We start from the raw sequence: 67425 nt of genomic DNA, 5'->3' as shown, positions 1-67425 counted from the left end.
GCCCTGCAGTGTAAACTGCGCGATCCGTGTCACGATGACCTGAAGTGCGCTGCAAGCCGGTCGATTGGTCCGGCTTCAGTGGCGCTTGGAGATGACGTCATCTGATGAAATGCAACTTGCCGTACTAATATCTGTAATACTGGTCTACAATATCACTAAGCAGCTCTAAAGTTTGTATACAGACGAATAACTTCATATTCAGTGTGCTGACTCAGCTAGCCATAAGCACCAATAATTAACTTACCAGGAAGAATTTGGGCTGTAAATCCTATAGCACAGGGGAGAGGAGAGGAGAGGTGGAGGGGGAGAGAGCCTGATGGGGGTGTTTTAAAATGGCAGAAGTTTCATGCAGTATGAGATTTTCTGTTTTGGATAGAGGGTGTCAGCTGCGCCCAACACTGTAACTCCGAGTGCCGGTATATTTCCATGCTAAAGAAGAAAGTACTTAACTTTTGGGGTTTTATTCAGCCACCCCCTTACACAAGGATTGTATCACTTTGAGTGCAGGCATCTTGCTACAGTCAAAATTTATTTACAGCTGTGTATTTTTTATTCTTAAAGCAACAATCCCAGAAAGGTTTTACTTCTTCAGGGTCCATAGGGCTCCACAGGGAGACAGAGGTGTAGGTGGGACCTTGGAGGACCGGACACCAACAGCAAACTTTTCAATCCCAGGATCCTCTGGTCCTACCCCACCCACAGCCTGAGGGCAACTCAGTTTTGTTGGTTTCTGGCAGGGGCTGGGTCACCATTTTTGACAAGCAGCTTCAAGCAGCCCAAGCTTATTTTTTATGATTTATTTTTTATTTCTAGTGTTTTAAACTGAGAGGCAGCAAACCACTGTCCCTTGGACGTCTGCTCCATCACCACTTCGCGGTGCTATGACACCAAGCCCCAGCTAGGTGCTCTTGGGGGGGACTAGCTAGGCAGCTCCCCCGGTCCCCAGGGGACAGGTAAGGCGGACCCCCGGTCTACCCAGTCTAGCCTCTGTCTCAGGAGACTGATTGGAGGAGCTGATATGGACACCGGTGCGCCCACGACTCCACTTGACCACCGACGCATTGATATACTGGTGTAGAGACATATGTAGAGGCCAGGGGACCCGGCGGTTAACCTCAGCACGGAGATAAGGTGCTCTCCCTGCAGTGCCCCCCCCCAGCTCAGGGTGCCATTCCACTGCGGCCTAGCCATTCCCTGAGCTGCTCCTCCCTCAGACGAGCCGGAGTCATTTTCTGCTTCACGAGTCTGGGTAGGCAGCGTCCATGTTATACAGCGCTATAGCCTACCAGCCACTGTGGTCTGTGTAGTTGATTGTAGTGCCAATTGCAGATATATAACGTTTTTCTCTGCATTTGTATGTGACTTGTGCTAGCACTGATCTCTCCTTCTTATACTGTCAGCTTATACCTTTCCCATTATTCTAATTTACCCTGACATACTAAGGTATAGGGGGTTCATGGTACCTCACGTCTCCCATATATATATATATTTGTGAGGGCTGTCATATACTAAGTAGCGCGGTTGCATGCTACACTGTGCCATATTACACATACTGCAGGGTGTTCACTATACTGTGTGGTTTATTATTCTAGTGACTATGTCTGGCAGAGGAAAGAATAACAAGCAGGCTGATGCTGCTGCTCCTACTCTGCTGTCTTGTAAGTCCTGCTCAGTGGGGTAAACGCCAGAGGACCTCATTCAGGATAGTCCATGTACTAATTGTTGCACACACTCAGACCCCTCAGCCTCGGTGCCTCCTCCTCAGGACCCACCCTGGGCTGCCTTTTCTCAGGTAGTGACAAAGATTGCGGACCACTTAGCAGTCACCGTGGTAGCCCCCCTGTGGGATGGCCACAGCAGGTACTCCCTGCAAATCCTTTGCCTCCCCCATGAGTAGACGTACTGTCTACCTCAGTACAGAGTTTGGCTAATACCTCTATGGTTTTTCTGCAAAAGGAAAAGCCTTTACCTATTAATGCTGGGTACACAGGGGATGATCTGTTTAGCAAACAATGTCGCTGAACGATCTCCCTTGAAATTCCTGGTGTGCTGGATGAACGATATTGTTGATATCACCAACGATCGCAAACCCTATGGAAAATGCACGATATCGTCCAGATTGGCCTGCATGCATGCCTGATGGACGATATCATTATCATCCAGCGTGAGCACGCATCGTTGATAGTTCATTGCATACACACGGAACGATATATTGTTTAATGTTATCGTCCCATGTGTACGCACCTTAAAAGTGCTGTGTTGTCTTCCCAGTCCATGCAGTTATCCGATTCTGATCAGCTGGGGACGCAGACCTCTCTCACACGCACTCAGTCTCAGGAGACGAGGAGCCACCCTCTAAATTAAATATACCTGCTCTGGTTAGTGCTGTAAAATCTATCTTACAAATCGAAGAGGAAGAATCCGCTCCTAAGAAAAACAACCACTTTTTAAATGTCAAAAGGTGGTTTTACCAGTTCCCTCTATCTGATCACAGGAGTGAAGCATGGAATATGCCCAGTAAAAAGTTTCAAATTCCAAAATGTTTAAATTCCTTTTACCCTCTTCTGGCTACAGATTGCACTAAATAAGAAGTTCCCCCAGCAGTGGATTCTCATGTAACCCGTCTGGTTAAGAATGCCACCTCACCCATACATACTGCTACCTGCTTGACAGAGACTAGATAGACGTATAGAAACTTGCTACAAATCCACATACTCTCTTACAGGAGTTATTACTCCTCCTGCTAGGGCTACGCCTTGGGTGGCAAAAGCTATTTAGAGTTGGGCTGAGGCCCTAGAAAGACATTTTCCCCCTGATGCTTCAAGGGAACAACTATAGTACATATCTCACATTAGAGTTGCAGCCTCCTACTTGGGAGAAGCAGCTATGGATACGGCTTTCCTGGCCTCCAGGATATCTACTACTTCGATAGTGGCCAGCCGTATTGTTTGGCTCCGTTCTTGGAAAACAGACTCAGGCTCAAAAAGGGCTCTAGAGTCTCTTCCTTATTCTGAAGATATCCTATTTGGGCCAGAATTAGATAAAAATCTGAGATATGGTAAGAACTTACCTTTGTTATCTCTATTTCTACGAAGTCCATAGGGTTCCACAGGATACCTTGGGGGGTATAGGTGACGACGTCAGGGATCGGGTACTATAGAGTTAAGTTAAGTTTTCAGCCTCCCAGGATGCACTAGGATCCCCCTCCTATACCCCGCCCCAAGGCATCTCAGTTACGTACCAAGCCATAGGCCGGAGGAGGAGAAGGAAGAGAGTGAAGAACGATCTGGACACACAAGAATCACATTCTCACCAGAGGGTGATGGAAAAAACCGGTGACCAGAGTAAAGCCCATCTGCAGCACAGGTGCGACAGGGTGGGAGTCCGGTGGAACCCTATGGACTTCGTAGAAATAGAGATAACAAAGGTAAGTTCTTACCATATCTCATTTTCTCCTTCAGGGTCCATAGGGTATCCACAGGATACCTTGTGGATGTCCCAAAGCAGTATCCTTCAAGGGTGGGGATGCTCCTGTGCTGAAAGGAGAATCCACCGCCCGAAGGAAGCATCCTGAGAGGCAAAGGTATCAAAAGCGTAATACCTCACAAAGGTATGGACAGAGGACCACGTGGCAGCCTTGCAGATCTGGACTGCAGAGGCACCACATCGAGCTGCCCACGAAGGACCCACAGACCTAGTGGAATGTGCCCTCACAGAGGATGGAACCGGAAGGCCTTCATGAAGATAAGCTTCTGAAATAGCCATACGAATCCAACCTGCCAAAGTTTGCTTTGAAGCAGGCCAACCCTTTTTACGGAAGCCATAGAGGACAAACAAGGCGTCCGACTTCCTAAAAGAAGAAATGTGGTCAACATAAATCCTTAAGGCCCGCACAACGTCCAAAGTGGCCTCACCCACTGAAAGGTCAGGTGAGTTAAAAGTCGGCAAAACTATTTCCTTTTTGATGTGGAAACTTGAAACACCGCCCTGTTCCTATGAAAAATCAGAAAAGGTGGTCTACAGGAGAGAGCCCCTAAGTCAGAGACGCGTCTGGCTGAAGCAATGGCCAGAAGAAGCAATGGCCAGAAGAAGCAATGCCCCCCCCCCCCCCGCAAGGGGATAAATGGACTTTAGGCAGATTTCCACCTTGCGGTCCGTAGTATCCTTCAAGGAGGACATGGGCAAGGTAGCACTTCTGACTAGGCGTGTCACATGAGAATCCACCTGTGGAGGGGATTCCCACTTAGAAAGATAATTGTCAGCAAACGGATAAGCCACGGCTAAGCTCCTCTGAGGCTGATACCGTTTTCCGGGTGTTTCCACGCCTCCTCTAAATGGTCTACTAACTGACCTGAAAGAGGAAACACTGTGGCGTCACCCTTAATATCCTTGAAAAAGGCATATTTGGACACCGGAGGATCATCCTCCTCAATAACTAAAGCCGTGCGGACTGCCCGAATAAGGCCAGGAATATAAACCTTAGACTTAGCGTCCGACTCTTTAGTACGGAGAGGTTCTTGGTCAGATAGATCCGGAATCTCCCCATCATCGGACGTCACGTCGTCATCCTCATAAGGAGCAGACAGAGACGCCACAGGCCGCTTATGTGGCCGCAACACAGACTCCCCTTGTGACACTTCCGACAAATGCTGTACTGAATTTGTCAGAGAATTAACCCACGCAGGCTCCTGTAAAACCTGGGGAGGGGAAATAGGGAGACTGTGCGGTATCATCAGTTGTCTCGGGAAACCCTGCATGGGTGACGACACCACTGACTGCTGGGACAATCCCATCTGGGAAAACGCAGGTGACGGAGCTAACTGGCCCACTGAGATTGTAAACTCCTTAGTGAAACAAGCCCAGGGAGGTTCCTGTACCCGAGCCGCGTCATTAAATAACCCTTCTGCGTTACCCTCCCCCTCCGCTTTTGGTACATTGCACTTAGGGCCTGATTCAGAGCCGCTCGTAAGCGGCCGCTCGTTCGTTCCTACCGATGTTCGCACAACTGCGCATGCGTACGGATTTTAATACGCATGCGCGAACCAGTCAGTGCGGCCGAAAATCGTTTGTTTTGCTAAATAGCGAATGCCTGCTATTTTGAGTGACAGAATGAGGCGTATGTGGGTGGTAACGGGAAGGTGCTTGAAAACGGGGAGTGGAGATCCGAACGCAGGCGTGCTTAAAGGTCAAAACGGGCGTTTTAAGGGTGTGCATAATTAATACAGCAGCGTCATTGACCACGTCAGTGGGTTATTTTATAGCCAGAACTGCTCGCATGATTGTGGTAGCAAAAACCAAGCACAAGAATAGTGAGCAGTTCATACGCTGGTCGATGTACTCGATTAATCTAATAAATAGCGGACATGACGTAGGATGCGAGCAGCCAGGGGGCGTATTTTTTAAAAAAACGACCGCAAGTTTTGTTCGCTCATTCAGACATAGAGGCGTGAACAGACCGCAAAGAGCGAACGGTTCATTGGAATAGCCACCCCTATTTTCTGGACGAACGACCGCAAATAGCGTCCGGCTCTGAATCAGGCCCTTAGTACATATAAGCTTGAGAGGAAATTCACTCTCAGATATGATGGTAAGTATGTGACCCCTCTCACTGATACTTGTTAGTATAGTGGGAGAAACACCCTGCAATCACCGCACCGCAAGGGCTTTAGCAGAGTAAGAGCAGGGACAGTAAAATGGCTGACAGTAGAAGTGAAAGTACAGAAATTAATCCCTGCACTATCAGCGCTGTTTCTCAACTACACAGACACAGAGTCTGGTAGGACACAGCGCTGCATACACTGACCTTAAGCCAACGGAGGAGAGGTATGCTGGGGGATCCAGACCGCGATGTCTTGGAATTTCGAGCCATCTACAGAGCTCTTACTCTGGATCAAGACATTCATCAGGGCAGGCCAGTACAAGTACAGTCCGACAACGCCACCGCAGTGGCCTACCTCAATCACCAAGGAGGCTTTCAGGTTGCGGCCTAGGATCGGCCGTTACTCACCACAGCGCCGGCTTCCCGAGCGCTCAGGCGCCAGGCGTGGATGACACAATAAGGATTATACCTGGAGTCTGCAAGGACATCCATGTGCTCACTCCGTGATGTGGTTTCTGCGGTTACCGTCATGGACGCAGCCATGACAGCCTATATCCTGATTAGCCCTTTACCCAATGGTAGCATTGGTTGCTGCCAGCTGACACTATCCTCCACTGCACTGCTACCTTAGGGTATTTCACGAGCTCTGGACAACAGGAGGTTGCCTGTACAATGTCGTTACTTCCAGTGAAGACTTACTGTCGCAGCATTGCAGGTCCCAAACTCCGTTGCTTTTAGTAGCTTGTTACTAATTTTTATCCATGGTGTGTGTACTCAGTAAGTCTATGAAGTACAATCTCCTAGAGTCATCTCCTGTGCCAGTTCTGCGTTCAGTACTTAGGACCTCATTCAGACCCGCTCGCAAGAGGCCTAATGGTTTGCGTATGTGCATGCTTCATTCTGCGCGTGCGTGAACTACTCTCTGCGATCGCAGCCCGCTCGCCCAGCAAAGATAGCCCAGTGAAATGAGTGACAGGAGGGGCCATTTGTGGGTGGTAACAGGGGGCAGGACACTAATAACGGGGGTGTGGAGGTGCGAATGCAGGCGCAGAGTGTGTACTCATTATATTACCCCAGTACAAACTTACAGTATATTTTTCCTTTGCTTTCCCTGTGATAAGTGTTCTTCCATTTCCCACTTGTGCTGGATACCTGAGCAAAGGACAGCGACCTGCTTGCTGGATGATGCTTAAGCCCAAATCCCGCTTGGAGGGGTCACTGGTGAACACCTCCCAGTAAGTTAGAATCCATGCCCTTGGTAAGGTCTAGCCAACATCCGGTACTAGTGGATGAGGAAATCATTTATCTAGGCCCCTCGCCTCCTGTTCCTTTCCCAACCTGGGTCCACGTCTTCCAATACCTCGGCAGAGGGTCAGCATAGCATGAGCGTGACAGAGGCACATTCTCACATGGACCGAATGCCATCTCTGCGGTATTCATCCCGGGAGTTCTCAATTGGGAAGCAGATTTCCTCAGCTGTCATGACGTACATGCAGATGAGTGGTCTCTACATCCAGAAGTCTTTCAGCTCCTGGTGGACAAATGGTGTCTGCTGGATGTGGATCTCATGGCCTCAAAACACAACAACAAACTTCCAGTATATGGAACCAGGACAAGGGACCTCCGACGCAGCCTTCGTGGATGCCTTGTCAGTGAAATGGACCTTCCATTTGGCATACCTCTTTCCCCCAATATCCCTGCTTCTTCGAGTTCTTCAGAAGTTCAAGCAGAAAAGGGGCACAGTGTTGTCGATAGCTCCGGCTTGGCCCAGATTCCATTGATCTTCAGAGTCTCACCATAGAAGTTCCTTTTCACCTTCCTGTACGAGTAGACCTGTTGTCTGAGGGTCCATGTCTACATCCGCTCCTAGCCCGTCTATCTTTAACGGCTTGGCTCTTGAGACATCCCTCCTAACGGCTAAGGGATTTTCCAGCTCTGTGGTCCAGACCATGCTCAGAGAACATAAACCGGCCTCAGCCAGAATTTATCACCGAATATGGAATACATATTTCCAGTGGTAAGCTCCTAGAAACTATGACAGTCAAGTTTTTAAGGTTTCTAGAATACTTGCCTCTCTGCAGGCTGGATTAGATCTAGGCCTCCGCCTAACATCTCTGAAAGTACACGTCTCTGCTTTGTCCATCTGGTTCCAGCGCAGAATTGCTCCTCTACTGGATGTTCACACCTTCCTGCAAGTATACAGCATCCCTTTGTCCCTCCTGTGGCTCCATGGGATGTCAGTGGTGCTTCACGCACTTCAGGAACCTCCGTTCGAACCCCTGGAATCAGCAGATGTCAAGTGGCTCACTGCGAAGACTTTCTTCTGGCTATCGCATCTGCCCATAGGGTATCGGATTTAGGGGTGCTTTCATGACACTCCCCCTAATTTTTCATCAGGACAGGGCTGTTCTTTGAACACGCCCAGGCTTCCTTCCCAAGGTGGTCTCTCGTTTCCACCTAAATGAGGAAATTGTGGTTCCGGCCTTTCAATCACCAGACCTCTCGGCAGGTGAGTTCTCTATGGATGTGGTCCGTCCTCTAAAGATCTACATGGACCATACTACTTCCATCAGGAAATCGGACTCCTTCGTCCTATATGGATGGCCAGCTAACAAACAGTCATGCGAATCCATCTAGCCAGAGTCTATATCACAAGCTTACACGCAGTCTGGCCTTCCTGTGCTGTCTACAGTATCTGCTCATTTTACTCACTCTGTGGGTCCCTCGTGGGCAGCCAGGCATGGCACCTCAGCTGAACAGATATGCAGGACGGCCACCTGGACGTCTGTCGACACCTTTCTTAGGTTTTATGCCTTTGATACATTTGCCTCTCAGGATGCTTCATTTGGGCATAGGGTTCTCCTATCAGCTCAGGAGCGTTCCCGTCCTTGAACAACTGCTTTGGGACATCCCCAATGCTCTCTCTGTGGAGCCCGATGGACCCCGAAGAAGAAAAGTTATGTAAAAACAAGAGATATGGTAAGAACTTACCTTTGTTATCTCTGTTTCTACGAAGTCCATAGGGTCGACCTTGGGGTATAGGCTGGGAACCAAATCCGGGCACCACGCAGTTAAAGCTTTTAGCTCCCAGGATGCACTTGGGTCCACTCTCCCTATAACCCCACCCCCAAGCCAGAGGCACCTCAGTTTGTAAGTAGCCAAAGGCCGGAGGAGGAGAGAAAAAGAGAGAGAAAACTGGAACACTCGATAACCATACTCACAGAAATGGGAGACGGAAAACCGGTGACCAGCCACACAGCCCATTTGAAGCCAGGTGCGTCAGGGCGGGCGCCCTGTGGACCCTATGGACTTCGTAGAAACAGAGATAACAAAGGTAAGTTCTTACCATATCTCTTGTTTTCTACTTCAGGGTCCATAGGGGGTCCACAGGGTTGACCTTGGGGATGTCCCAAAGCAGTTCAACCAAGGGAGGGGACGCTCCTGTGCTGAGAGGAGAATCCGCCGCCAAAAAGGAAGCATCCGGAGAGGCAAAGAAAACCAATGCCTAGAACCTTAAAAAGGTGTGGACAGATGACCACGTGGCCATCTAGCAAGGCAAAACAGCCAAGGCGCCACAGCGAGCCACCCACGAGGGTTACATGGCCCGAGAAAAAACAAGCATCAACAACAGAAAGGCCTACCCATGGGTAGGCCCCTGAAGAAGACATACGAGGCCGTCCAGCCAACATTTGGCCATAGGCCGGCCATCCTTTCCTGTGAAAACCAGAAATCTCAGACCACCAATAAGGAGTCCGATTTCCGTAAGGAACTTGAACGGATCACATAAATCCACAGAGGCCGGACCACAGTCAATGAGGCCACACCAGCCGAGAGGACTGGGGACTGAATGGCCTCACCATAAGTTCCAGAATAATATGGAACCTAAAAATCACTAAGAAGAAACACAGGGTGAGAGCAACTCACACCCTGACAAGATGCCCTCCAGAAGAGGGAGCCACATGAGAACGCTCCCAATTTCGACACTCACCTGGGTGATATAAACTCCCTGAGAGAAAGAGAGAAAGCCAAAGCAATAGACCATGTAATGGCTATCACAACCAGCGGTTCCATTAACTTTCCCCGGAGTTAACGAAGAACCACTACTAACTCCCAAGGAGTCCCTAGGGAGGACAAATGGAGGCATAATCCAGAAAAACACTCCAAAGGATGAACTGGATACCAGAGCGGAGCAATTCCATATCTTAATCATACTGACAGTGTAGAGATCCGCACTGTCAGGAAGGCCAGGCCGAGGGTGAAACCCAAGCCAGCCAGAAGGAATGCCAGAATATCTGGAAATCCTGGACACCAGAGGATCATATCGACAGGTATAATACCATAAGAATTATGGCTGCCACAGTTTGCGGTAGGTCCCAGCAAAAGCTGATCCATGTGCTCTAATCATTCCAACGATGACAAAGCCAGGGAAGCCGTAAGACCACTGTAGGGACGCAGTCAAAGACAAACGACCCAGGTCCAAGGCAAACCCCAGGACCCTGAGACAACAGGTCTGGGCAGTGAAGCATCAGGAATGGAGTATCGATGGAGAGACTCCGAAAAACCAAGTACCCCTGACATCTGGGGCAATCAGGAGCCACCAGCAGGAAAGCATCTCCGTCTCGATTGAAACACTTCCCTCGAGGAAGAATGGAGACCGGAGAACACAGGTACGCAAATTGGAAGAACCACTTCACCGACAAAGAGTCACTGAAGGTTGCTTCAGAATCCCCAGAGTTGGACTGTAACACCATAGTGTGATAGAGTCAGAAGGCCATGAGGGTCACCTCAGGAGGACCCCACCCCCTGCTCACCAGGAGATGAAACCTCTCTTGGGGAAGAGACTAGTCCCCTGGATGCACGTCGTGACGGCTGAGGACTCCCGCTTCCCAATGGAGAGCACCTGAAATTAACACTGTCGAGATGGTCGGGAGGAGACCCTCAGACAATGTCCGAATGTATGACATACCTGACATTGCCACCCAACGAACAGTATTGCTAAAAAGGAAGCCACTGTTCTGACCCTGTCGGACTGAACTTTTTCAGGTTCACCGGGAAACAAGGGCTATGCCAGAGTGAAGGCCCAAGACAGGCTAAAGTTCCAACAAGTTAATTGACAGGGTGGAATCGACAGACATCCAACTGCACTGAAATGGATGCGAACCAGACACTGTCCTTAGCAAAGAATACCCTGGACGAGATGGCCATAGTCACCCGAAAAGGGACCGACTTGCCTCCGGGGAGAGCATCATCGTTTGAACAGTGATCAGACAGAAAAAACTTGTTCCATCTGGAGATAAGCCAATTATGGAAAGGCCTGGAATGGAACTAAGCCCATTCCACCCTTCCAAAGGCAGACACTGAATAGTGGACCATGCATCCCAGAGTGTAAAGACATATGTCGACTGCGCAGACATCCATGTACTCCTAATGGAAGAGTGGAGATGCCGTCTTACGCCAGAAGAATTCTCAGATTCTGAGAATCCAGCAGGGCTCCTAGGTGAAGAATACCCAGAGAGGGATGCAGGGAGGACTTTTTCCCCATTGATTAAACGTCTGCACCCTGAAGAAGCCACAGTCAACCTGACCCGGCTGTAAAGTACCCCGGTGATCCTGCTAAGAGCAGGAGGCCATCCAGGTACAGGAGCATTGGGATATACTGAACAGAAGAACTGTCAGAAAATCCAAAATGCTGGTAAACCCCTGTGGGGCTGAGAGCAGTCCCAACAGGCAGAGCCCGAAAAATCGTAAGTGCTGTGATACAGCAAACCTCAGTCCATGCTGAGGTAAGGTCCTGTATATCCAGTGATACCATAAAGTCCCCAGGTTCCAAACATAGTATGATGGAGCATAGGGATTGCCTCCTGAGCCCAGGTAGCTTTAGGAACTGGTTCAGGGAATTGAGACAGAGAATAGGCCAAAGAGGACCATTCAGCCACCGCACCAGAAAGAAAGCAGAACAACCAGTCCCTCGCTGAGAAATTGGGGATGGCCCAATTAGCTCCGCATAACGCAACAACTGTATAGCTTTCTGGATTTGTAAGGCCCTGTTCCGAATAAGGGCCTGCGTACCATCACATGGAAATAGGCCGCCTGAGCAAAGAGAGTGCGTACCCTCCTACCCACGTAGCCGCGGCAACTAGACACTAGTACCGGGCAAACTGAGAAATCGCCATCTCCCAGTGGAAGGCCTGTCTCGTCAGGCTGACGATATATCCGTAGGTTCAGAAGCAGGATCGGCTGGCAGTCCAGGCCTGCTCGGAACTGGATATGTCGGCCCTTGTAAAGGCCGACAGTCTATGAAGAAACAGACCTTTAGGCTGACCCAGAGGACAAAAAGACTTAATAGTCTGAGGCTCCGTAGTGAGCATAGCTGACGGCGGGAAATTTGTACTGCCACTGTCAAGTTCAGGACCCAACAAGATATACCCTATAGATGGTATCTGCACCTCTGCATTCCCAGAGCGCAGCCATAGGGTATTACGGAGGATACCGTCGCAGCCGGAACTCTGAAAGTTAGGAGCTGGTATCCAATATAGGCATGTCCACCTATGACAACTGCATATATTACGTGAGCGACCAAATACATTTGAACCCCAGACGTGTTGGAGGGGAAAAAACATTACAGATGCATCAGCTCAGTATGCAATAGTATTAACCAACCATGCTATAGCCATGGTAGGATGGGTAACAACCCCTGAAAGCGAATATACTGATTTCAGGCAGAGTTACCACCTACGGATCAGAAGAATCCGACCACGCAGGAATGGGATGCGTAGTAACGTCTGTAATCCGACGAGTAACACGCCCATCCACCCCAGGAGGGGCTCATGATGACCCTCAGGGAATTTGGGACAGGAGACCAAACACTGTTGTAATACCTCATATCTGGCAACAGCCAGAGTCCCGCCATGCGATCCACCCGCTAGTCAGCAAGAGGGACCCAGAAGGCACGTAATACTGAGGGTGTATGATACAGGTGCAGGTCAACATTCACTCTAACCAGAATGGACCTGCTACCAGCCCTAAAACAGGGATAATAATACTTGAGATAGGCTTCCCCCCGTGTAAGAGGGAAAGAGCCCAAAACAGTATCCAGTTCATGGTAGAGCCAAGTGGGAAGTAACCACAGGGCGTCAACCACGCCAATTTGCATTTCATAGAAAAACGACATCCACCCAGGGTGGCTGTTGTGGTAATCCCTGCAAGGGGCATGACAGACTATTGTGGCACCAGGGGGAATTCATATACTCGAAAAACCCCTGTAGGGAGCGGTAGTCTGTGTCATAGGGGATGTGCAAGAAACTGCGAGATACCCTGAGATGAAAAAGGGCAGTATGGTGAAGTAACCCCAAGTGAGGTACAACAATGGGGCCCGCCCGGCGATCCGCAATTAAGAGGATCCCGAGAAAACAAACCGCCCAAGGGGGTCGTGAAAGGGGCCGGCACCCGATGACGCCACATACAGAACCCTTTAAGAGTTAAATCCTCCGCACTAACACCTGCAGCACATGGCTTGCAGGATAGTAAAAATGGGTGCAGTATAACGCTCTATCTCCTGGTCAGACATATCTGACCAAGCCTTGTGATCAAGCAGCGCTATACTGGTCCTGACTGATACTAAAAATTAGCTGCAGGGACCCATTTTCAGCGTATGCAACACACAGTTCCACTCAAAATATGGCAACGTGCAGCACGCAACAGTATGTGACAAACCTCACAAATATTAACAAGTATATAAATGTGAGGTCTCAGAACCACCCCAAGTACAGCTGTATTAGGGCAGATAAGGAAAGGGATAGATATACACTGACAGGTGAGAGAATAAAGTACAGTCAGCACTAGCATAAGTCACATACAATGCAGATATATATACATAAACATGTCATATAATATACTGCACTATTACACTGCATGCAACTTACCCAGATTCAGTGTCTGGGAAGGCTACAGCTCTGTGTACACTGACCTGATGGTGAGGTACGCAGGGGGACTGGACTCACTGCCATCTCCAGAGATTTCTGCTGCACCACAGAGAAAATGGCCGCTGGAGACCTCAGAAGAAGCGTGGCCCGCGGAGGAAGCAGCTCAGCGACGCCAGACTATAGATACTGAAAGGCGCGCTGAGCTGAGGGGAGGAGCCTCTGTAACAGGGAAGGCTGTCTCCCCTGGCCGGCAATTAACCCCCGGGACGCCGGCTCCCTGCACCGAACACTAAGTCCCTGGTGGTCTAGTGGACACACGGGGTATGGGGGGCCCGCCGCCACCTCCGGTCTGTCCCCAGAGACCGGAGGCACAGGACTGCATTTCAAATGCGCGGATCACCGCAAGCGGTAACCCGCGCCTTACCTGCTCCCCGTGGATCCGGCAGCAGTCCTGGGCGCCCGCAGAGTCCGGCTAGTACAGACTCTGGGGTCCCGCTGAGATCCCCAGATCTGTACTGGCGTCTCAGCGCCAGCGGGGTGACGGAGCGGCAGCTTAGACGTCCTATGGACAGTCTGACGCTGCCGCTCTGAAGAATCCAAAGGAAAAATAAAAAACTCTGTCCTTTAGAAAAAATAAAGCTTAGGGGCTGCTAATCAGCTCCCCACTGCACTAAATGGTGACCCGATTCCGGCCGGGCACCAACTTAAACTGAGGTGCCTCTGGCTTGGGGGTGGGGTTATAGGGAGAGTGGACCCAAGTGCATCCTGGGAGCTAAAAGCTTTAACTGCGTGGTGCCCGGATTTGGTTCCCAACCTATACCCCAAGGTCAACCCTGTGGACCCCCTATGGACCCTGAAGTAGAAATTACCTTTGTTAACTCTCTTTCTTCGAAGTCCATAGGGTCCACAGTGCACCCGCCCTGACGCTCCCAGTTTCTATGGGTTTCTTCTCTTGGTCACCTGTTTCCTTCTCTGTGTGAGAGTGTGATTCTTTAGTGTGCCAGTTTTCCTTCTTTCCTCTCCTGGCTTGGGCTTGTTAACAAAACTGAGTTGCCCTCAGGCTGTGGGTGGGGTATAGGGGGAAGGACCGGAGCATCCTGGGATTGAAAAGCTTTGCTGTTGGTGTCCGGTCCACCAGGTCCCACCTACACCCCATTGTCTCCCTGTGGACCCTATGAACTTCGAAGAAAGAGAGATAACAAAAGGAAAGTTTTACCATAACTCTCCTTTTCTTCTTGTTTAAATACTAAGTTAAATACCATTTAATCATGTGTAGGATTTTTTTTTTTTTTTTTTAACAGTCCTTGTACAAATCAATACCTTTTCAAAATCTTTCTGGTGGGGCTGCCTGTCACACACACAGCTATCAGCAGGTTACTTAATGGCAGAGAAGGGGAAAATGTCACAGTGCAATGAGCAGTCAGAGCTTAGAGGGGTGTGGCAAAGTCTCACTGCATCATGAGACATGATTGTGGGCGAAGTAATCACTTCCCCACTGTGGAAATGGCAAAATTATAAATGGAACCAAAATGAACACTCAACAGCTACGAGGAGGCAGTTCCCACTATAACGATTTTCATATCCGACAGTCAGGTGACCCAGAAAACAGGTTCTAGTGCCGCACTTGGATCCCTGTCCCACAGCTTGTACAATGCTAATATAGAACTGGGGTAATTAACCTTTACCAGCCAATAACCTATGTTGAATCCAAGCCTGTGAAATTAAGTTTGAATAATGTACTTTCTTTTCAATATTGTGGGGCTACAGGTATGTATTTTTCATTACAAAAACCCAATATATATGGAAATTAGTATAATATGATTAAAAGGTCAATTATTTAATTTTAACAAAAGTTTGGTAAAGAGAATCATGGTAATATATTTTTGACCCCTCATCCAAGGTGAGGAATCCTCAGTATGCAGCAGAAAAGCAAAGGAAATATATGTCCTTAGTTTACACTCAACGCAGATACAAAAATGGAGGCGGTGGTAGGGGACCCATGTTAGTGCTCCCAGTACCCAGGCGAGATGACCCCAAGTGCACGTGTAATCTCCTAACGCAGCACTGAAGCAGGCACGGGAGGGAGAAATTATATATCTGACATAACGAAAGGCCGTCTATGGAGCAACATAGATATTGGTAAAAGCAGTATTACAATTTGTTAAACCAAACAGCAGGTCTTGAAAAAATACTTAGAATTAATGGTAAATTAGTATCACACTACTTTAATACATAACCTTGTTTTACGCCAAAGCTGTACAATAACACCCCTGGGGCGTCCAGTATGCCAGATCAACAGTGAACTATACATAAGAGTCCAGAAACCAATAACTTCATCCTGTAATTGTGCTCAAAATCTAAATTTCAACAATCATTTATAACCACAGTAGTCCTGGATGAGGATGGTTACTTAATTACGGGTTCACTGCTTGCACAGACCATGTTATTTCTACTGCTTGATCGTTCGTGTCACTTATTATATAAATCCTTCATAGCAAAATATTGACGTGTAATGCAATACAACAGTCTAATGTAACCGTGGCAAAGTTAGGGCACAACTCTTTACAGTCCACAGCTGCAAAATGAAGATGCACCCGCTTCTAATGGAGCAAGAAAGCCATACACTAAAGTCGATGGAGAAAATGTTTGGCTGCAGTAACATAAATCGCTCTCGAGCAGAATCTGGTCGTATAACGTCTTTGGCGGGTGTTCTGCATTACGGCTGCACGGTCTCTGCAGGAACGAGATTTCCGGTCGTATCCAGCTGCATACATTTACAGGAACACGCCGACACCGGACACTCTGCATGGTCCCTGCAAAGCAGTATCCACAGGTCATTGCAGAAATATACACAAAACAGATACACTAACAGGGATTGGGAAATGGACAGTATTCACGTGTCTATGGTGGCGTACTTATGTCTTGCCACAGCCACATTGTTCATCAAAAGTGGTTTTAGATTCTTACACAAGTTTACACTCTATTATTTCCCCTTCATCCACTAGGGTATAGACGGGTGATGAGTGGAGCTTGGCACTTTAAATTTGTTTAGAATTGTGTTAGGCTCCTCCCCTGTATACCCCTACTAGACTCAGTTTAGATTAGTGCCCGAGGGAGCCAGGTGCTTACTAAGGCTGTCTCCAGCCTTCTTACATTTTCTTTTATTTGCTTTGAACTTCTATTAGGGCTTCAGCAGGCAGACTACAACTCTTATTTCTGCTGGAAGTTTGCTCCAGAGATAACAAGAGATATGGTAAGAACTTACCTTTGTTATCTCTGTTTCTACGAAGTCCATAGGGTCCACAGGGTTGACCTTGGGGTATAGGTTGGGAACCAAATCCGGGCACCACGCAGTTAAAGCTTTTAGCTCCCAGGATGCACTGGGTCCACTCTCCCTATAACCCCACCCCCAAGCCAGAGGCACCTCAGTTTGTAAGTAGCCAAAGGCCGGAGGAGGAGAGAAAAAGAGAGAGAAAACTGGAACACTCAATAACCATACTCACCGAAATGGGAGACGGAAAACCGGTGACCAGCCACACAGCCCATATGAAGCCAGGTGCGTCAGGGCGGGCGCCCTGTGGACCCTATGGACTTCGTAGAAACAGAGATAACAAAGGTAAGTTCTTACCATATCTCTTGTTTTCTACTTCAGGGTCCATAGGGGGTCCACAGGGTTGACCTTGGGGATGTCCCAAAGCAGTTCAACCAAGGGTGGGGACGCTCCTGTGCTGAGAGGAGAATCCGTCGCCAAAAAGGAAGCATCCTGAAAGGCAAAGGAAACCAATGCCTAGAACCTTAAAAAGGTGTGGACAGAAGACCACGTGGCCACCTAGTAAGGCAAAACAGCCGAGGCGCCACAGCGAGCCGCACACGAGGGTCACATGGCCCGAGAAAAAACAAGCATCAACAACAGGAAGGCCTACCCATGGGTAGGCCCCTGAGGAAGACCTACGAGGCCATCCAAGTCAACATTTGGTTATAGGCCGGCCATCCTTTCCTGTGAAAACCAGAAATCTCAGACCACCAATAAGGAGTCCGATTTCCGTAAGGAACCTGAACGGATCACATAAATCCAAAGAGGCCAGACCACAGTCAATGAGGCCACACCAGCCGAGAGGACTGGGGACAGAATGGCCGTACCATAAGTTCCAGAATAATATGGAACCTGAAAACCACTAAGAAGAAACACAGGGCGAGAGCAACTCCCACCCTGACATGATGCCCTCCAGAAGAGGGAGCCACATGAGAACGCTCCCAATTCAGACACTCTCCTGGTTGATATAAATACCCTGAGAGAAAGAGAGAGCCTAAGCAATAGACCATGTAATGGCTATCACAACCAGCGGTTCCATTGACTGTCCCCGGAGGTAACGAAGAACCACTACTTACTCCCAAGGAGTCCCTAGGGAGGACAAATGGAGGCATAATCAAGAAAACACTCCAAAGGATGAACTGGATACCAGAGTGAAGCAATTCCATATCTTAACCATACTGACAGTGTAGAGATCCGCACTGTCAGGAAGACCAGGCCAAGTGTGAAACCCAAGCCAGCCGGAAGGAATGCCAGAATATCTGGAAATCCTGGACACCGGAGGATTGTATCGACAGGTACAATACCATAAGATTTATGGCTGCCACAGTTTGTGGTAGGTCCCAGCAAAAGCTGATCCATGTGCTCTAATCATTCCAACGATGACAAAGCCAGGGAAGCCGTAAGACCACTGTAAGGACACAGTCAAAGACAAACGACCCAGGTCCAAGGCAAAACCAAGGACCCTGAGACAACAGGTCCGGGCAGTGAAGCATCAGGGATGGAGTATCGATGTAGAGACTCCGAAGATCCAAGTACCCCTGACATCTGGGGCAATCAGGAGCCACCAGCAGGAAAGCATCTCCGTCTCGATTGAAAACACTTCCAAAGACCTCGAGGAAGAAGGGAGACCGGAGAACACAGGTACACAAAGTGGAAGGACCACTTCACCGACAAAGAGTCGCTGAAGTTTGCTTCAGAATCCCCAGAGCTGAACTGTAACACCATAGTGTGATAAAGTCAGAAGGCCATGAGGGTCACCTCAGGGGGGCCCCCCCTGCTCACCAGGAGATGAAACCTCTCTTGGGGAAGAGACTAGTCCCCGGGATGCACGTCGTGACGGCTGAGGACTCCCGCTTCCCAATGGAGAGCTCCTGAAATGAACGCTGCCGAGATGGTCGGGAGGAGACCCTCGGACTATGTCCGAATATGTGACATACCTGTCATTGCCACCCAACGAACAGTGTTGCTAAAAAGGAAGCCACTGTCCTGACCCTGTCGGACTGAACCTTTTCAGGTTCACCGGGAAACAAGAGTTATGCCAGAGTAAGTTAATTGACAGGGTGGAATCGACAGACGTCCAACTGCACTGAAAAGGATTCGGTCCAGACACTGTCCCTAGCAAAGAAAACCCTGGACGAGATGGCCATAGCCACCCGGACAGGGACCGACTTGCCTCCGGAGAGAGCATCATCGTTTGAACAGTTATCCGACAGAAAAAACTCATTCCATCTGGAGATGAGCCAATTATGGAAAGGCCTGGAATGGAACTGAGCCCATTCCACCATGCATCCCAGAGTGTAAAGACATCTGTCGACTGCGCAGACAACCATGTACTCCTAATGGAAGAGAGGAGATTCCGTCTTACGCCAGAAGAATTCTCAGATTCTGAGAATCCAGCAGGGATCCTAGATGAAGAATACCCAGAGAGGGATGCAGGGAGGACTTTTTCCCCGTTGATTAAACGTCTGCACCCTGAAGAAGCCACAGTCATCCTGACCTGGCCGTAAAGTACCCCGGTGATCCCGCTAAGAGCAGGAGGCCGTCCAGGTACAGGAGCATTGGGATATACTGAACAGAAGAACTGACAGAAAATCCAAAACGCTGGTAAACCCCTGTGGGGCTGAGGACAGTCCCAACAGGCAGAGCCCGAAAAATTGTAAGTGTTGCTGTGATACAGCAAACCTCAGCCCATGCTGAGGAAAGGTCTCTGTAAGTACCCGTAGGCACGCGTCCTGTATATCCATTGATACCCTAAAGTCCCCAGGTTCCAAACATCGTATGATGGAGCATAGGGATTTCCTCCTGAGCCCAGGTAGCTTTAGGAACTGGTTCAGGGAATTGAGACAGAGAACAGGCCAAAGAGGACCATTCAGCCACCGCACCAGAAAGAAAACAGAACAACCAGTCCCTCACTGAGATAGTGGGGATGGCCCAATTAGCTCCGCTTACCGCAACAACTGCATAGCTTTCTGGATCTGTAAGGCCCTTGTAAAGAGGGCGTACCCTCCTACCCACGTAGCCGCGGCAACTTGACACTAATACCGGGCGAACTGAGAAAATCGGTATCTCCCAGTTGTAGGCCTGTCCCGTCAGACTGAAGAGATATCCGTAGGTTCAGAAGCAGGATCGGCTGGCAGTCCAGGCCTGCTCGGTACTGGATATGTCGGCCCTTGTAGATGCCGACAGTCTACGAAGAAACAGACCTTTAGGCTGACCCAGAGGACAAAAAAGACTTAACAGACTTAGTCTGAGGCCTTGTAGTGTGCATAGCTGAAAACGGTAAACTTGTCGTTAGTAATACTGCCAATGTTACTACAATCTTGTCAAGGTCAGGACCAAACAATATCAACCCTAAAGATGGTATCTGCACCTCTGCATTCTCAGAGCGCAGCCATAGGGTATTACGGAGGATACAGTCGCAGCCGGAACTCTGAAAGTTAGGAGACTGGTATCCAATATAGGCATGTCCACCTATGACAACTGCATATATTACCTGAGCGACCAAATACATTTGAACCCCCGACGTGTTGGAGGGGAAAAAACGTTACAAATGCATCAACCCAATATGCAATAGTATTAACCAACCATGCTATAGCCATGGTAGGATGGGTAACAACTCCTGAAAGCAAGTATACTGATTTCAGGCAGAGTTACCACCTACGGATCCGAAGAATCCGACCACGCAGGAATGGGAGGCGTAGTAACGTCTGTAATCAGACGAGTAACACGCCCATCCCCCCCAGGAGGGGCTCGTGATGACCCTCAGGGAATTTGGGACAGGAGGCCAAACACTGTTGTAACACCTCCTATCTGGCAACAGCCAGAGTCCCGCTATGCGATCCACCCGCTAGTCAGCAACAGGTAACCCGAAGGCACGCAATACTGAGGGTGTATGATACAGGTGCAGGTCAACATTCACTCTAACCAGAATGGACCTGCTACCAGCCCTAAAGCAGGGATAATAATACCTGAAATAGGCTTCCCCCCGTGTAAGAGGGAAAGAGCCCCGAACAGTACCCAGTTCACGGCAGAGCCAACTGGGAAGTAACCACAGGGCGTCAACCACACCAATTAGCGTTTCGTAGAAAACGACATCCACCCAGGGTGGCTGTTGTGGTAATCCCTGCAAGGGGAATGACAGACTATTGTGGCACCAGGGGGAATTCATATACTGCGAAAAACCCCTGCAGGGAGCGGTAGTCTGTGTCACAGGGGAAGAGTGCAAGAAGCTGCGAGATACCCTGAGATGAAAAGGGCAGTATGGTGAAGTAACCCCAAGTGAGGTACAACAATGGGGCCCGCCCGGCGATCCGCAATTGAGAGGATCCCGAGAAAACAAACCGCCCAAGGGGGTCGTGAAAGAGGCCGGCACCAGATGACGCCACATACAGAACCCTTTATGAGTCAAATCCTCCGCACTAACACCTGCAGCACATGGCTTGCAGGATAGTAAAAATGGGTGCAGTATAACGCTCTATCTCCTGGTCAGACATATCTGACCAATCTTGGCGGAAATATTAAGCAGCACTATACTGGTCCTGACTGATGCCAAAAATTAGCTGCAGGGACCCATTTTCAGCGTATGCAACACACAGTTCCATCTAAAATATGGCAACGTGCAGCACGCAACAGTATGTGACAAACCACACAAATATTAACAAGTATATAAATGTGAGGTCTCAGAACCACCCTAAGTACAGCTGTATTAGGGCAGATAAAGAAAAGGGATAGATATACACTGACAGGTGAGAGAATAAAGTACAGTCAGCACTAGCATAAGTCACATACAATGCAGATATATACATATATACATAAACATGTCATATAATATACTGCACTATTACACTGCATTCAACTGCCCAGATTCAGTGTCTGGGAAGGCTACAGCGCTGTGTACACTGACCTGATGGTGAGGTACGCAGGGGGACTGGACTCACTGCCATCCTGAGAGATTTCTGCTGCACCACAGAGATAAAATGGCCGCTGGAGACCTCAGAGGAAGCGTGGCCTGCGGAGGAAGCAGCTCAGCGACGCCAGACTATGGATACTGAAAGGCGCGCTGAGCTGAGGGGAGGAGCCGCTGTAACAGGGAAGGCTGCCTCCCCTGGCCGACTATTAACCTCCCGGGACGCCGGCTCCCTGCACCGATCGTTAAGTCCCTGGTGGTCTAGTGGACACACGGGGTATGGGGGGCCCGCCGCCACTGCCGGCGCCTCCGGTCTGTCCCCTGAGACCGGAGGCACAGGACTGCATTTGAAATGCGCGGATCACCGCAAGCGGTGATCCGCGACCTTACCTGCTCCCCGTGGATCCGGCAGCAGTCCTGGGCGCCCGCAGAGTCCGGCTAGTACAGACTCTGGGGTCCCGCTGAGATCCCCAGATCTGTACTGGCGTCTCAGCGCCAGCGGGGTGACGGAGCGGCAGCTTAGACGTCCTATGGACAGTCCGACGCTGCCGCTCTGAAGAGTCCAAAGTCCATGAAAAAACTTTGTCCCTATAAAAATAAAATAAGCTTAGGGGCTGCTAATCAGCTCCCCCTGCGCTAACGGTGACCCGACTCCGGCCGGGCACCAACTTAAACTGAGGTGCCTCTGGCTTGGGGGTGGGGTTATAGGGAGAGTGGACCCAGTGCATCCTGGGAGCTAAAAGCTTTAACTGCGTGGTGCCCGGATTTGGTTCCCAACCTATACCCCAAGGTCAACCCTGTGGACCCCCTATGGACCCTGAAGTAGAAAACCTGACCTTCCAGTGGGCCAGTAAGGTAGACTTTACAGAGAATATGAAAATCAGGGATCTCTTGACCTTAGAGGTACATCACGTAAAGATCTTGCATTTCGTATACAAACAGTACAAAAATTCCCTTTTCAGCTCTAGCGGTAGGACAGGGAACACAGAAGGTGGGTTGTACCAAAGCAGTCTTCAATTGAGGAGAGGAATGTCCAAGAATGACCCAGCTGCCCGAAGAACCTTAGTAGCAAAGGCAACCTCCGCAGAAGCAACTATGTAATATTCTGAAATATATATATGGGGACGGCTACTATGTGTACCTGGGTCACCGACACCCCCATCTAGCTACATACAGTCAGGTGCATAAATATTGGGACATTGACAGAATTTTCATATTTTGGCCTCTATTCACCACCACAATGGCTTTGAATTGAAACAAACAAGATGTGCTTTAACTGCAGACTTTCAGATTTAATATGAGGGTACTTACATCCAAATCAGGTGAACGGTGTAGGAATTACAACGGTTTCTATATGTGCCTCCCATTTTTTAAGAGGCCAAAAGTAATGGGACAAACTAAACAATCCTAAATCTAACTTTCACTTTTTAATAATTTGTTGCAAATCCTTTGCAGGCAATTACAGCCTGAAGTCTGGAACGCATAGACATCACCAGACGCTGGGTTTCATCCCTGGTGATGCTCTGCCAGGCCTCTACTGCAAATGACTTCAGATGCTGCTTGTTCTTGGGGCATTTTCCCTTCAGTTTTGTCTTCATCAAGTGAAATGCATTTTCAATCGGATTCAGGTCAGGGGATTCACTTGGCCATTACATAACATTCCACTTTTTAGCCTTAAAAAACTCTTTGGTTGCTTTTGCAGTATGCTTCGGGTCATTGTCCATCTGCACTGTGAAGCGCCGTCCAATGAGTTCTGAAGCATTTGACTGAATATGAGCATATAATATTGCCCGAAACACTTCAGAATTCATTGTACTGCTTTTGTCAGCAGTCACATCATCAATAAATACAAGGGAACCAGTTCCATTGGCAGCCATACATGCCCAGGCCATGACACTACCACCACCATGCTTCACTGATGAGGTGGTATGTTTTGGATCATGAGCAGTTCCTTTCCTTCTCCATAATCTTCTGTTCCCATCACTCTGGTACAAGTTGATCTTTGTCTCATTTGTCCATAGGATGTTGTTCCAGAACTGTAATGGCTTTTTTAGATGTTGTTTGGCAAACTCTAATCTGGTTTTCCTGTTTTTGAGGCTCACCAATGGTTTACATCTTGTGGTGAACCCTCTATATTCACTCTTGTGAAGTATTCTCTTGATTGTTGACTTTGACACATATACATACACCTACCTCCTGGAGAGTGTTCTTGATTTGGCCAACTGTTGTGAAGGGGTTTTTCTTCACCAGGGAAATAATTCTTCTGTCATCCACCACAGTTGTTTTCCGTGGTCTTCCGGTGTTGCTGAGCTCTCCGGTGCGTTCTTTGTTTTTAAGAATGTTCCAAACAGTTGATTTGGCCACACCTAATGTTTTTGCTATCTCTCTGATGGGTTTGTTTTGATTTTTCAGCCTAATGATGGCTTGTTTCACTGAAAGTGACAGCTCGTTGGATCTCATATTGAGAGTCGACAGCAACTGATTCCAAATGCAAATGTCACACCTAGAATCAACTCCAGACCTTTTACCTGCTTAATTGATAATGAAATAACGAGGGAATAGCCCACACCTGTCCATGAAATAGCTTTTGTTTAGTTTGTCCCATTACTTTTGGCCCCTTAAAAAGTGGGAGGCACATATAGAAACGTTTGTAATTCCTACACCGTTCACCTGATTTGGATGTAATCACCCTCAAATTAAATCTGAAAGTCTGCCGTTAAAGCACATCTTGTTTGTTTCATTTCAAAGCCATTGTGGTGGTGAATAGAGGCCAAAATATGAAAATTCTGTCAATGTCCCAATATTTATGCACCTGACTGTATATGGCACCACTAACAGGATCAAGATCATAGTCCCCATTCCCTCATGCAGAATTAGATAGCAGACACAGTGCATAGATCGGTCAGAAGTAGAGCTATTATCTCCTGGAGGGATTGAATTTTGGATTGGGGAAGGAACAGTCTCTGAAGCACTATACTGAAGCAGATGCCCAAGAACACCATGAAAGTGAATTGGGACAACAATTAGTGGGTCTCCCATATGGGGATATACAGGATACTTTCCTTATGGTTTGTAGTGACTATCTTGAACAGCTCCCATGGAAGGAGTTTGTGGAGGGCCTTTAGAGCTAGCACAGGCAAAGTGGGACTTAGAGGATTGGAGACCCTGTGCTTCAGGGAACAAGGTGCCAGAAGTCCTTCAGCTTTCCTGGCAAGTCTGTGAGGGAGTGACTTAGGCACAAAGCAGGTTCGAGTAATTGGCACCTGCCCACAAGAATAGGTGTGCAGGAAATTTGGCATAGCCGGGAGGGAGTCGGCTCTTTTGCTGCAGAATGATGTAGGTAGCTCAGAGGGATCCTGCTCCTCACATAAAACATTTAATCTGACATAACTGTGAACCATAGAGGTTGGGTCCCTAGTGCCCCTGAGCATGGAGAATTGGATATGTCTGTACCCCAATGATCTCTATGTATGAGGAAAAACTGCTGAAAAACTCAAATGATTATAACTCACAAAATGATTATAAACAGGATATTTTCCTTTTTTCGCTCTTGATTCTACAGACACCAAATTCTCACCTGAACCAGCTCATCATGTGCCCGGCGTGACCGCCATGCCGACAGTTGTGACACCAAGTGAACCAATTGTTAAACTGTGCCACTTTCTTCTCCTTGCTGAGGTCCACCTTCTCATCCGACTTTGATGCCCCTATCCAGAGATCAGATATATGAATGGAAATACTGCATACTTTCATTCTAGCAGCAGAGACTATATTCTAACAGAAAGGACAGTGCCATATACATTATGATGTGCTTACATTGTAAGTATTCGCTTTTTCTTACTGAGAAGGAGAGATTACACTCCTATACCACACTCCCTGCAGAGTGTGTGTGTGTGTGTGTGTGTGTGTGTGGTAAGCTGCAAGAGAATCCCTCAGATTGTGACTGATAATAGGAATGCTACAGGCTGCAATGGGATAATGGGAATGCTACAGGCTGCAATGGGAATGCTACAGGCTGCAAAGGGATAAAAGGAATGCTAGAGGCTGCAATGAGATAATGGGAATGCTCCAGGCTGCAAAGGGATAAAAGGAATGCTACAGGCTGCAAAGGGATAAAAGGAATGCTACAGGCTGCAATGGGATAATGGGAATGCTACAGGCTGCAATGGGATAATGGGAATGCTACAGGCTGCAATGGGATAATGGGAATGCTACAGGCTGCAATGGGATAATGGGAATGCTACAGGCTGTGATGGGATAATGGGAATGCTACAGGCTGCAATGAGATAATGGGAATGCTACAGGCTGCAATGAGATAATGGGAATGCTACAGGCTGTAACGGGATAATAGGAATGCTACAGGCTGTAATGGGATAATGGGAATGCTACAGGCTGCAATGGGATAATAGGAATGCTACAGGCTGCAATGGGATAATAGGAATGCTACAGGCTGCAATGGGATAATGGGAATGCTGCAGGCTGCAATGACATAATAGGAATGCTACAGGCTGCAATGGGACAATGGGAATGCTACAGGCTGCAATGACATAATAGGAATGCTACCGGCTGCAATGGGATAATGGGAATGCTACAGGCTGCAATGGGATAATGGGAATGCTACAGGCTGCAATGGGATAATGGGAATGCTACAGGCTGTAATGGGATAAAGGGAATGCTACAGGCTCCAATGAGATAATGGGAATGCTACAGGCTGCAATGGGATAATGGGAATGCTACAGGCTGTAATGGGATAATGGGAATGCTACAGGCTGCAATGGGATAATGGGAATGCTACAGGCTGTAATGGGATAATGGGAATGCTAGATTTGAATAGTACAATTGAAATGCAATAAGGTTGCAATTGGTGAAATGCAATGCACAGAGTAAATTGGATTTGTTTGTGTGACATCTGACTGGGATGGTAATATGGAGATTGTGTATGTACATATAGGAAACTAAGATAACATGGTGTTAGTGACCATACATACAGAAGCATAGTATGGCATATATATGTATGTAATGCATATCGATATTATAGGACTGCATATGGGTTAATATGGTTGTGTATATGGAGTAATATAGGAGTATATGATTACATATGTGAAGTAATAATACTGTGGTACTGTGATTGTAGTACAGTACATTACTATGTGTGGAAGACTATGGGGTTTGTGAGATACATGTGACTGCATGTGGTTTTATTGTAAGATCACATGTAGTGTGTGAGATACATGCAGGGGCATGTGTGCACTGAAAGCAGTGCAGCTGTAGTGTTTTGTAGTGCTGTATATGTAATATTGGAGTTAGCTGTATACTGGTAACAGTAAAGAGCAAGATATGTAGAGAAGCAGTTATAGATATTGTGACCAGCTGCACAGTAGTGTGGAGAGGGGCTTTGACAGTAGGGGCAGAAGGTCCGGCAAAAGGATGGAACCACAGTGTCCTGAAATCACGAACACGCCGGAAAAAGCAAGCGTGTATTTTGTCACATAGGACGGCGAGTGACAGATGCGGCCGTGGCTTGTGTGTTCATTGGTGAGGGGACAATCTGCTGTCTCATCTTACTCGGGGTAGAAATTTATAATATATGAACTACTCGTATATGGAGTAACAATTAGACAATACAAGAAGTCTCAATGTACAATAATTGTGCCTGGCGCAGGGGGCGGTTACCTGGACTACTGGAGACCGGATTCCCCATGTTAATGAGGCAGAGCGCACAGCGGGGGAGAGGTTTGCGGCAGCCGGGACAGCTGGTAAGCTTAGACTTGGTTGGCGATCCGCTGACTCCGTACTGACTGAATCCGCGGCCTTGGTGAGGCACCGACGAGCAGCTGTAAGAGATGGATTTCCCGCAGAAATTACAGCTCACAAATACCTGGCGGGAAAAAAAGAAGAATAAAAAGAAGCCTAATGGTAGACGAGGGTGCAGAGTGTAGATAACAAAAGAGATTATATGTGTGTGTGTGTATATATATATATATATATATATATATATATATATATATATATATATATATATATATATAAGCATGAAGGTGCAGCACTCCCCTCTCAATAAATCAAGCAGAGACCAAAGGATCAATATTGAGAGGGGAGTGCTGCACCTTCATGCCAGCGAGAAGGTGAAAGTAAGAGGAACAGAGTAGAACACACACAAAGTTGCGCTGGGTGGGCTGGTTGGAATCGGTATGATTTACCGCCGGACCCATGCCCAGCGGTTGGAATCCCGACAGCGGCATCCCGGCAGAGGAGGAAATCCCAATCGTCCTAAGGCAAGTATTGACTAACCTATTTCTACCCCCTAACCCTCCCTTAGGGTGCCTAACCCTAACCTTCCCTCCAAGTGCCTAAACCTAACCCCCATTCCCCGCCGCCTAAACCTAACCTCCCGGGGGGGGGGGGTGCCTACCCCTAAGTCCCCCCCGGGAACCCAAAATCTAACCCTCCCCCCCCCGCGGCTATCCGCGCTCGGCGTCCCTTCGATCAGGATGCCGGGCGTCGGGCTCCCGGCGTATGTCTAATGACAGGCGTCGGCATATTGACGCCTGTCTTTAGACCCTTGCCGGGATATGACAGTCGGGAAGCCAGCTGTCGGGATTGGGTCCGCCGGCTTCCCGACTGCATACCGGCTGGTTTGTGTCTGGACAATAAAATGTGTTTGAGGCACCAGGATGACAACACAAACCCTTGTTTGCTCTGAAGACCAGAAAACACCATAGGCTGAAAAGACCACACCATGCACAGGTCTGCCTTCTGTTTGTGAAAAACTATACGATAGATAGTACAGAGGTTGTTCATCTGCCTCCATATCTGGTTGGAAATTAGAACATCACAATCTTCATACAACACGCTGACGCCCCTCTCTCTGGTCAAAATAATTTTGTTCTCTGATCCTTCCCCCTCTCCCGGACAAACTAATACAGTACATCAGCACTGCCGCCATTTGCCAGCTAGCAGCAGACTGGATGACCTCTCTGTTGCCGCCCATTCAGAAAAAGAGGGAGGTGTGTGAAAGTCAGAATCACCCGTAAGATGTGTACGCAGCCCGCAACGACAGTTTGGTAAAATCGTTAAAATGCGGCCGCATTTGCACTTCTGTGCGCATTGGAATCTGGACCTATGTGGATCAGTTGACCATGTGTTATAATTAACTGGTTAAAGCAAAAACAAAATAAAAATCAATATATATATATATATATATATATATATATATATATAACAAAAATAATAATAATAATGAAAAAAAAAAAATACACAAAATGTTTTTTATTGCCGCATTACAAGGTGTCTCAGATTATGGCAGCTGATAGTCCCCCCCCATGCCGGATATGTGGTGCGTTTCTATAAGCAGCTCCAGTTTCCAATACTGAAATATTAATTCGCAGTACAAACCAACCTGTGCTAAAGGTTTAGAGCTGGGATCCAATTTACTCCGGTGGATATCAAACTCCGCTCTCTTGTGCCAAAACCTCCAAGCGTCCAGCAGGTTCCTGTAGTTCTCTATCCAGTACTGAACTCGCTCGTCCTTCAAGACATCAGACGGAGAACCCTGTATAGGACGACAACTGGTCAATGATATTTCATATACAGGTGTGCCCTCTGTCGTTGCCTTAGACAGCTCATCTAGTCTCGTATCTTTTTTGCCAAAAATGCGAATAAGATGCCCAAGGAGACTTTGCTGATTAATATGATGCGCGGTATGTGTATGGTCTGTGTGCGACTGCAGCTGTATAGGAAATGCTACGCTACAGTGACAGCCGCTCTTTTCCGCACTATGTTGTGATGATTGTACAGACTCGGCCGCACACAGAACATACACATGCCGCATATCATATTACTCAGCAAAGTCTGCTTGGGCTTCTTATTTGCAACGCATTTGCAGCGAAAAAGATGCCCGATGCCGGCCGAGTCACACATGCGCTCTGTGTAACCAGACTCAGAACGCACGATAAAATCCTTCACCCCTCCTTCCTCTCCGATTGCTCCCCCTCTTTCCTCCCTTATGCCTCCAAGCTCCTTGAGTATCTGATGTACAACAGACTCAATGTCTAGACCCACCCCCTGCTAGACCCACTCCAATCCAGTTTACAGTCTCTACCCTCCAGCTCACCAATGTCATCGATGACTTCCTCATGGCCAAATCCAAAGCCCATTTATCTATTCTTGTACGCCACGACCTCGCAGCAGCATTCAGCCCAGTAAGCCAGTTCCACTATCAACCAGCTAACCTCCTACTTGTCCAACCGCTCCTAGTCTGTCCTTTCACTTATTAATCTCATTAACATTTATATAGCTGCAGCATATTCCATTGTGCTTTACAAATGGCAAAGGAATAGTAATGAGACGAGACTGGGAAATAACAGACGGACAAAGAGGTAAGAGGGCCCTGCTCGCAAGCTTATACTTTTCCTTCACGTTGGAGTCCTTCAGGGATCATCTCTTATTCTCGTCTGTTTCCCAAATCCGATGTCTGGGTGCCACCCTTGCCTTTCCTTCTCCTCCCGCATCCAGTCCCTATCACACATCCTACCATTTAGTCCTCTTTAATATTTCCTCACTCTAGAAACTACTAAAACTTTAATTCACGCCCTCATCATTTCCCGCCTTGATTACTGTAATCTGCTCCTCTCTGGCCTTGCTACCTCCCACCTAGCCTCCTCCCCAGCCTCACCTCAACTCCGCTGCGGTCTCATTTTTAAAACAGGTCCCTGAAACTCTTTCCCATAGCCTATGTCTCTCCTTAATTCTCCGGCCTCTGCAGTCCCTTCTTCCTTCTTTTGGTGCTTCTGCCAATATCCCCTCTAGTCTGTAACCTCTTGCGAGCAGGGCCCTCTCCCCATTGTCATTTCTACATAATTAGCACAGTAAATATGTATTTATGCAAAGTCGTTAAACTCTATCAGTCTGTACTTTTATTTTATTTTTTGTTGTTCTATTCGCTTTGTACGGAGATACAGACCCCTTGTAGCTCCTCCTAAAAACAGGGTGATAATCATCATCATCCAGAAAAGTTTGGCCTGATTCAGAGGTAGATGCAGCGCCGATGTTTGCACAATTGAGCGTTTACTACTGCGCATGCACGAAAAGTCCTGAAAACCCCATTGACACATGCGCTCCCCTCAGTGTGCGCAAAAACACTGAGGGGATGGAGGCGCTGGCATTAGAATTGGCGATGCAAAACCTGGGCGGTGGCCACCTCGTGGGACTGTCAGGGACAGCGGCTGCATTCTTAGACTCAGATTTGCAGCCAAAGAAGCCATGTTCAGAGGTATTTCAGAAGGAGACACTGCTCCATCTATAGGCAGGGGCAACTGGTGACGATGAAGGTTTTGGAATCCCCAACGGAGTTGCACCGTTCATGGGAACTGAAAGTGGGCGGCTCAGGGCTTGCACTGTCCGGCATACGCTAGCACACAAGGGGGAGGCTGAAATTAGAATTTGCATTTTAATGCTGCTGCGACTCAACAAAAAGTTGCAGTCATGGTGGCATTAGCGTTCACCTCAGTGTGTGATAATGTTTCAGCCAGCTAGTGACCTTCCTCACTCTACTGTCCTAAATATAGTCACTATACCCAACAATGCTCTCGCTAATGGTAAAGCAGGGTGGTGGGTCTCTTAGCGCCCAACCTCAAGCAGCTGTCACTATAAAAAGGGGGTATCCCTTACCCCAGTGGTAGAGGCAGAGGCACAATATTTGGAATTTCAAGTGACACTAGCGCTAAAGGTGATCTAATAGCAAAAAATTATTTTATTGATAACAGACATCCCACAATATCTGGGAACACGGTAAAAACAAAGTGGAGTACAGTAAAAAAAAATTCAATAGAAATAAAGTAGTGTAGCAGCAATATTGACACTAATTAAAGTGCATATAAGTAAAGGGCTGCAAGATGCATAGATTGGTAGATACAATTGTTCAAATTCAATAAAATATTGGAAACAAAGTGAATCTATTATAGCAGCAATAATGACACTGATACGTACATAGAATAATAATTGCAATAGTTCAAATTAGTGATTCATGGGACTCCAGTGCCATGGAATAGTATAATATATGTGTCCTGATTGTTCTGTCAGGATGTAATAACATACCTTTGGGTAAGGAGACAGGGGTTCCGGACATCACCCTGGTCCAGACACTCACAGGCTTAGAGTTGACGATGTCCTGCACACTAGCGCTGAAGCGTTTCGAGCTGTGTAGCCTTGATCAAGAGCTACACAGCTCGAAACGCGTCGGACTGGTGTGCGGGACATCGTCAACTCTAAGCCTGTGACAGAACAATCACACATATATTATACTCTTCCATGGCACTAATTTGAACTATTGCAATTATTATTCTATGTACGTATCAGTGTCATTATTGCTGCTATAATAGATGCGCTTTATTTCCAATATTTTATCGAATTTGAACAATTGTATCTACCAATCTATGTATCTTGCAGCCCTTTACTTATATGCACTTTAATTAGTGTCAATATTGCTGCTACACTGTATGCACTTTATTTCTATTGAATTTTTATTAATTTTTTTTTTTACTGTACTCCCAGATATTGTGGTATATCTATGTTATCAATAAAATAATTTTTTGCTATTAGATCACCTTTAGCGCTAGTGTCACTTGAAATTCCAAATAATGCTCTCGCTAAAACTACAGAAAACAAGTAGGACTCTAGTCGCGGTTTCCTTGAACCTGACAAGCATACTCCAGCAATCGATCTCCGCTGATCAATTTAATAAGGAAAACTATTTAAACCATGATAGGTAACCTAACAACAGGGCCTTCTGCTTCCGAAAGGGAGGAGAACAGTGTGGAATATCCAAGAAAGATCTCGGACGTAAATTATGCAAAAGTAAAAAGTATGCGCAAGTTTGACCTGTTTACCTTGACTTGGTAAGCAGCCCCATCTATCCTGGAGGACGTGTTAATAGTGTAGAATTGGGTTTAAAATTATTTTGTTTTGTACCACATGGTTTTCTGGCAGCAAACTAGGTGTGAGGAACTGTTCTGAACCCAGTAGAACCCACTTGAGCCGAGTAGTCTCCTTTTATCCTGAAGTACTGGGTGACTGCAGATCCCAAGACAAAGCGTCACCCAGACATCGGAGCCATCTACAACCATTATAAAAGTACCACGTCTACAGGGAAGGTGCTATTATGCATTTGGAGCCAAACAGAAAATTCTGGGTGAAAAATGGTGGAGGTTAAATCCATACGGAATTCATGTGAAACAGGGACAGTGTGCAAGGAAGGAGAGATATGGGCATACAATATTAATATTGGAATATACAAATAAAACATTCCCTGTGCCACTTTCTTGTCTGTATTGCCTCTATTATTACAACCACTCTCTCCCCATTATCTTCTCTGTGGTTCCCCTCTCTCCCACCTCCTGCTTCTTGACAATACTTTATATTTTGATGTGTTAGAATATGAGAAATAAATCACAACAGTATACGTAATGGGCAATTACGACGACTTGTCCTGACTTACCTGCAGCATACAGTAACTTGCCGTCTGAACGTCCCCGGTTCTATCAACGTAACTTTCCATTAGGTCCACCCCATCCTTCGTTAATCCGGTGAGTAAAATCCCTTCGAGGTTCCCAACATCCTTCATATCTTGAGTGAGTTTGTCCACGTATTTAATCAACTACAACAAATAGAATAGAAACCTTCCTTACAATGCACATCACATACACAAACTGTTTAGCTTGTTAAATCTACTTCCGAGACACCGCATAGAACACGTATTGTACTTGAGATATGTGCGGACCCCCGTGTTTTGGATCTGGATTCATCTTCACGTTTTGGTTTTGCAAAACCACCCTCAAGTATTTTGGTTTTGGATTAAAAAAATAAATAAAAAAAAATCTAATCCAAAACCAGAGTTCCGAATCTGCAACAGATCCGAACGATGTATTCGGTTTCAGAAATCCCAACACATCTATATTGTGCAGAAGCAAGAATACGAACCCGACATGGCTTTTTTATGTAGGACACATTACTCACTCTTACCCAATATATACAAAGTAGATTGTCACATATAGGGCACAGAAAAATTTTTGGGGTCTTCTATAGCTGTGACTATACAATATATACATTATTGGTTTGACACAACATAGCTGGCTGACTGTAGGAGGTATTAGAATACATTTGCAGCCTACACCCAGTGCAGACTGCAGATATGGAAATCTTTAGAGACCATGGACAGTCCTGACGTACAGACTTGATAAGTTGTGTTCTCAGTGGAGATCACTGGATCCAATCTAACGAAAGCTGGTTCTGCCCACAAAATAGCTGCTCCCATAAAGTGTAGGTGACTGTAAAAATCTCCTTTCCTTCATCAGAAACAGCAACACAACACACACCGAAGCCTGACGTCCGTGAGTAAACAGCGGATGACAACCCTTGTGTTTCCTATACAGTGTAAGGAGTATATTTTACTGATGAACGGTTTGTCAAAGCCACCGATCATCAGCAGCTTCGACCGCAAGTTAAATCAGGATTGCTTAGCATTGATTCCTGGTGATCGGAGGCTTTAACAATCGGTCTGTTAGTAAATAAACCACAAAGTCAGCTCGTCAACAACATTTACTTGTTTGGCACCTGTGATCCTGCAGTACCGGACAGACAGGGTTATCAAAATACAACTTGTGTGTAAAAACATAACAAGTATAGTTAACACTGAAATCACACTGGTTCATCTTCAACTACGAGACAGGGAAGGAAAAAAGGAGGCAGACATGGGACAGAAGGAAGAGAGGGCCCTGCTTGCCTGGACTCACTGGGAAGGTGCTAGTATGAAGTGGGAGGAAGATGGTGCAGAGGAAGTAGTCTCCAGTGGGCATGGGATCGGCCAAAGTAAAGAGATGAGACTTTAGAGATCGCTGGAAATACTAGAAGTTGGGGGAGACTCTGGAGGACCACAGGAGAAGTTTCACAGATGGATGTTACCATAGGATTAAAATGGTAATTTCTGCATGAGTAGCAGATATCTTGTAGGAGGCCTGATGTAGGAGGTATCACAAGTCTGTATACACACTGACCGTGAAGGTAAAACAATGGAGGGTGGCGTTATACAGTATATTTGTGTTTGTATGTCTGTCACACATAGTGGACACGCTATAAGCATTATGGGCCAATTATAATACCAGTTAGAACCAGGTACCATTGGAAGTAACCTTATAAGCAAAAGTATACTAGAAAGGGGTCTTCCCTGCATTTGTTTGAATTCGACTAATACCGCGTATCCACTAGACGATATAATGAATATGGTTATCGTTCAATATATAACGTGCAGTGGATATGCCATCAACGACCAGCGATGCGCACTTCCGCTCATCGTCCGAACCTGCTGTCCAACCTGATGATATCGTCAGGTTGTGCGGGTTCGGGGATGAGGGAGGGTGTCGGCACTAAACAGTATATCGTTCAGTGTGGGCTCAATGTCCGCTGCGTGATATAACGCGTGATATATCTAGTGGATACGCGGCGTAAGACAGTGCGACAACATGTATCTGTGCTTAGTATGCTGCTTGGGTGACTGACCATCGGTTTTCTGAGCACCATGTATAATGAAGGGTTCCCCTCAGGTGAATTAGAAGATATGAATGACATATATAAGAACTATCACATTTAAAAGCTGAACATCTCTTACCACTTTCAATTACTTCTTGTTTAGTTATCATGGTATTGTATGCCGTTTTTCTTAACATCACTTATATGCACCAATAAACTAATACTATACCTTCATATAACATTGAGGATCTCATTCAGAGGCGCTCGCAAAAAGCGAGCGCTCGCTCTGAATCAGGGTGGTTCTTCTTTTTTTTTTAACCCGTCCTCCTGGCCGCTCGCTGAGCTGTGGGTGACCACTCACAGCTTTTGCGAACGGCCAGGTGATGGTCACGATTATCGCGACCATCGGGCTTGCGACGAGACCCTTGTGGAGGGGTCTCGTCTGCCGCAAGCCCCAGTGAGCTTCCTGCTCAAATAGAGCAGGAAGCTCACTACTGACATCACGAGTGATGTCAGTAGGGCCGCCCACAAACAGCAGGCGTTCCTTCAGGACGCCTGTTTGACCAGCCACCCCCCCCACTCCCCCCTACAAAACGGGGCGAGCTGTCGATCAACATCGACGGCCGTTTGTAGCGAGCCCCGGAGCGAGCGAATTTCTCACTTGCTACGGGGCTTGCGCGCAGCGTGTGCGCTTTGCCCCACCATCGAGCGGGTCTGAATGAGGTCCTGAATCGCATAGTTTATTTACTGACTGACATAGAAACATTTGACTGACAATCAAAAGTGGCGCAGGCTTACAGCGAGGGTGAGAGGTGCAGGTTGGAAGAAGAGTGTACCTCGTGACTAGGATATAGATTCCGCTGCTCTTTTCATTTGCTATTTCCAGCATGAGAAGAGCTCTGCATCCCCCATTCTCAGCATTAGATATTGCAGTGTTACAGTAATGGGGAGGTAACATGCTGGACAGATTTAACATACTTTATAATGTTTCAGGTGCATCACGTAACTCAGTAACAAGCAGCTTTATGGCACGAGACCCTAGAATTACTTTGTACATATTTCAGTTTTGTCACCTTACCCGAGCGTCGTTTAGGAACAAGCAGGCAAAGGCCACCCGATCCCTCACTGCCATAGCGCATTCAAACTGCAGGAGAGAAGCAGGAAAGTGATCTCAACAGCATGAACACAAATGCCCCTTTTATAGGTCATACTCAGGGATGAATAAGATTAGTGTAGAGGGCAGAGCCTGGCGTGTGCTTGATTAGTTGATCCGGGTCTAATTCCTTATTAAATATAACAGCGAATACAAAGCTATGATTGCCGAATGAGGTAAATGAACAGTGATCAGATTTAAAAGCACATGAGGACCTTGCTGGTCGTGCTCAACAGAAGCCTCGTCAGCTCTGGGTGGAACAGTTTCCATAGTGCAGTGATAGAAGTTGTTACAGAGTAAAACACAGGTGAATATGATTTTACTGTAAAGTTGGGTAATGGAAAGCCGCATCCACGGGCTGATGCTGCTCCTTAATCTGGGCGCTGTTCGGCCAGCATTTTGTCATAAGGGGTGAAATAGTCACTGACAGCACAGACCAAGCAGCCACATCAGTTTCCGACTTTAATGTAGCCGGTTAGTGCACAAACAGGGATATTGCCATAATCTTCTGATCGCGTTCAATAAAACATCTCCATTTTGATTGGGTTACCAGTGATCACTGCTGTTTTGAGGCTGGATTTAGCATAAACAATGTTGCATGTGTAACTGCTCAGACCAAGGGAGACAAGACAGGTAACCCTACTAATGCCATCTCCCTAGCATCCGCTGGGCTGGCTGTAGCATATAAAACAGGACTCTAAACAGTCTGGTCTGGGGAATTAGATGAAATATGGAAGGCCGGCACAGGAAGATCCCAACAGAGGTAAGTAAGACCCCTAACCCTCCCCTCTCCCCCCTTAGCGCCTAACCCTAACATCCCCCCAGGGGTGCCTAAAGCTAACCGACCCTAAAACTTAAACCCACTTCCGACCCACAAATGCCGAGCCATGCCCACCGGTCAGATGGGGAGCTCACCCTCTATAGGACAGTAATTCAGAAAATGAGTCTCAAAGATGCAAGTAGTGCATTGCAGCGTTGGGTATAGTTTTAGGACGTGGACTATGTGGCCGGTCGCCACTACTGACGGGGAGACGCTATAGTGCGAGCTGGACAGTACAGAGGACCCTAATGCCATGCGTTCTTAGGATGAGCAAACCCACCAGGACGGTGTCATAGCAGCCAGGATCGCTGGTGAGGAAGGCAAACATGACCGCGAGGTACGGATTGCTCAGCTGGATGCGGAGGGAGCTGCACATTTCTCTCCACAGGGAATTCTTCTCATCCGTATACCCGGACAGCGCCATCGCTACTACATTGAGGTTCAGATCTCCTGCAAAGCAAAAATAAATACTGTGAGCTCCGAGCGATTTTTATAGGGGGTATCGCCTTTACTACAGCAAGTAACTATGGGCCTGATTCAGCTTTGGGAATAGAGTAAGATATAGTAGCACGTAACTGATCATCTTGGTGAAACCATGCTGCACTGCAGGTGGGGCAGATATAAAATGTGCAGAGATTTAGATTTGGGAGTGGGATGTCCACACCGACATCTAAATTGCAGTGTAAAAATAAAGCCGAGCAGTATTTGTGGGCTACATGCAAGAGCAGCCAGTATTTACCCCACATGCTAAATGAAATGTATGTATTTGCACCCCTTGCATTGCAACATGGTTTGTCCTGGTTCATAGTTACTTGCTCTATCTTACTCTATTCCCAAAGCTGAATCAGGCCCTATGTGTCTGACTTGTTTAATAAACATAGCATTTAACAAATATATACACAAACATACACACTGAAGTGCCAAAAGTCATGTGATAGCAGTATGGTAATGGTAGGTGGCGTCACCATACTGTGACATCTTGGAAATGCCCAGACCTGCATCAGTTGTAATCTGACATCTCATGAGTCAGTCTGAACACTGGCTTGGCTGCTCATGGCAAGGCAACGTGAATTATCAGAGTTTGAACAGGGCATGATAGTGGGTGCCTGATGGATGAGACATTCCATTCCGAAGTTGTGCGGACATTCAACAATCCTTGATCTACGGTGTTGTGTGTACCCAGGAGTACCTCATGGAAGGCATTACCACGCCCTGTGGACAGCGCAGTGGCCGACCACGGGTGCTCAATGATTGTGACCAGCAGCGTCTGGCTCGTGGTAACAAACAAGCGACACTGGCTCACATCACATCCACATTCAATGCAGGAGGTACCAGACACTAGGCTGTTCTAGCGAAGCGCGGCGCCCTGCCCTCCTGGAGGGCAAAAAGCACCCTGCCCTCCAGAACGAGGGAAAAAAATGTCCTGCCCTCACAGCGTGCGGGTGCCGTCTTCACCCGCGGGTCGCAGTGTCCCGCGGGTGGGGAAATGTGGGGTGACCCCGGTCACCGCCGTTGAATAGACGCCGGGCGCATTCTATTCTCCCTGTCTGCAGCGCTTGGAGGCTGCCCGGCGTATCCGTAAGTGCCGGGCATGCCCCCAAGAGTGACGAAAAGGGGACGCGTCTTATAGACACGCCCCCTTTTCAATGGCCACGCCCCCTTTCGGGAGCGCGCACACGGAAGTGCCCTCTCTAGCTCCGGCGCCTTGCCTGCCGCCGGAGCTAGAGTGAACACTAGACTGCTATATAGCTGAACGTGGGCCCAAAGCACCTCTCCCCCCACCCGCAGCACGCATGGTGCCGCACATATCTCTTGCATTGATGATGTTAATACATTTTGTTTTTGTTATTGCTCAGCTTTACTTTGATGGATGGAGATGACACAAAGTGAAGGTTATTTCTAGGAGTTTCCACTACACAATGATGCAGTTTTCAGGAGAATCGGCTCCGTAGTTTTTGCGCCAACTTGGAACATACAGACGATTTATAATCTCTTATTACAATAGTATAGATGATATATTTTAGTACCGTTTGCAAACCTACAATTAAACATTATTTGTATAAACAAATCAATCACTGATCTCTACACAGTGCTTGGTAGTTTACCGTAATAGGTTATACATGTAGTTTCCCGTGGTGGAAGACAGCCATGTGTTTGGGCTGTAGTTTCTTGTGCCGCGTATCCACTTGCAGATATAAATGAGCGATTGAACGATTACGACATCGTAATTGTTTAATCGCTCATTAATCGTGCATAAATCGGCCAGTTTAATGTCGGAAACGACCAGCGATGCGCGCTCCCGCTGGTCATTTCCCACATCAATCATCGCCTGAACATGCCGGGCAAACTGCCGGTAACGACAGATTGGCCATGTCCAGGGATGATGGAGGGTACCTACACTGAACGACAGGGGCACTACAGGGGAAAAGGAACGACTGTACGATTACGATGTTGTAATAGTACTGCCGTTCCACCATCTGCAAGTGGATACGTGGCATTAGGGTAGAGCCAGACGTGGGTCTACATGAGAACCATGTGGGCGCTAAGGACTACTTAATGGGAAGATGCTACAGTGCAGACTGGTCTGAACCTTTCAGGTTTTTTCTGCGAGGTCCGGTAAATCTAGGTGCATCCCTAAAGCGTTCTCCGGATGACCGAACCCACAAAGACAGGGTCATAGCAGCCAGGGTTGCTGGGGTTAATTTTACATATTGTCATTTTTTTTTAGCAATAAACATTGTTAGTGGTCTTGTTTCACACCCCGTTCACTGTTTAATTATCAATTTTGTGATATTACCCCCCCCCCTCCCCAATAGGACAGACTAGAAGCTGATAAAAACAAGGACAACAGGAATTGCCAACCTTTCCCCGTTGAGGCTCCCTTATTAAGGATTTGTATGGCACGGCGGATGTCCAGGTTAAATAAGGCAATAGCAGCTGCTCTCTCCCATTCTCCTTCTTGTTCTAAGGTGGTGAGAAAAGGTCCAATATCGACATCCGTCCCCTTCTTCCTCCAACCACAGAGCTGCAGAGCCAGGCAGCGTTCCTCACTGATGTAGTGCACCACGTCCGCCTGCCGATCAGAGCCGCTCCAGCTGCTGCGGAGGCTCTCCGTTGTTCCTTTAAAACAACATCTATATTTAGGAAGCATAATGGTCTACAAACTTTCTCTTACAAGACTAGCAAAAGAAATTTTAATAAAAGGGCCGATCTCATCTCTTGGCCCGAACATTAGAATCAGTGATGCACGTGCGCGGGCACACGGGATGGATCATGCCAGCATTTTACATTAAGCAACATGACAATGACACATTTGCAGATGACAAGCTGCCGATAGGATTTAAATCCTCTTACCCATTGATGATTTCACAATTGTTTTAATACCAGCGTACACCAATGATCCCTTGTTGCTTGAAGATTTTTGTTCTATGTCCTCAGCATACTGCTTCATAAGTATTCACGTATATAGGAAAATAAGTCATATAAATCACACACTATATAACAGATTGTCACTACATACAGATAGGTCCTCATACACTGTGGCTTCAGTCACGTCAAACAGGCCCGGGGCGACATGGCCTCGCCACGCTCAAAATGCGCGTCTTAGTCGAATCAATGAAATAACTGGGAGCGACAAAACCACTTTACTAGATTGCAGTGATCCATTTGATGTGCGACATTTGTACATCTGTGTATGACTGAGGGCCTGATTCAGACCCGGACGCTATTTGCGGCCGCTTGCTGGCTAAAAGGGGCCGGCCATTTAAATCATGTGCTCACACTGCATCGCGTAAAGCCGCCCACTAATAGCGAGCGGCCGCTCTATGTGCTTGCACCTGTATAAAGACGCCCCTTTTCCACTCGCAACACGTCATCTCCGGCAGTTGTAGGATTAATCGGGAACATCGAGAGCCATCGGAGCTGCTCGCAAAGCTTGTGGTAGCCTTTTCCCACCGCAACATTGCGAGCAGTTCAGGCTAAAATACAACCCAGTCACGTGTGTAATGACGCTACTTTGCTAATTATGCACACCCCTTAAATGCCGTTCTGACGATCGGGCACGCCTGCATTCGCACATCCACACCCCCGTTTACAAGCACCTTCCCGTTACCACCCACAAACGGCACTGTCACTCAAAATAGCGGCCCGACTGCGGGCTACGGGCGAGCACTTTCCCATTGCAATAACTGGATCGCGCACACGCATTGCGACTCATAAGAATGCGCAGATTGCGTAAAATCGCTCAATGCGAGCGAGCGCAGCATAGCGTCTGGGTCTGAATCAGGCCCTGAGTCTTAATCTGTATGTAGTGCTGCAATGTAGCGGCCGCAGCTAATTCCCACGCCATGTTCCGTTGTGCTTCCTCTGAGACTATACGTGTTCAAAACTAAGGACCTCATTCAGAGCCGCTCGCTATTTGCGGTCGTTCGTTCCAAAAAAAGGGGTGGCTATTCAAATGAACCGTTCGCTCTTTGCGGTCTGTTCACGCATCTATGTCTGAACGAACGAGCAAAACTTGCGGTCGAAATTTTGATGAATACGCCCCCTTGCCGCTCGCACCATACGTCATGTCCACTATTTATTTGATTAATCGAGTACATCGAACAGCGTATGAACTGCTCGCTATTCTTGTGGTTGGTTTTTCCTACCACTATATTGCGAGCAGTTCTGACTATAAAACAACCAGGTGACGTGGTCGATGACGCTGCTGTATTAATTATGCACACCCTTAAAACGCCAGTTTTGACCTTTAAGCACGCCTGCGTTCTGAATTCCACTCCCTGTTTTCAAGCACCTTCCCCCGTTACCACCCACATACGCCTCCTCCTGTCACTCAAAATAGCAGGCATTCGCTATTTAGCAAACTAACGATTTTCGGCCGCACTGACTGGTTTGAGCATGCGTATTACAAACCGTACGCATGCGCAGATGTGCGAACATCGCTCGGAACTAACGAGCGGCCGCTTACGAGCGGCTCTGAATCAGGCCCTAATTCCTCTGCGGTTAAAGTCGCAGCTCAGCCTCTCTGGTTCACTGTAAGTGGCGTTTTGTTGCGTCTATGACACGAATAAGATGCAGAATTCAAGAAAGACGATACACTCCACCTCTCGGAGCGTCGCAGTATAGACTCGACGTGTAGGAGAACCCTATATACACTGTCATTTTTAAAACAAAACATATGTAAAAACATGATTTTTTTCTTTTCACCACAATCCCAAACCATGAAAATCAGTGGGGCATCGCCCACCTGGTCACCCTACATTAATTTCCAAAGACCATATAGCAAAGAGAGGGGGGGAGGGTTAGACTACTTACTGGCCCCTATCTAGTTCCTGACCATCGGGATGGTGCTGTCGGTCTTCTGACCGCCGGTCAATCATATGTATTCCGTACTTAAAGTACCATTAAATTGATTTCTCAGAGACTAGTAGGGGACAGCAGGCTAAGGGTTAAATCTGACTCCTACGATGATAGGTACTGGGAGGAAATGAAACCTTAACTAGGACACTCGTACTGCTCCTCCATTTACCACTTGCCCCAACATGGACAAGAGAGTAGCGAAGTAGAACAAAACAGAGTATTTCTGGGTAGGCTGGTATGAGTCTCGCTGCAGCGTTGAAGAAGAGTTTTAACAGTAAGAACAAACCAATAAAACACACAATGTGCCTCCTTTCTGCATTGCCAATTGAAATACCAATTGCTATTCTGTTGAGTTTCCCACACATGATGCTGTGTGATTGCCGTTCTGTCACATGAAAGTACTTGCTAAATATGTAATCTTCTATTATGAATATATGAAGCACCAAGACCAATATAATGGGAGGTGTCAGAGGTGAATGGATTATACACCAGGGTTTGGGACCTGTACCTACTATTTCAGACGTGTCATACACCGGGTCGGTAGTTATCGTGCCCAGCGTTGCAGGGTTGTTTCCAACATCTAACATCTCTGTCCTCTTCATCCCTCCCTTCCCGTCTTCCTGTCTCATACCTGCCCCTCCCCATCTCCTCACCCCGTCTCTCTGCATATTATCTCTGTCTCCATTCACCTCCCCTTCTATCATCTATGTCCCCCTCACCCACACATCATCTTTTCTCTCATCTCTGTCCCCCTCACCCACACCTTCTTTTCTGTCATCTCTGTCTCCGTCGGCCTCTATTCCTCCTGTCAGTCTCATCTCTGTCCCCAATCTACACCCCTAGGGCACGGGGGACGCTGTTAGGACAGGACTGCTCCCTCCTGTCAGCACCTGCAGCCCACATTCTCACCCCACCCCCTCCTCACAAAAAGGGGTACACAGGTGGTGGTATTGGGGGTGCTGACAGAAAGAATAGCCCTGTCCTAACTGTGCATTGGGGAGAAAACAAGTGAGGCTGGGTCAGGAAATCTACCAATCAGTGAAAGCTGTAAGGGGAGGGAGGGGGGCTCCGTGCACCTAGACACATGCTCTAGGAAATGACATAACCGATGTTGTATGTGGAATAAGCCTTTAGATCAGGTGTTATATCACACATGAGGTGAAGACTATACATTTGTAATTTGGAAGCAGAAATTTGTGCATCACTAACGGTTTATGGCATCTGCTCATTATTCGCCGTTGTTCAAACCACTCCGAGGGCAGATTTTTAAAAAAAAATGTTTACCTAACCCTTTTAATTATAAAACGTTTCAACGTTTTGGTTTTGGCTCAGTGATTTTCCTGATTTTTTAATCTTTAAGGATATAGTGCAAAGTGTACCAAAGGGATTTCAGCTGAGAGTCTTCATTCCCCGCCAGTAAGTGGTTCCTCCAGACCTGCTCGGTGTCTAGACCATACCTGGACAATGCTCTGAGTCGCATTTTAGTGGCTATGTCTCTATCTATGGAGCTGTCCTTCCCCTCCTCTGTGCATTCATAGAGCTGCCTGCTGCAAGCCCACATCAAAGAGGTGGTAGGACTCCAGGCCAGAGAAATCCGCTCAAACACGGTGAAATCGGACATCGTCCGGTTGGGAGTGACGACCACCATGCGGTTCTGACTAGTCGGGTGCCACGCAAACGAAGCAATGTAATTGTCACAAGGCTGAACGCTTCTCTCTATAATCGTGGGCTCGGTTTCATCGCCAATAGGGGTGGGAGTGTGCTGCATATCATACAGTCTGATTATGTTACTGTCCCGAGTTAATGTGGCTAGCAATCCGGTTCTTGTCGGGCACCAAGCTACTTTGCTCAACGGCTTTGGCTGCTCTGTAAGAGTCAGAACTGGCTTCTCGAATTTTCGAAGGTCCCAGATTGCCACTTGCCCTTCGAAGAATGAAGCTATCCGGTCGTGGAAATGTGGGTCCACCGTCACCCCCTGGACTGCTTTAGTATTTACAAACATTTTCTGGTTTGTGCTCCGGAGGTCAAATATAGCCAAGTTCCGATGCATCCCAGCCAGAAGCAGCTTCTGGTCTTTTGGAAGCCAGCAAAGGGAAAGACATGCATCATTCTGTCCCAGTTCGTACAGTGGTTTGGTAACCACCAAATTTGTTTCACCGTCAACCGATGGAAGTCGGCCTTTGTCCAATGGAAAGGCAACGTCAGGGGTATATTTGCTGCTTATATCCCAAATCAATACTGAAAAGTCAGCTCGGTGTTTATCTAAGCCAGCTGCCAGCCAGTTACTGTCCAGAGGATTCCAAGAAAGCGTATTACACTGCCTCGCATGCTTGGGAACAAACTCTTTTCCAATCAAGTCCTTACATTTGGAATTGTGATCCTGGCCCAGACTTGTAAGAGCAATTCTGCCATTGGCCTGGCCAACTGCCAGAAGGCATTCTGGGTCGTATTTCGGATACCAGGCCACGCATTTCATATACGGTGTGTCAGAGTTTATGGACAGCAAGGTTGCAGTAGTCTCTTCGGACAATCGTAAGGACCCAGCCTTGAGCTCGGAGTTGGTGCTGGCCGCTGACTCAATGTGATAGAGGCTAAGCTCGGAATCGCAAACCACGAACCTGTCCACGTGGTGGGGAGCCCACAGAATGTCCGGTTTGGACCCACTCATTATTTAAAGTCAGCGAGCACTAGAAAGACAAAATAAATATATTTATATATTGCAATGTAAAGTTACAGTAAATTTAGACAGACAATCAAGTGGGCACATCAAGGCAACCTGTACTGAAATAATTTTTTTTGCCACATACTCTGCCATGCAATCCATGGGAGGGAAGTGTAAGCAAGGATAAAAGCAAAATAGCAGGCACCCTGCCCTGTCGCTGTCAGCTGCATTATATATATTATGAGTGGACAATATGTCGGACATGGCTTGAAAAAGTATCATTGATCTCTATAAATCACATACACTGTGGCATTGACCATTCGGACAGCTGCAGCTTACGATATCGACAGCTGTAGGCGTCGTTGCTCTATCACCACAGCAGGGACAGCACTGTCCCTGCTGTGGTGGCTGCCGCCTCCAGGCTGCACGCGAGATCTGAGTGATCCCGCACATGCCCATTGAAGCTGGCCGGGAAGGGAGACACAGCGCATCAGTATTATACCCCTTTCAGATATACAACCCGGGAAATTTCCTGCTCAGACCCGGGAATTTCTCCTGTGCAAATTCCCGGGTATTTGGTCGAGACCCCTCTTTCACACTACAGTGTCTACCCGGGAAATTCCCAGGTAGATCCCTTTCAGACAAGAGCAGGGTTTTTCTGCTTACCTGCCTCTTCTCTGCTGTCTGCTCCTCCTAGCCTATCCCCTCTCTGGCTGATGATGTCATTATTCAGCAGCCGGAAGCCGGCCAATCATAATGCAGATTTTTTTTTTATTTTTTTTTTATATTATAATTTTTTTAAAATTTATTTTAATTCCCTGGTGGTCCAGCAGGAATGCGGGCGGCCCGCTGTGGCACAGCCGGCCGGCGCTGGGGGTGGTGAGCAGCAGCGCTGAGCGTGCTATAGGACGCTCTGCGCTGCCAACTCAAAGCAGCAGCGCTGAGCGTCCTATAGGTCGCTCTGCGCTGTCAGCTCAAAGCAGCAGCGCTGAGCATCCTATAGGACGCTCTGCACTGTCAACTACATGTAAAAGCTGCTTGGTGCTGCCCGGGAGTAGTAAATTCCCGGGTAGCACCATTCAGACAGAAGCAGAGTAATTTCCCGGGACTTAAGTCTCGGGAAAAACTCTGGTCGATTGCAGGGGCGGCTACCCGGGAACGTGTTCCCGGGTAGGTACCTTTCAGACAGACACGGCTACCCGGGAATTTGGCTGAGGCAGGCCAAATTCCCGGGAATCTCGAGATGTCTCAAAGGGGTATTAGGCTGATGCACTTGTGTGGCACTCACTGTGGCAGGTGAGATGTTCATACATATCATCGGTACTGCTTCCTGCTTTTCCTTGGTAAAGAGGCGAAGCAGGAGGAGTTATAGTGGCACTATGCTGCTATAATACATCTCCTCCCGGGGAAATGCCAAACCCTATCCTCCCCCCCTAGTGTCTAAGCCCAACCCCCCTCCCCCTAAACCTAACCCTCCCAGGGGGATCCCTAACCCTAACCTCCCCCCGGGGGTGCCTAACCTAACCCCCCCCCCCCCCCTTCTCCTAGCCTAACCCTCAGTCTCCCTGGGGTGCCCTAAACCTACCCCCCCCCCCCTAAACCTAACCCTCCCAGGGGGATCCCTAACCCTAACCTCCCCCCGGGGGTGCCTAACCTAACCCCCCCCCCTTCTCCTAGCCTAACCCTCAGTCTCCCTGGGGTGCCCTAAACCTACCCCCCCCCCCCCTAAACCTAACCCTCCCAGGGGGATCCCTTGGCTAAGAGGATGGGCGTCCGTACTTACCTCGTACGGGCCCGAGTCGTTCTGCATTTCGGCATCAAGATTATGACAGGCATTGGTATCTTTCCGGCGTCGGGATTGTGACCAGTGGCCGCCAGTCACATAACTACATCCCTTTCAAACAAACATTTTCTGCCAAATTAAATCTATTTCACCATTTATCCCATTAGAATAGAACACGTAATTTTACTAAACTTATTTCTTATGGCACACCTGTTTAATATATTAGTTTATTAAAATGTCCCGTGTTGATTTACTCAATTATCAAATTAAGCTCCCAAGATACTGCATACTGAAAACATTTTACAAATACTATTGACATTTATTCCCTATTTAATACACAATGCAGTTTAGGAATGTAATATGCCCTTACAATTATAATTAAACTATTATGGGTATATTTCGGCAGAGTAGTGACAACGTAAAATAGTAGTGATACATGTGTGTGTCTGTATATATATTTATTACCAGTTATTTATACAGTACACACGTATTCTGTAGCCCTTTGTAAAGCATATTTGGCCATTCCCATCAGTTCCTTGCTCCAGTGGTGCTTACAATCTATGGGCCCGATTCAGCAAGGATCACAACTGCGATTATTCAAGCAATCGGATGATTGTTGCATTCTGTGCATGCATCACAGTGCGCGAACCAGCTACTACAATTGGTACTGTGATCGCAGAGACTACACAGACCCATCGCACAGTGATTGACCGGAATTACTGTTTGGGGGTGGTGACTTGGGGGGTTGCCGGCAAAATGCAGGCATGCCAGTGCATTTGAACGCCGTTACTGGGGTGTGCATAAATTAGCCACTGTAATGCCATACGCAGCCCGAGTACTCATAGCGTGCAATGAAGTTAGCGATTCCTGAGTAAGGTCAGAGCTTGTGCAAGTGTGCGCGAGGCTGCGATGGTAATCAATCATACCGATGGTTTGCAGTCTTGCTAAGTATTACAGATGTGTGTAAAACGGGGGAGGGTGGGGGAGAAGTTAGTGAATATACAAACTAATGGAAATTGAACATTACCAGGGAAGTCCAGGAACAGAGCATTGTGTCCCCCCTGGAAAGGGTCATGTTGGTAGGTGTGTGTGTGTGTATATATATATATTTATTATGTTCATATTTCAGTGAAGTGTCCAAAGTATAAAATCAACGATAGTGTGTGTGCGTGTATATAAATATACACACATACATACATATACACACATACATACATATACACACATACATACATACATGCATGCATGCATACATACATATACACACAGTGTAACAGCCGCATGGTGCATTGGAAATCTTGCACACGGCGACAGTGGCTCCCCGGCAGTTCAGCTGCTGTGGTACTACAGGTCTCAGCATGGCCTGCCAACCTCTGGCTCACAGGGCACACTGGGACTAGTGGCTCCACATGTTACCTGTTGGTAGAAAGGCGGCGGGCACAGGACGCTGGGTGCGCTCGGGTGTCAGTGCCCCGGCGGGTGACTCGGGTAACCACCAGCGACAGTCCCTCTCTACCAGTCCAGTGCCTGCCCAGGTCACTGGTTGCCAGTAGAGCAGGGAGGGACATTGCGCCGCCTACGTCATCACCCTGCGCTCGTCACTGTCAGTGCGTCAGGAGGAGGGGCTTCGGCTCTGTAGTTGTGTTCATTCATTGGGCTAATTACTGTCAGTCATAGTACAGCAGGCTGCTCAGTAGTCAGTAACATCAGCCAGCCAGTGCATGGGGGCATTCCCCTGACAGTCTCACATGTTATATGTTTCCATGTTATAAATAAACCACTATACTGCTGTATGTGCTGTGTAGCCTTCCCATTGCATACACTCTGAGCTGTCCTCACAAGTCAGCACTGATAGAGCCATCTGCTTCTGGGCCTGATTCAGAGCCGCTCGTAAGGTGCCGCTCGTTCGCTCCGAGCGATGTTCGCACATCTGCACATGCGAATGGGTCGTAATGCGCATGCGCCAACCAGTCATTGCGGTCGGAAATCGAGCGCTCGCAAAATAGCGAGTGCCTGCTAATTTGAGTGACAGGATGAGGCGTTTGTGGGTGGTAACAGGGGAAGGTGCTTGAAAACGGGGAGTGGTGATCCGAACGCAGGCGTGCCAAAAGGTCAAAACGGGCGTTTTAAGGGTGTGCATAATTAACAAAGCAGCGTCATCGACCACGTCACTTGGTTGTCTCTTAGCCTGAACTGTTCGCATGATTGCGGTAGGATTAACCTACCACAAGCACTGCGAGCAGTTCAGACGCCTTTCGATGTACTCGATTAATCAAATAAATAGCAGAGATGACGTAGGATGCGAGCAGCCAGGGGGCGTCTTTACAAAATAGCGAGCGCATGTTTCGCTCGCTCAGACATAGAGGCGTCAACAGACCGCAAATAGCGAGCGCTCAATTTAAATAGCCGGCCCCTTTTTCTGAACGAGCGAGCGCAAATAGCGTCCGGCTCTGAATCAGGCCCTCTGTCCATTCATAATAATCACTAATGCTCTACTACACTACCTGCATCGTGTGGCCATTCAGTTTGTGCTGAATGATAATTTCATTTTCTAGTGTTAATAGTAAATAGGGGGATTTGCCCAGTGACCACCATTTGGCCATCTTACGTAATAATCTGTTTTCATGTCAGTCAGCAAAATGGAAAACACATGTCGTGTACACGATAGTGGTAATGCCATCCATAGTGATCAGTTACATCGGTATACAGGTAGTTAGCCATGTACGGGATCGTGGTACTGTCTCTTGACAAGTATGATTACTACAGGCAGTCATTGCGGGCCTGATTCTGAATTGCTCGCAGGTCCATATGCAGCCGCATTAAGGGACATATATATCATTTGTCCATACCCTCCAACTATACAGTTTTAGCCGGTACAGTAGCGTTTTTTCATTTTTTTAATGGTCTGTACCGGCAAACAGGGACTGTACCGTGTGGGTACACTCACCAGATTTCTTAAGCAGCGCTGCTGGGACACAGGACTCCCGCAGCGCTGCTGAGTGACAGCCGGATCTTCTCCGACCTCCGTGCTTCTCTGCCCTGACCGTCGCCAGCGCCGGTAATTATACAGAACTTGCAGTATAACACTTACTGCAAGTTCTAAACCAGCCAGCGCCCGATGCCTCCAGCCCCCATGGACACGCCCCTTTATCCGTGAACATGCCCCCCCACATGTACCCGGTTCTTACTGGAAAATGTTAGACGGTATGATTTATCTTTATAGTTTTATTAACTAAAATCATGTGAAAACAGGTGTTTTCTCACCCGTTTCACATTATTTTTGCATCCCGTAAATCTATGAAAGGGCTTTTGGAGTAGAATTTGGTAATTTCTCCTCCATGCCCTAAAATGTGCATATACTGAGTTTTCAGATCGCATTTCCCATATCTGTAATGGGAAATGCAATCTGCTCAGATTTACTTAAGGCAAATTGCAAAAAAAAAAATACTGGAGGGAGCCTCACAAAATTGATGCCATCTTCAGATGGCGTTATAGAGGCTTCCCTCTGTTCAGCAGGGCAGAGCCAGAGTGAGAGATCCCTTCCCCCTTATCCTGGTATGTTGTGCCGAGAACCAATATCACTGACTGTATGATGCGTGAGCTGCACAGCAATTCACCCATCCATCACCATAGAACTGGGCACCTAGCTGCAGGCAGAAAGAAGACTGCATGCATAAAGAAAATCAATGTTTGTAATAGCAAATAATAAAAAAGCTTTCCTGCACCCAGGGAATGGTGATCGGTGAGCTCCTTCTGTGCCGTCAGCCTAGATGCAATGAAAGTCCCGGCCGGCATCTCAGGTGACCGCACAGATCAGCTGACTGGGTCACAGAACCAGGGGCTCGGCTCTTTTAGCCAATGAACTCTCTCTCCATTGTTTACAAAGGGAAATTCTTCCGGCTAGTGGTCATTCGGGCAGTAGTGACCATACATGTCACTACTACGTCTGTGGGCTCCACGATTTACAGGTTTGTTTTTTTAAGAAGACCGTGGATGCCTCCATGGACCGAAAAGAGAACACAAGGAGTAGGTGAGTATGGATTGTTTTATTACAGCGATCGTGGATGCTACTGGACAAGAGGACAAAATGGCTACAGGGAGTGAAAGTAAGTATTGTTTTGAGTGAGTGTGTGTGTGTAATAAAATAATACAATATTCGGTGTCTGCGCCCTGTCTTTTTTTCACTATTTCTTTTACAGGGGAACTACAGGCACCAGCTGGCCCTTAACGCCCCGAATGCTGGTACTCGTGCTTCTCCGAGTACTGGCAAGCAGGGCATGCTTGCCGGGACCTGTAGTCCCCCTGTGAGACACAATAGTATTTTTTATAACTTTTATATTATGTACTCGTCACCCACCGCTACCAGGGGTGCCGAGCATCGCCCCGGGCTACCAGCCTGGGCCTGGAGGAATCCCCGGCCTCGGCTGACTAGTGAGGGAGTACCAATATAAGCGTGTCCCCAGGCTGTGGCATTACATTCCGCTAGAAAGAGTACTGTGCTGGTTGTGTGAATACGGGATGACCCCTACGTAATTTCTCTCTTATAATTTACACAAACAGGACCGGCTCAGGAGCTCAGTTTGGGTGGTTTTGGTTCAGGAAACCAGACCCGCTCATCTCTAATATATATATATTTATTTATCTTTTATTTATATGGTGCCAAAAGGGTTCCGCAGCACATAACAAAGTACATAAATTGTATGAGGGAGGGCTTAGGGCCCCATGAGGTCTAAATCCAGGCTCTGCCACTGTCACTTTAAGAGTGGTTCATTTTGGAAAGAAAACGTGAATTGTACTGGCAGGAGGGGCTGAATGCTACCTCAGGGTCAGGGCTGGCATGTCTGCTCACACCTTGCTGTGCTGAATTCTGAAGCGGCTGCTCAGGTAATTCCTGTTCAAATTCTTTGAATAGGTCGCCATTGTACAAGTCAATCTTTGTTGAGGACTGATGTTGGGGGGGCTTTTTCTGAAATATTTCTGTCAGAAATGTGTAGAGCAGGGGTTCCCAACCACGGTCCTCAAGGCACACTAACAGTCCAGGTTTTAGGGATAGCCATACTTGAGCACAAGTGACTTAATTAGTACCTCAGTATATTGATTTAAGCATCTGTGTACAAGCAAGGATATCACTAAAACCAGGACTGTTAGTGTGCCTTGAGGACCGACGTTGGGAATCACTGGTGTAGAGCATTAAGTCCCGACCCATTACCTCCCACAGAAAAGCCCCTGCCTGTCAATCAGTAGCTAATAAATCCTCGGGGCTAGTGTATTCACAATTCAATCGCCGCTTTGGCACATTGCGTTTATGACGCATGCACAGATGGCTGATAATTGCTAAACTGCGTGAACGTCGCCATGGCGTATAGCACTGAATGAGACCCTATGTTCCCTACCACATGGATATACGTACACAAATTTTTTGTGAGAAGCCTAGTAACACACCTGTATAAAATTAGCCGAGCTGTAGAGTATCTGAAAAACATCCATTATATGCACTGACAATACAATACAAATACTGGCTTATTAAAAAAGTGTATTGTGCTGCATACACCATTCAACGTTCATGATATGAGGATGATTCAATAAGTAAGGTAACAAGACCTCTCACATGTGTAATTCTAATTTCCCAGCAGGACAGAGCAGGTAGACCACTGCTTCCCCTCACGGCCATTAGACTGCGCCTCCTATCAGTCGTACTGCCCCAACATCAGGTGTAACATGGTGGGCCTGGCGGAAACGTTCAAGATGAGCAGCGATCCGGCCGGCCAAGCGCGTCCACCACAGATGACAATTTGTGCCGCATTAAAGGTCTGGCTCAGCAGGACAGACGCATTTGAGTCAGTGATATTGCTGGCAAACTGAACATCTCAGTGGGTGCTGTGTACAACATCGCTCATGAACATCTGGGGCAGTGGTCGAAGTGGGAAATTTTAAGTGGGGGTATGGACACTGAGGGCCTGATTCAGAGCCAGACGCTATTTGCGCTCGCTCGTCCAGAAAAAGGGGCTGGCTATTTAAACTGACCGTTCGCTCTTTGCGGTCTGTTGACGCCTCTATGTCTGAACGAGCGAACAAAACATGCGGACGTTTTTATTGTAAAAAACGCCCCCTGGCCGCTCGCATCATACGTCATCTCCGCTATTTATTAGATTAATCGAGTACATCGAAAGGTGTCTGAACTGCTCGCGGTGCTTGTGGTTGGATTTTCCTACCGCAATCATGCGAACAGTTCAGGCTAAGAAATAACCAAGTGACGTGGTCGATGACGCTGCTTTGTTAATTATGCACACCCTTAAAATGGCCGTTTTGACCTTTTGGCACGCCTGCGTTCGGATCTCCACTCCCAAGCACCTTCCCCTGTTACCACCCACAAACGCCTCATCCTGTCACTCAAATTAGCAGGCATTCGCTATTTTGCGAGCACACGATTTTCGGCCGCACTGACTGGATCGCGCATGCGTACTAAAACCCATACGCATGCGCAGTTGGGCGAACATCGCTCGGAGCGAACGAGCGGCCACTTACGAGCGGCTCTGAATCAGGCCCTGAGTGTGCACCGAAGGTGCATGCAAAAAAATGGGCGTGGCTGTGCATCAAAAGGGGCATGGCTACATGTCATGAGGGGTGTGGCTGCACATAGGCTTTGCATGAAAAAAAAACCACACACACAATTAAACATGAATAGCACAGGGCGGTCCTGGAGTTATTCAATTGTTTCCCCCGCGCCCCGGACGATGCCAGTTAGCTCACCTTAAGCCAGATGTTTAGGCACACTAGAGAAAAATAACTGGAAGTTGGCATTACTCACTGGTTGCTGCTTTAACAGCTGAGGAGGAGGCTGTCTGACTCCAACTAGGTGAAGTGGAGAGGGTTCCATCCAGAGGAGTGAGGAAGGAAGCAGGGAGAAGTGCAGGAGCCAGTGGCACCAACTGTTGTACTAGGGAGGGCCCCAGTAATTAAGAGGTGCAAGCACTAGAAACAAGCTCAAGGGCACCCTTAGTCAGCTGTACAGTCACCCTCATCACAGGGACCAGTATGAGGGACTGACGGGCTGTGATCCCTTTCACTGAACCCTGCGGGGGACGGGCGGCGGCTGAGGCACAATTTCTCTGCACGTGTAATGGATGCTGCAAAGACCTTCGAGACAGTACCCGGCACCAGGGCTGCCCCCACATCTCCCCGAAACTCTGACCTGGCGGATGCAGAATGGAGCCCTGGCTCCCAGATCAAGCAAATGCTATGAAGCCCCCAACACACACTGGCTGATTCAGAGGTAGACACAGTGTCGATCGTTCCTATGACTTCAGACGCAGGAAATCTGCTAATGCTGCAGATGGTGTCTTATGTAAAAAGACACCCACTCCTGCCTTCTCAGACCCATTGGTTGCGTCTGAAGACATGTGTGGTACCCCCAAGTTTGTTCCCAAATAGGGGTCCCCCAATTTTTTTTTTATGTATGTACACATAGATATACTGCAGCCCCATTCCATATAATAGGCAGGTATAGTGAACTTTGACTGACCTTGCTCTCCCTAAACCCCACTGAGCATGTGCAGACAGGGAGGTAGAAAGTGCCCCTTGGTCAGCGACCCATTTTTGGAGGGAAAATCCTGCCCCATTGATTGGTAGCCTAGGTGTCCAGGCGGAGATCCCTGTAGGCGGCCTGTTGCTGGGTCCCCTCTGTCCACTCATAGATGCCGGACCGACAGGGAGGAGAGTGAGGGAGAGCTTATAAAATACCTTCCTCAGGGCTGCCAGTGCTGAGTCTGGGAGGAATTTCTGTAGAAAGAGTCTGGGAGGAATTTCTGAAAAAAGGATTGTCTGTGAGGTGCTTCTGTGGAGTATCCCTTGATCTGTACAAATAGGGGAGCAGTAACCCCTCTCATTTACCCTGGATTACAAATACTGCACCTGGTGCTGTCTGTAATGAGTTGCTGTGGAGTGCCCTTGGATCTGTACAAATAGGGGTGCAGTAACCCCTCTCATTTACCCTGGATTACAAATACTGCACCTGGTGCTGTCTGTAATGAGTGGCTGGGGAGTGCCCTTGGAGCTGTAAACATAAGGATGCTATAACTTTTATGTTTGCCCTGGATTACAATTACCAGACTTCACATTAGCCTGGAAAGCTACCTATCCAACCTACATGTGCATAATCCTAGGAAAAAAGGTATGTGACTTGCGCTAAAAGAACGGCAGCCGGGGTCCAACCCACAGAATCACCAGCTCTTAACCTTGCAAAACATATACAGAAAATAAGAGAAGGCCACCCAGCGCTTCTCTGAAAAACAATTATTTGTTAAAAAGATTAATAAAATATATTATGAAAGGTTCTTCTGTCCGATAACACCAATCCAAGTCCTTAGGGAACTTCAAGCAATCGATGTCAACTGATATATCCCAATGAGAGTATGCTCACCTCAAAATGGTGAAAAATGTGCACATAAAGGTATCTTTAAGGAGATCTTCTAGATTTATTCAGGGATAACCTTTGTCCTACTGTAATCGATGTTCCATTGACCCTCAAATAGAATCACAGAGAGCGCACTCCCATCGTGTAAAGCAGTAAAGCAATTTATTCACAATAAACACGTAACAAACAGCACAGGACAAAAAGATATGTATAATAATAATAATTTTAAAAATCCCCCTTCGGGGTATCCTGCGTACCGGAATGGGCCTAGAGATAGGCACTGTAAAGAACGTGGGTGGATAGATGTTAACCCGGGTACATCTCCTCCCCGATCAGTCCAGAGAAAATCCTTTCCTAGGTCCAGCCAGGCAGCAGTAATTTCTCCCACACCACCTTCTTTACAGTGCCTATCTCTAGGCCCATTCCGGTACGCAGGATACCCCGAAGGGGGATTTTTTAAATTATTATTATTATACATATCTTTTTGTCCTGTGCTGTTTGTTACGTGTTTATTGTGAATAAATTGCTTTACTGCTTTACACGATGGGAGTGCGCTCTCTGTGATTCTATTTGAGGGTCCATGGAACATCGATTACAGTAGGACAAAGGTTATCCCTGAATAAATCTAGAAGATCTCCTTAAAGATACCTTTATGTGCACATTTTTCACCATTTTGAGGTGAGCATACTCTCATTGGGATATATCAGTTGACATCGATTGCTTGAAGTTCCCTAAGGACTTGGATTGGTGTTATCGGACAGAAGAACCTTTCATAATATATTTTATTAATCTTTTTAACAAATAATTGTTTTTCAGAGCAGCGCTGGGTGGCCTTCTCTTATTTTCTGTATATGTGCATAATCCTGCTTGGAGCTAATTATTTTGCATAGACTATTTGTTGGTACAGCTGGTGCACTACAAGAACCTAACCAATCTGCAGGTGCATAACCCTGCTTGGAGCTAATTATTTTGCATAGACTATTTGTTGTTACAGCTGGTGCACTACAAGAACCTATCCAACCTGCATGTGCATAATCCTGCTTGGAGCTAATTATTTTGCATAGACTATTTGTTGTTACAGCTGGTGCACTACGAGAACCTATCCAACCTACATGTGCATAATCCTGCTTGGAGCTAATTATTTTGCATAGACTATTTGTTGTTACAGCTGGTGCACTACAAGAACCTATCCAACCTACATGTGCATAATCCTGCTTGGAGCTAATTATTTTGCATAGACTATTTGTTGTTACAGCTGGTGCACTACAAGAACCTATCCAACCTACATGTGCACAATCCTGCTTGGAGCTAATTATTTTGCATAGACTATTTGTTGGCACAGCTGGTGCACTACAAGAACCTATCCAACCTGCAGGTGCATAATCCTGCTTGCAGCTAATTATTTTGCATAGACTATTTGTTGTTACAGCTGGCGCACTACAAGAACCTATCCAACCTGCAGGTGCATAACCCTGCTTGCAGCTAATTATTTTGCATAGACTATTTGTTGTTACAGCTGGCGCACTACAAGAACCTATCCAACCTGCAGGTGCATAACCCTGCTTGGAGTTAATTATTTTGCATAGACTATTTGTTGTTACAGCTGGTGCACTTCAAGAACCTATCCAACCTGCATGTGTTTTCCCACATATTTCTCAGCAAAAAGGGAGCCTTAACAGCGACTATATGTCACAGCTATAGACTGCCGGAGCACCATTGATTCAAGCTAGACCAGCAGGTTTCATATTTAGGTCTCTCATTTGTTTTTTTGGTAAAGTAAAGTTCTGCAGGAATTGTGGTTCTTGTTGGTTTCACATTGCTTGCAGCTGGGGTCAGCGGTAGATGACGGGGAGGTAATAAATAAACACCTTGGGCCTGATTCAGAGCCATTCGCTATTTGCGGTCGTTCGTTCAAAAACAAGGGGTGGCTATTCAAATGATCCGTTCGCAAATTGCAGTCTGTTCACACCTCTAAGTCTGAACGAGCGAGCAAAACATATGCTCGTTTATTTGTTAAAAACGCCCCCTGGCCGCTCGCACCATACGTCATGTCCGCTATTTATTAGATTAATCGAGTACATCGACCAGCGTATGAACTGCTCGCTATTCTTGTGGTTGGTTTTTCCTACCACAATCTTGCGAGCAGTTCTGGCTATAAAATAACCCAGTGACGTGGTCAATGACGCTGCTGTATTAATTATGCACACCCATAAAACGCCCGTTTTGACCTTTAAGCACGCCTGCGTTCGGATCTCCACTCCCCATTTTCAAGCACCTTCCCCTGTTACCACCCACATACACCTCATTCTGTCACTCAAAATAGCAGGCATTCGCTATATTGCGAGCACATGAATTTCGGCCACACTGACTGGTTCGCGCATGCGTATAACGATCCGTACGCATGCGCAGATGTGCGAACATCGCTCGGAACAAGCGTACTGCCGCTAGCGAGTGGCTCTGAATGAGGGCCTTTGTCATTGAATAGTGTAATTAATTTCATTCCATCTGTAAATGGTAAATATCTCCTGTCATTTGTTGTTAATTATTAACAAATAATAAAATTGCATCGCACCTTCCCTCCTGACTGGTCATTGTGTCTGCAAAAGGGGAATTCAGGCTTGCCCCTCTATCACGGTGTGTCCGATCTTAACACGGGGAAATCGGCCATCGAAGCAATCCGAACACACCTGAACCTGGTGCTAGTGGTGCAGCACTGTACAAACCAGTCAGTACATCACACATGGATCTACAGTGCGGACATCACCGGCCCAACAGATCTGGGAGGGGGGAGCAGTGTTTGGCCATGTTCAGAGATGGGGAAGGTAAGAAGGGTTAGAGGTAGGTACACATGGGGAGGGAGTGGCTGGAGGCACACTTGGGGAGGGGGGGTAGAGGCACCTTTGGGTAGGGGAAGCCAGAGGCACTCCTTTTGGAGCTAGGCAGTGGCACAATTGGAGAGGTTTGGGGAGAAAAGCACAGAGGTAGAGGCACCCTTGGGAAATTGTGCATGCATGCCATTACTCTGGCAGCACAGCAGCAGTATGGCAGAGCACAGTGCAGGTACAATGTATGAACTGAAGGAGAACTAGGAGGAGGAATATCTGGGTGGAGCAGAGTTGGGGGCGGGGAATCGAAGGAGCTGACAGTCAGCTGGGATTGCCTTACTCTTAAATGAAGAAGCCACCGTGCTATGAGTGGGGGTTGGTGAACGCTATTCCAGGTGCTACAAACAGTTCAGAGGTGGGATTAGAGATGTGCTCCGGAACCCCCCGATGGCAGCCCTGCCCGGCAGGGGGGGTGCGGCGGTCAGGCACCCAGCTCATGCAGGCGGGGTTTCGGAGGCACAATGCTGGGATGATAGAGACCTTCCGGCGGGGGCAGGATACGGCTCTGGGTACACACTGATTTAGCCGACAGTGGCACACTGAATCAGCCACTGTCACAGGCGGGGGATGGACGGCGGCAGCAGAGGAACAATGTCTCTGCAGCATGTAATGGATGCTGCAGAGACCTTCAGAACAGGCACCTGATGATGGTGTTTAGAGGTACAATCATGCTGGAGTTTGCACCACCGGCGGGGGAAGGCGAGCAGCGGCACACTGAGCCAGCCGCATAAACACACAAGGCTTTAGGGGCTGTGCTCCAGACAGTGACTGACAGCTTGGGGGCAGCGTAAATCACTGACAGTAGCGGGCCGAGCATGTAGCTTGGACCGCTCTGCCCTCTGTCCTTCCACCTAGGAAAAAAAAAAGGTTTATTGCTTGAAGTGCAGGTATATCATACCGTTGCATACCGGCACACATCGAGCACTGATCTGGGGTACAGGATAAAGTGTTTACGCTGGGTACCGAAGCAACTCACAGACGTTCACAAAACCAATAGGATGGGATTGTCTCTCGTTCACTTGTCACGGTACCATGAGGAGGGAGTGCAGTTCCTGCAGGGTATTGTCACAAGTGATGAAACGAGGGTGCATCATGTGACACCGAAGACGTATTAGGCATCTATGACATGGAAACATGCATTGTCCCCACATTCAAAGAAATTCAAGACAAACTCCATCAGCAAAGGTCATAGCGACCGTGTTTTGGGACCACAAGGGCGTGCTTCTTGTTGATTTCCTCACCAAGGGAGATACTGTGAATGCTGTCCGCTATTGTGACACATTGAACAGGTTGCGGAGGGCAAGTCATTGAAAACAACCTAGGTTGCTGCGAACAAGCATCGTATTGCTGCACGATAACGCATGGCCACACTAAGCCAACTGCACGTCTGAGTTGCTACGGCTACCATTAGGAGGTACTGAACCATTCTCCCTACAGCCCTGGCCTGGAAGTGAGTGATTTCCATCTCTTTGGACCATTGAAGAAGCACCTGGGTGGAAGGTGATTCACAACCAACAGTGAAGTTCAGCAATCCATCATGTCCTGGTGCTTGCCTCTGATTTCTTCTATGGCGGGATAAATGCCTTGGTGTGCTGTTGGAACAAATGCTTAGACAAGTATGGGGACTATGTGGAAAAAAAAATCTGTACCAAGGCCGTATTATTGATTATACGTTGAGTTGAATAAATGTACACAATGAGAGGTCTTATTACCTTATTTATTGAGCCACCCTCGTACATTCAGAAGTGACCAATTGGGTCACATGGCTATAATGTACTTGCCTACCCTCCCGATTTGGTCGGGAGCCTCCCGAAAATCGTGTGTCGCTCCCGACCTCCTGGGAAGGCACGCAGTCCTCTCGGCTGCCGCCCACCCCTCCTATCCCTCCCCACAATTACCTTTGAAACCCCCGTAGCTGGGGGTGACGTGGTTCACGCTGAATCACGTCATTTTGGCCCCACCCCCGGCTTCACAATGTCTGTAACATGGCATTATGCAGCAGGGGCGGGGCGAAAATTACACAATCGTGTGGTTCCGCCCCCGCCCTGCCCACAAATACTCATAGTCTGGCTGGCTACGCCCCTGTCATGCCGATTTGGCTGCTCCCTCCCGGAAGGGGCAGCCAGAAAGTCGGCAAGCCTGGGCTATAAATGATAGTAGACAAATCGCTTCAATCACCAAGGTACGTACTCCATGTGGTAGAGTTCTGCTTTTTTTTATTTTAACCCCTGTTTTCAGTAATTGCTCATCCTCACAATATAAGGCATTATAATTTAGGGCGGAATGTATTAAGGATCGCATTTTGGATGCGATACAACCCGCCACTAATCGTGTGCATATCGACGATAATAACGCAATTATTGCAATTAAAATCGCAAAGAATAGCTCTTCCAAAAAGATCTGTCCTTTGCGGTGTGAGCAGTGGCGTCACTAAGGGTGTGTGTGTTTTTGTGTGTGTGTGTGTGTAGGGGTTTGACACCAAAATGCCGGCTCCTCCTCAGTGACTAACAGAGTGCAACGCTTGACACCTTGCAAAGGTTTTAAGCTGACAATGACAAGTAGCTTCATACAGTTAGAAATCACAGACTTCCTATGCACTAACTCGCTGGAATCACGCTCATTCCTGCAGTTAGCAGCTATTCCTTGGTGCCACCTTGTATCTTCAGACACCATCAAAAATATTTAACTACTTTGTATCATACTTGCGTACTCTCCCGGGACTGCCGGGAGCCTCCCGAAAATCGGGTGCCACTCCCGACACCCTGCAATACTAGGCAAGTCCCCCGGAATAATTTGTATTTGTCAGAAAATGATTATGTGAGAGGAGGGCTCAGAGCTTATCTAAAGTGCCGCCATCTGTAACGTCTGCACCCTCGCCATTCATACACCTCTAATTCAAATATTTTAAAAAAATCTACTTTGGAATAATTTGCTTTCATTTGGTAACGTTATTTTGTACTTGTTTCTGTAGACTGTTTTGCTCCAGAGAAACTAAGGACCTGATTCAGACCCGTTCGCTAATGCGCGATCGCTCGAAGCCGGGCGATTGTTGCTCAGTGCACATGCGTATAATTCGCAGTGCGCGTGCGCAAGCCAGTCTCAGCGATGGGGAATCGTGGGGAGCACACAGACTGCCCGCTAGTTTGATTGACAGATAGTGCAGTTTGTGGGTGGTAACAGGGAAAGGTGCTTGTAAACGGGGGAGTGGTGTTGCGGATGCAGGCGTGTCAGGCCGACAAAACGCAGTTTAAAGGGCGTGCATAATTAGCAAAGTAGCATCATTGTACACGTCACCTGCATGTACTTCAGCCAGCACTGATCGCAGTGCTTGCGGCGGAGTAGGGCTACCTAAGGGCTGCGAGCAGCTCCGATGGCTCTCGATGTTACCGATTAATCCAACAATTCCAGGAGATGACGTGTGTTGCGAGGGGAAAGGGGGAGTCTTTATACACTAGCGAGTGCACTGTGCCGTAGCTAGCTAAGACATACAGGGCGTCCTTACGCCACGCAGTGTGAGCGTTTAATGTAAATATCCGGCCCCTTTTTGCCAGCGATCGGCCGCATCTTGCGAGCAGGTCTGAATGAGCTCCTAACTCTTAACTGTTAACACAGAACTGAATAGCACTGCAGAGCAGCATCGGTTAATATCACACTGCATGTATGTGAACTCTATGTCATTTAATAACGGCAGTTAACGTATTTCATGTGCGCACGGATTTACATAGCTAAATTATTTACATGAATACAACAGATTTTAAAAATTCTGATATGTGATGCAGGAGTTGATGCAATTCCTTTTTCTGCCAGCAGGTGTCATATTTACATAACCCAGAACCCAATTCAAGTGAATTGCTTCTGAAATAATAACTGCTTTTAAGCCATGAAGTACATTTTCACATTTAACCTCACCATTGCCAGGTCCAAATGGATTACAGTGAACTTCCTACCCTTTGTTTATAATGCATAATATTTGTGGAAAATCAGAGAAAAAAAAAAACACATTCTGTTTATAAAAACATGTCCCAATTTTCACGAGAGAAGTCCCATTGTTCAGATGATTGTAGGGGCACAGTGTTGACATGAGAAGAATAGTGGCATGCGCGACCCCCCAAATAAGGGCTGGGTCCGTCAGGGTGTGGATCATTTTTCAGTCAGGAATGGGCATGGTATGTACAGGGGCTAGCTACTAACTATTATAAAGTAAAGATCCAAAGAGACACTTTTGCAAAGCAATATGAGAGCTTGCTCATACACATCTCTACATTTGTCAAAAAGGAGGGGTTCATTTGGACAATTGGACTGATGGGGCATTTTGGTCTGGTCACAATTAGGACACAACAACAAAGGGAAAATTCGGCTTGGCCCCACTCATCGGTCCATGCCTGTCTGAGGTGCTCTGTTCAAAGCCAGATGAATGGAACAGATTTTGGATGGAAGTTCAACCCTGGAGGAAAATGATTGTGCATGGTCATAAAGACCTTGCTACGTGCTTACAGTACTGCTCCTGTAAGATTTATAACAGTACACATTCTGTCTTTAGTCTGTGCTGTCCTTCCATGATGCAATTACAGAATATCATAATAAAAGCCACTATCCTGAGATTTGCAGAAACAGGGTTCTCACTCTTCATCAAAGCCCTCAGTCTGATCTTGTTCTTCCACCCCAGCCCTCAGTCTGCTCTTGTTCTTCCACCCCAGCCCTCAGTTTAATCTTGTTCTTCCACCCCAGCCCTCAGTCTGCTCTTGTTCTTCCCTCTCACCCCTCAGTCTGCTCCTGTTCTTCCACTCCAGTCCTCAGCCTGCTCCTGTTCTTCCATCACAGCCTTCAGTCTGCTCCTGTTCTTCCAATCCAGCCCTCAGTCTGCTCCTGTTCTTCCATCACAGCCTTCAGTCTGCTCCTGTTCTTCCACCCCAACCCTCAGTCTGCTCCTGTTCTTTCACCCCAGCTCTCAGTCTGCTCCTGTTCTTCCACCCCTAGCCCTCAGTGTGCTCTTGTTCCACCCTAAAACTCAGTCTGCTCCTGTTCTTCCACCCCAGCCCTTAGTCTGCTCCTGTTCTTCCACCCCAGCCCTCAGTCTGCTCCTGTTCTTCCACCCCAGTCCTCAGTCTGCTCCTGTTCTTCCACCCCAGCCCTCAGTCTGCTCCTGTTCTTCCATCCCAGCATTTAGTCTGCTCCTATTTTTCCATCCCTAGTCCTCAGTGTGCTCTTGTTCTTCCACCCCAGCCCTCAGTCTGCTCTTGTTCTTGCATCTCACCACTCAGTCTGCTTCTGTTCTTCCACTCCAGTCCTTAGTCTGCTCCTGTTCTTCCAACCCAGTCCTCAGTCTGCTCATGTTCTTCCACCCCAGTCCTCAGCCTGCTGCTGTTCTTCCATTCCAGCCCTCAGTCTGCTCCTGTTCTTCCACCTCAGTCCTCAGTCTGCTCTTGTTCTTCCACCTCAGCCCTCAGTCTGCTGCAGTTCTTCCACTCTAGTTTTCAGTCTGTACCTGTTCTTCCACCCAAGCCCTTAGTCTACTCCTGTTCTTCCACCCCAGCCCTCAGTCTGGTCTTGTTCTTCCATTGCAGCCATTAGTCTGCTCCTGTTCTTCCAATCCAGCCCTCAGTCTGCTCCTGTTCTTCCATCACACCCTTCAGTCTGCTCCTGTTCTTCCACCCCAACCCTCAGTCTGCTCCTGTTCTTCCACCCCAGCTCTCAGTCTGCTCCTGTTCTTCCACCCCTATCCCTCAGTGTGCTCTTGTTCCACTCTAAAACTCAGTCTGCTCCTGTTCTTCCACCCCAGCCCTCAGTCTGCTCCTGTTCTTCCACCCCAGCCCTCAGTCTGCTCCTGTTCTTCCATCCCAGCATTTAGTCTGCTCCTATTTTACCATCCCTAGTCCTCAGTGTGCTCTTGTTCTTCCACCCCAGCCCTCAGTCTGCTCCTGTTCTTCCATCACAGCCTCCAGTCTGCTCCTGTTCTTCCACCCCATACTTCAGTCTGCTCCTGCTCTTCCACCCCAGCTCTCATTCTGCTGCTGTTCTTCCACCCCAGTCCTCAGTCTGCTCCTGTTCTTCCACCCCAGTCTGCTCCTGTTCTTCCACCCCAGCCCTCAGTCTGCTCTTGTTCTTCCACCTCAGCCCTCAGTCTGGTCCTGTTTTTCCACCCCAACCCTCAGTCTGCTCCTGTTTTTCCACTCCAGTCCTCAGTCTGCTCCTGTTCTTCCACCCCAGTCTGCTCCTGTTCTTCCACCCCAGCCCTCAGTCTGCTCCTGTTCTTCAACCCCAGCCCTTAGTCTGCTCCTGTTCTTCCACCCCAGTCTGCTCCTGTTCTTCCACCCCAGATCTCAGTCTGCTCCTGTTCCTCCATCCCAGCTCTCAGTCTGCTCCTGTTCTTCAACCCCAACCCTTAGTCTGCTCCTGTTCTTCCATCCCAGCCTTCAGTCTGCTCCTGTTCTTCCATCCTAGCCTTCAGTCTGCTTCTATTTTTCCACCCCAAAACTCAGTCTGCTCCTGTTCTTCCATCCCAGCTCTTAGTCTGCTCCTGTTCTTCCTCCCCAGTCTGCTCCAGTTCTTCCACCCCAGTCTGCTCCTGTTCCACCCTGTTCCAGTTCTTCCACCCCAGCCCTTAGTCTGCTCCTGTTCTTCCACCCCAGCCTTCAGTCTGCTCCTGTTCTTCCATCCCAACATTTAGTCTGCTCCTGTTTTTCCATCAGCACCCTCAGCCTACTCCTGTTCTTCCACCCCAGCCCTTAGTCTGCTCCTGTTCTTCCACCCCTAGCCCTCAGTGTGCTCTTGTTCTTCCACCCCGGCCCTCAGTCTGCTCCTGTTCTTCCATTACCGCCTCCAGTCTGCTCCTGTTCTTCCAGCCCAGACTTCAGTCTGCTCCTGTTCTTCCACCCCAGCTCTCATTCTGCTCCTGTAATTCCATCCCAGCCCTTAGTCTGCTCCTGTTCTTCCACCCCAGTCTGCTCTTGTTCTTCCACCCCAGCCCTCAATCTGCTCTTGTTCTTCCACCCCAGCCCTCAGTCTGCTCCTGTTCTTCCACCCCAGCTCTCATTCTGCTCCTGTAATTCCACCCCAGCCCTTAGTCTGCTCCTGTTCTTCCACCCCAGTCTGCTCTTGTTCTTCCACCCCAGCCCTCAATCTGCTCTTGTTCTTCCACCCCAGCCCTCAGTCTGCTCTTGTTCTTCCACCCTAGCCCTCAGTCTGCACTTGTTCTTCCATCCTAGCCCTCAGTCTGTTCCTGTTCTTCCACCCAAGCCCTCAGTCGACTACTGTTCTTCCACCCAAGCCCTCAGTCTACTCCTGTTCTTTCACCGCAGCCCTCAGTCTACTCTTGTTCTTCCACCCCAGCCCTCAGTCTGCTCCTGTTTCTTCACCTCAGCCCTCAGTCTGCTTTTCTTCCTCAGTCTGCTCCTCTTCTTCAATCCCAGCCCTAAGTCTACTCTTGTTCTTCAACCTCAGCCCTAAGTCTGCTCCTCTTCTTCCACCTCTCCCCTGAAGTCTGCTTCTGTTCTTCCACCTCCCCCCTGAAGTCTGCTTCTGTTCTTCCATGAGAGAGAAAGAGAGAGAGAGAGAGGGGAGGGGAGGAGAAAAAGAGAAAAGAGAGAGCCGAAGGAGGAAAGAGAGGAACATGAGTAAAGAATGACAGGCAGGAACAAAGAGAGAAGATAAGAAAAACCCCAGGCAGTGCCAGCAGCAACATCTAGTACAAATTAACAGACACATGTTGAACAAGATACACAGGTTTTCTGAAGGATCTACAGAATTGTTGCCAAGCCCCAAGGGAACAAAACATGTGCCTTGAAGTGGAGGCCTGTTGTACATGAGAAGCAGTGAGTTCCCCTCTGCAGAGGAGTTGTCGAGGCTGATCCAGTACAATAGAATACTGAGAAATAATTTGCACATGGAACATTGTTTCAACTGTCATCATTGAGAGCAGATGTTTGAGCCAGAAACAGCTGCTGACAAGGAATCAGGGAATGTTACAGTAGTGCTATAAACAAACACATATTATGGATTTGGACACGTAATAATAGCACAGACTAAACTACAAGTATGACTGATGTTATTTTATTCTGAGATCAAAATCTGAGGGGTAGATTTACTATCAAGCCCATCATTGGTTGCTTTAACTGATTTTAAAATGGCAACAGAAATAAATGGTAAAAACCAGGCTTGCTTATTTATTTCAGTTGCTGTTTTAAATCCATTGGTAGAAAAAAACGCTGATGATCAGTAGTTTGGACAAACTGCTCATTAGTAAATTCACCCCTGAGAGCACTAACTTAGAGGGCAAGGACTGCCAGCAGTCCCCAGAGAGGGCAAGGACCAGAACCGGCTCTAGAGGTGTTCGACCTGTTCGGTCGCACAGGGGCGCCACCCATAGAGGGCGCACCCCTCCCCAACATCCCGATTTACGCGGGACAGTACTGTCCCGCTGTTCCACCTTTGGGCCGAAGTGGCCCGCGGGTGGTCAAATCGGGAGGTTGTGGACCCCTACCACCACAGCTGTGCGGAGGTGCCGGACCCACGAAGTGTGAATGGATGCTGCGAGCATGCGAGCTGACGGGAGAGGGCTGGGGGAAGCCCAGCCAGTGACGGAGGGCTAGGCTTTACACCCAACCTGACGTTATTTGGAAGCGTGCCATGCGGACACGCCTCTAAATAACGTCACTTAGGGGCGTGGCCTATGGTAATATTATGGTTTTTACAGTGCCACTACTAGACATTTTGGTGCCTTGTGCAACAAGGCCATTGGTGCCCCCCACCCCACCAATCCATACAGCAGCCATACCAGTCCTTTAGCCACTTTAGGGACCATGAGAAGGGAGGCTCCCTAAATATTCGAAGTGACCAATTTTTCACTGGAACTTGTAGCTGCAGGTTTTTAGAAGTGGAGTTGTAGCCCATAGCAACCAATCAGATTCTCCCTATCATTTACCTAGCACCTTCTAGAAGATAACAGATAGAATCTGATTGGTTGCTATGGGCAACACCTCCACTTCTAAAAACCCACCCCTATGGGCCTGATTCAGAGTTGTAGACTTTGACATAGTGCAGCTACTGTGAAAAAATCTGGTAATATCTGCAGGAGGAGTCTGAAGGGAA

General features: G+C 47.8%; 1 protein-coding gene across 1 annotated transcript; it reads right to left on the bottom strand.

The window, feature by feature from the left end:
- Positions 1-15719: 15719 nt before the first annotated feature.
- MIOS (meiosis regulator for oocyte development) lies at positions 15720-48655 on the bottom strand. The gene is made up of 11 exons (XM_088442245.1): positions 48457-48655; positions 43961-45282; positions 40589-40687; positions 40097-40354; positions 37515-37684; positions 36340-36405; positions 33235-33393; positions 29140-29292; positions 27414-27618; positions 25318-25447; positions 15720-16334 (listed from the first exon to the last, which is right to left on the bottom strand). The coding sequence occupies exons 2-11, from the start codon at positions 45261-45263 to the stop codon at positions 16238-16240; spliced, it is 2640 nt and encodes an 879-aa protein (XP_088298371.1). The 5' UTR covers positions 45264-45282; positions 48457-48655; the 3' UTR covers positions 15720-16237.
- Between the last annotated feature and the right edge of the window lie 18770 nt (positions 48656-67425).

Source organism: Taudactylus pleione, unplaced genomic scaffold (genome assembly GCF_031769625.1).
Source record: "Taudactylus pleione unplaced genomic scaffold, aTauple2 ptg000306l, whole genome shotgun sequence".
NCBI classification, from domain to species: domain Eukaryota; kingdom Metazoa; phylum Chordata; class Amphibia; order Anura; family Myobatrachidae; genus Taudactylus; species Taudactylus pleione.
Note: the sequence above shows the minus strand (reverse complement) of the source record. Positions and strands in the feature narration are given on the sequence as shown.

Excerpts from the sequence above, each read along its gene's own strand:
- MIOS (XM_088442245.1), bottom strand. The coding sequence starts at position 45,263 with ATGAGTGGGTCCAAACCGGACATTCTGTGGGCTCCCCACCACGTGGAC. Across the intron at positions 40,688-43,960 it reads CCTTTGGTACACTTTGCACT|TTATGAAGCAGTATGCTGAG; the intron begins ATATCCTTAAAG and ends ATACGTGAATAC. Across the intron at positions 27,619-29,139 it reads GCTCTAAACCTTTAGCACAG|GTATTTGTGAGCTGTAATTT; the intron begins GTTGGTTTGTAC and ends TTTTCCCGCCAG.